This window comes from Alnus glutinosa, chromosome 2, assembly GCF_958979055.1.
Source record: "Alnus glutinosa chromosome 2, dhAlnGlut1.1, whole genome shotgun sequence".
Taxonomy (NCBI): domain Eukaryota; kingdom Viridiplantae; phylum Streptophyta; class Magnoliopsida; order Fagales; family Betulaceae; genus Alnus; species Alnus glutinosa.
The window spans coordinates 2,544,685-2,613,638 of record NC_084887.1 but is presented as its reverse complement, the minus strand read 5'-3'; the positions used below and the strand labels follow the sequence as shown (position 1 = coordinate 2,613,638).

At 35.3% G+C, this 68,954-nt stretch overlaps 7 protein-coding genes across 9 annotated transcripts in view; 3 read left to right on the top strand and 4 right to left on the bottom strand.

The window, feature by feature from the left end:
- Positions 1-18,499: 18,499 nt before the first annotated feature.
- Positions 18,500-22,562, top strand: LOC133859158 (triacylglycerol lipase SDP1-like). The gene is made up of 3 exons (XM_062294483.1): positions 18,500-20,595; positions 21,254-21,397; positions 21,567-22,562. Exons 1-3 carry the CDS (start codon positions 19,177-19,179, stop codon positions 22,458-22,460), a joined length of 2,457 nt encoding a protein of 818 aa, XP_062150467.1. The 5' UTR covers positions 18,500-19,176; the 3' UTR covers positions 22,461-22,562.
- A 676-nt stretch (positions 22,563-23,238) lies between these two features.
- Positions 23,239-27,062, top strand: LOC133860809 (uncharacterized). Its single transcript, XM_062296435.1, has 5 exons — positions 23,239-23,662; positions 24,011-24,132; positions 25,537-25,628; positions 26,420-26,506; positions 26,602-27,062. Exons 1-5 carry the CDS (start codon positions 23,301-23,303, stop codon positions 26,707-26,709), a joined length of 771 nt encoding a protein of 256 aa, XP_062152419.1. The 5' UTR covers positions 23,239-23,300; the 3' UTR covers positions 26,710-27,062.
- On the bottom strand, positions 26,862-35,052 carry LOC133860808 (uncharacterized). Of its 2 annotated transcripts, none has more exons than XM_062296434.1 (18): positions 34,794-35,052; positions 34,185-34,302; positions 33,885-34,072; positions 33,667-33,774; positions 32,753-32,817; positions 32,417-32,522; positions 31,836-31,919; positions 31,278-31,424; positions 31,065-31,193; positions 30,403-30,470; positions 29,733-29,766; positions 29,560-29,644; positions 29,024-29,091; positions 28,823-28,936; positions 28,685-28,720; positions 28,472-28,558; positions 27,451-27,542; positions 26,862-27,305 (listed from the first exon to the last, which is right to left on the bottom strand). In XM_062296434.1, exons 1-18 carry the CDS (start codon positions 34,929-34,931, stop codon positions 27,278-27,280), a joined length of 1,695 nt encoding a protein of 564 aa, XP_062152418.1. In that variant the 5' UTR covers positions 34,932-35,052; the 3' UTR covers positions 26,862-27,277. The 2 variants fall into 2 exon arrangements, with proteins under 2 accessions (XP_062152418.1, XP_062152417.1); XM_062296433.1 differs by having other exon boundaries at positions 26,862-27,289; positions 34,794-35,051.
- Positions 35,053-35,172: 120 nt separating this feature from the next.
- On the top strand, positions 35,173-37,606 carry LOC133860810 (uncharacterized). The gene is made up of 2 exons (XM_062296436.1): positions 35,173-35,291; positions 37,021-37,606. Exon 2 carries the CDS (start codon positions 37,038-37,040, stop codon positions 37,467-37,469), a length of 432 nt encoding a protein of 143 aa, XP_062152420.1. The 5' UTR covers positions 35,173-35,291; positions 37,021-37,037; the 3' UTR covers positions 37,470-37,606.
- A 1,318-nt stretch (positions 37,607-38,924) lies between these two features.
- LOC133860673 (serine/threonine protein phosphatase 2A 59 kDa regulatory subunit B' gamma isoform) lies at positions 38,925-46,633 on the bottom strand. The gene is made up of 2 exons (XM_062296249.1): positions 44,656-46,633; positions 38,925-39,724 (listed from the first exon to the last, which is right to left on the bottom strand). Exons 1-2 carry the CDS (start codon positions 45,883-45,885, stop codon positions 39,335-39,337), a joined length of 1,620 nt encoding a protein of 539 aa, XP_062152233.1. The 5' UTR covers positions 45,886-46,633; the 3' UTR covers positions 38,925-39,334.
- Positions 46,634-48,946: 2,313 nt separating this feature from the next.
- Positions 48,947-54,640, bottom strand: LOC133860794 (chromatin remodeling protein EBS-like). Its single transcript, XM_062296416.1, has 5 exons — positions 54,246-54,640; positions 53,426-53,768; positions 53,206-53,274; positions 50,896-51,034; positions 48,947-49,985 (listed from the first exon to the last, which is right to left on the bottom strand). Exons 1-5 carry the CDS (start codon positions 54,316-54,318, stop codon positions 49,959-49,961), a joined length of 651 nt encoding a protein of 216 aa, XP_062152400.1. The 5' UTR covers positions 54,319-54,640; the 3' UTR covers positions 48,947-49,958.
- Positions 54,641-66,733: 12,093 nt separating this feature from the next.
- The window catches only part of LOC133860908 (homeobox protein knotted-1-like LET6), a 4,394-nt gene continuing 2,173 nt past the window's right edge, over positions 66,734-68,954 (bottom strand). For both annotated transcript variants that reach the window (XM_062296570.1, XM_062296571.1), the window contains exons 3-4: positions 67,481-67,707; positions 66,734-67,057 (exon numbers count right to left, since the gene is read on the bottom strand). In XM_062296570.1, the coding sequence (XP_062152554.1) occupies positions 66,854-67,057; positions 67,481-67,707 (431 nt within the window). In that variant the 3' untranslated portion in view covers positions 66,734-66,853. The remainder of the gene's footprint in view (positions 67,058-67,480; positions 67,708-68,954) is intronic.

The window sequence follows — 68,954 nt, the reverse complement described above, 5'->3', positions numbered from 1 at the left end:
TTAATCTTTTTGTTCTTAAGCATTTTGTGTTTCTGGAGACTGTTCTCAGCAATTGTCTAATGCTCCTACTCCACGTGTTGTAACAAAATCTCAATCTACATAGCCTCTATCATTTCCATGTGAACTACACTCTTACTTGATGTTTTATTTGATTATTAATAAGATAACCATGCGCCTTTAATTGGGACTAATTTCTACCATACTAATTGAGTGTGTCGGTATGGAACCTTTGACCTTTTCCTACGACCAAAATACCCCTTTGTTATGTTGGGCACCATTGTTGTTTACACGTACACCATTGGGTTGGCAAATTCAATAAGCATCCCTACAAATTACGTATAATTAAAGCACCCTCACATAAAAAGGGCTATTCGGTGACGGGTGACCTATTTATCTCGAACAACTTCTCACGGTCGGACACTCCAATTGTAGAGGATCATTTTATAGATAAAGATTCTTAATAATTTTATTGGACAGCAAATGCGAAACAACCTTATGGGCCAAACTGTTCGAACACTCTCCTGTTCAGACATGTAGGTTCTATATGAATTCTCTTATATTTGCTACCTGAATTGCTTGGGTTTACTTGTCTGAACAATTCCCACTCGGATAGGTAGTAAATTATTGAGGATCTAGATGGGAGATTAGTTCATTTGAGGATGAAAAAACTGGCCATTTTGGTCTTTCGAGACGATTAAAAGTCAGAGCAAGGCCGTAACTTGGCCTCAAAGTTCACATATGAGTTAGTGTCTAATTCATAATGTCAATGTCCCAATTGAATGGCCACCTCCACCACCACCACCACCCCCAACCGTCATTTTAGGCTAATGATCCCATGTTTGAGCCCTACCAATAGAAAATTCACAACAATGACCCATCCCCACTAGATCATGATCAGACGGTGTCAAAGCTATGGTCCACTACCAACATTCATAAGAAAGACAAACTATGGGGGACTTAGGGTGTTTGAATAGACACATAATGTCCATAAATATAACTACTCCTTGGACCTTGCCTTTCCATGTCCATCTCTCTTTCTCAAATATTCTTCAAAAAATGAACCGCTTTCACCTCTGCAGCCTCCTTGTTGCTCTTCTCCTTCTGTTTACTCCGAGGCGGCTTTCCGCCATTCGGGTGAGCGTTTCCATCCCTCCCACAGCAACCCGACAAGTTTTCCAGCCTCGGGCTGTCCAGGCTCCCTTTGCCAGCCAAACCAGAGACGACTTCGTGTCAGAGAAGCGAAGGGTGCCTACAGGTTCCAACCCCTTGCACAACAAGCGATAGCTGTGGAGTTTTGGAGGAAGAACCCCATGTTCAGATAATATATCTTCCTTTTACATCATATTTTTTTCTTATGCTTTAGTTTGGAGAGTTTTTTTTTTTTTTTTTTTTTTTTTTTTTTTTTTTTTTTTTTTTAAATTATATTATTGGCTTCGCCTGCGAGCGTGGCCCTTAGAAATTATTTGCACTCAAATTGAACGAACCTTAGACCTGATGTTCGTTCACATATATATGTTGTAGAATACTTAGCTTGATCAGTAGAGATGTTGTACAGAAGGTAAAGAAGAATGTCTGCAAAACCCATGTATGATTTAGAAATATATAGCTTTTGTTTTTATTAATTGCTTGTTGCTTGTAGGCTTTGTATATATCTTTGTTGCCGAGTGGTTCATATTTATAACCTAATAGAGCTATATATTCATTGTATTATTCAATAAGCTAGCCTATCAATATATGTATATATATAGGAATTGATCCAAGAATTAATGCAAAACCAACAGCATATGATTGCTGTAGTCATACGAACCTTTCATGTTTTCCTCTATATATGTTTTCTTGGTAATTACAAACGAACAAAAGTTTGGTTTCTGAGTATCATTAATCATTTCTTTGACAACTGGGAAATGATCATCAAACATATATAGGCCCCCCAGTTTGAATGCATAGTGTAAATACCCATTATTTCATACAACCACCATGCAATTAAGGAACCCTTTTGTACAGAAGAGAATATATATTTATGTTGGTTCTAGGGATCAACAAGATCGAACTTATCTGTAGAAGTAACTGCGTCTGCAAATGCAGTAATTACAGCCTCCCCATTTTTTGTGTACTATTTGTTGAAGTTATCTGATATGGGTTTTGTCCAAAATAGTAGGGTAATTATAGGGCAAAAGTACAAAGATGAAAGCAAGGCAACTCGATCTCCCTGCATATACTGCATTGAATTGTGGGGGAAATTAGCTGTAATTGGTTGTGAGGGGGAGCGTGGTCCATAGTGCATTAGTGCACACACTGGTTACAGTACCCCACCTGGCACCTGCCTTTATTTGTGCGCATGTTATATGTGAACCTAGTTGAACAAATTATTACCTAGTTGAACAAAAAAAACCGTAGTATATATGAAAGCCCTTTCATGCCCAAAAGAAAAGTGGTAATCCTATTGGGGTAGCTAGATACGTGGGAACTCGGCCGCCTTCTGCATAATAGCTAGGCTCAAGTCGGCAAAGCTGTGAACAAAGTTTTCTTTCATAAGAAAACTTTGTCTAAGAATAGTTGGCCAACTGAGTTAACCCAATTTTTTTTTCTAATCTAACCAAACCAATTAACCCATCAAATAAAATTAGCAGATAATAATAATTTTCCATCTTAAATATTTATGAGATTTTTATGATTTTTTTTTTTTTTTTTCCATTCAAACAAGGAAATGGTTAGAAAAGAGTACGTTTTTCTCATTTTGGATTTGAATGGAAAAAAGAATTGGAGGCCAATTGAGAATGCTTCTAAATACAAGATAGAAAGTAACCCATCTAGCTAGCTAAAAAATGTGCATGAACATTGACACACATACTTAAAAACTTTTAAAGCTTTTCAATCATGAAAAGCAACTAAATTAAGTCTAATATCAGCAATAACATTAGCAAAGTACGTTGCATCGAACCAAAAAACAAACTGGGATTTTGAATAGAGAAATATATGCTTTTCTGCATTCTAAATTTTGAATAGAACATGCCAATTCAGCAAAAATGTACGTGAAAGGGACGCTAAAATGCAAAGAAGCGTTTCTATTATGAATAGCTAAGACAATATTAATTGCATCCCCTTCAAGTATGAGTTTATGAACCCATACGAACCAGCTGCTTGAGTAGCCAAAAGGGCGGCTTAGGCCTCACCAGTCACCACCAACAGCATCATTGATCACCACAGCTGCTGCAACAAAATCTACTGTCACTGTCACATCAAAATTAGCTTTAAAACTACCAAAGAGAGGAGGGGTCCAAAGAGAGTGAGTCGTTGTTGAGTCTTTCCAAGCTAAAATGTGAGCCCTTATGGACGTGCTTGAAATTTTCTGGATAGACTGTGGGATCAGGGAATGAACATCATTATGAACTAAATGGTTTCTAACAAACCAAATGTGGTCCAAAGTGATAGCCGTATGAAGAAGCTGGAATTTCCGAGAATCAATACTTAAATCATGAGAATTTTTGCAATATTGTCTATCATAATTCATAAAGCATAAGCTTTTGAGATCAATTTACAATGTGCACCTCACCATTAAAACCTACTCTTTTTAGCAGAAACTCATTTAATGCCTAGAGATATCTTTATCGTTCATATTCAATAATTTAATAGGAGATGTCCTATTGAATAACATGAGACAAGCCAAACTAATAAAGAAATTAGTTGGGATAAGATGGAGTGGACATATACATATTGTACGTGTATTAATTTTGACTGATTGGTGTAGCCTATAAATTAATTTATTGATTTTGAGACTTGTGTGAACAGTAAGACAAACATTGCAAATTAATTAATTTCAAATTAGGGTATTGCCTACAATTTTTATTTATTTTTTTTAATATATGATAATCATTGCAAAAGTCACAGTTTAAAATGAACAGCTGCAATTGATCCTAAGATTATAGGACTATAGTTTTTATTTATTTATTTATTTATTTCTTTTTGGTAATGAGGATATACTCATGCTTAGGGTAAGATTATTCCTCAAGCCAGGATTTTTTTTTTCAAAGAGCACCATTCGTGCTAGAAGGAAAAAAATATATATAGAGGCATGCATCTACCCACATATCTCGAGTGAACTTAGAAAGAATAATGCTACAAAGTACACTATCATCTCATCCCTATTTTATTGGACTGGTGTGGCAGTGTCTATCCGCCATATATTGATTTTTTTTTATTTATTTATTTTTTTTTTTAAAAAAAAGGGCCGAGAAAAAGACTTATGGGCACAATTACATTAGCCGCCCAGTAGGATGTATGTAGGATATGGGTGTAATATTTAGAATTACTCATTCACAAAATTAAAGGAGTTGACCAATATTAATGCAAACTTATAAAAACTAACGAGTAATATTATATCCCACATTTTTATTCCACAATAATTTTTTTTTCTTTAGCAATGACTATTCTAAAGGTTGTTGAGACTGTCGCATCAATATTTAGGGATAAAAATATGGTATTTAACATTACTAAAAACTAAAATCTTTTCCATTTGGAGAACATTAAGGTGTCATGTAAGACAATCACGATATTAAACACCATGAAATACATACACACACAACTAAAAGACGATGTTTTGGAATCCTTGCACTCCTTTTATTTGAAATAATATTCTTAATTAGCAATGACAAATATAATGTCGGAGATTGAATTATATATGCATCGAGTTTAAGAGAAGTATTATGATTTGTTATGTTTATCGGTTTATAGACTGCCCAACTTGACATAAATTAAACATGATTTATCCAAAAAAAAAAAAACCACTTTGGACATGATTATATTCCTTTACTTACTGTATGCAACTTTCTGATATTCTGACCATCGACCTACCGTCAACCCGGTTTTGACCTGTACGGGTTGACTTCCGACAGTAGACAGAGGTAGGGTTGGATATGGATTCAATTTTCTGACGAAAGTTAGAGTTAAAATTGTCATATGGTCTTTTAGACTATCTACTTTTTTCAACTTGACCCAACTTTTTATTTTTTTATTTTTTAAAATAATTATAAAAATGGTGTCATTTTGATTAATTTAATGAGATTTTTCCCAAGTTGAGAACATGTTGTTTTGAAGCTATATACATAAAATAATATTATACATCACTCCATTATCATCTTCATCCCTCCAAAGCTTATGTGGCGTAGTTCTCCACTTAAAAAAGTAATTTTCATGCACTAAATGGTTGGAAGACCATACTAAATAGGCATTGGAAATGGAGAAGACAGTAGAGTGATGTATGACATTACTCATATACGTAACCTTCATTAATTCCTAAACATATTTGATTGTTTTTGGTCATCTTCTCTCTCAATCTCTCAAATCTACCTCTTCCTTATTACACCTTTTTTCTCCCAATTTCAATATTCTTCCTTGTATCGTTGTTGTTGTTGTTCTTTGTTTTTATTGTCACCAGACCAGAGACGATGAAGAAATCTTCATTGATGACTAACAAGTCTGTCGAAGACAGAGATCTGTTCTTCGTCTTCAAAAACCATTCTTGACAAATTCTAAATTACTTTTGCCTGAATTTTTGAAGGTGGAGGTGGTTTGAAAATCACTTTCATCGAAGGTGATCGATACCGAAAGTTATTTTATTATTCCAACTCCAACAAAGACCAAAGAGGTAATTCCGACTTTGGCAGAGTCAATAAACCATCCTTACCTTTAAAAATAATAGTAAATAAATAAAAAGAGAGGTTTTTGCCAAGGCCTAGCTCATAGCTCATAAATAAACTTCTACTTCTAGTCATACTCACAAGAGAACTTTGGGGACGGCTATTTGGTCCAGTCATTAGAAGCTACTCTACCGTCCATATACCCAACAACTCTTCTCTTTCCTTGTCAATGTTATCATCATAACACGTGGCCCTAGGGGGTTAATAAAGTCAAATGCCTAAAACAATATGGTTTGATTACACTTTTGCTTACCAATTCCATACATATAAAAACAAATAAAAAAGATATAGACAACGAACCACATTATCCACCTATGATTATCTTTTGGTTCCCGATTTGACAATATTATTATTATTTGTAAAATAAGGATTAAATATTATTTACTCTCTTTAACTAAAAGTTTTTTTGTAATGTGACTTGCAACCCACTCCAGAGATAGCGCTGGCCTTTTCTGGAGTGACTTGCCGGCCACCCCATAGGCGGGAGGTTGCGCGCGAGCCACCCCAAAGGTGGCCAGCTCTAGCCCCACCTTTATGGTGGCCCGCGAACCACCCCAGATGGAGCCTAGGGCGGCACGTGGCCACATCTGGGGTGGCTCGCAGGCCACCCCTTGCTTTTTCAATAAAAAATCTTTTTTTTTTTAGAAAAATAATTTTTAGGTTTTATATATTATACTTTTCATATCTTAATATGTTTTTTTATTAAGAGTGACACATGTCATCATTTTATTGATAATGACGTGGCATACTAAAAGAACCGTCAAGTGTTTTGACATAATTTGACTATAAGAACTAAATTGTTATTTTGGCCTACCCGAGGACATCTGAATTAGTTTTTATATATCAAGAAGTTATTTGTAATTTAGGCCAATCACAAATATTTATTTTGCATTTATCCCAAAAATTAATTTGTCAAGTTTTTAATTTTTATATATTTATATTTTTAATTTATTCATTTTTTTTTTTTAAAAAAAAGTGACATTTGTCATCATTTTATTTGTAATGACACGTGGTACACTATAATTTAGAGGACCATATCACTTTTTAAAGTTTAGACAAGCTTCATATGCTTAAAATAATGCTTCGTGCACAAAGGGAAAGGTAAATCAAATGTTTGTGTGACATGTGTGTTGGCCTTAGTTACGCATGGCTTAATTTTTGACCATCCGATTAAAAAAAGCCACATCAGGACCGTTAACGTGACGTGTGTTTTTCTTTGTAGTTTTTTAATCTTGCACAAAAAAAAAATCCAACAAATTCATTCCAATCATTTGTTGACCTTGGTTTCCACAAAATCCAATCATTAGATTTCATAGATTTTTGGCAAAAAAAAACCCACCAAAAACCACTATACCTAAACATAATTTCTTAGCTTTATTCAATTTAATTCATCTTCCCAAACATCTATCTCAATTTTCTTTTCTATTCTCTAAACCCATCCAAATATAATTTCAAATCTTTTTCTTTCTTCAAAATTCACAATTTAAAAACAATAAAAAATTGCTGCTATTTTTTTAGTAGTGTTGAGGGACTCTCTTTTTTTTTTTCAAGCTTTTTTGCTCTTTTTTATATTGTTGACGTGGTTTGTTTTCGGTCTTTTATTATAAACGGATGGTTGAGATTGAGAGAATTGCATATCTCATTGCTTGTTTACCTGAGCCAAGTCTCAAGAGACTCAAGCAGCATGTAGATTAACTACTTAATTAGTCCTAACAATTATAGAAGTCTCTTTCCCACCAGTAGTCAATAACAACATACAACCTTAAATTTCTCTCCAATTCCTTGGCCATTTTCACAAACCCCAAAATGGGCGATGCTCCAAGCCCATTCACACAGCTACCAAGATCAAACCTTTGATGGCTGTCCAAAATACATGCCGACTTGTGTACGGATAAAGTTTTCCTCCGAAATTTTGTCTTTGATAATTCTTCCACGCATTTTCTAAAAAAGTTTACGTGAGAATCACATGTTAAATTTATAGAGTCCTTAATACTTCTAACTCAACTCGGAAGAAAATTTTGTCGCGTCCATTATGTACGAAAGAATGATACTTTTTTTTCTTTTCTTTTTTTTTTTTTCCTTTTTTTATTTTATTTTTCTTCTTCTTCTTCTTCTTTTATATATTATTATTATTATGTATAAGCCTAGCCATTCAAGTTTCTTAATCACTAATATGAGCAGAGATAGACATCTAGTGGAGGTTATTTTTAAAGCAAGAGTTGATACAAAGGCTCATGGCCACAGTTACATTAGCCACCCAGTAGGATGTAGGTAGGATAAGGGTGTAGTATTTAGAATTACTCACTCAGAAAATTAAAGGAGTTGACCATTATAAGTGCAAACTTATGAAAACTAACGAGTAATATTATATCTCACATTTTTATTTTACTACTATTTTTTTTCTTTAACAATGATTAGTCCAAAGGTTATCGGGACTGTCACATCAATATTATGACTCACTGCTTGGCAAAATTAGCCATTTCCCAGAGGCTTGATAATATGTGGAAGGAGGAATGTCCCTCTTTTATTCGAGATGTAATTCTTGCTTAGCAAGTCTTTTGCTTGTCTTAATGAAATCACTTTTATCAAATATATGTATATATATATTATGGGATAAAAATGTGGTGCGTGGCGTTACTCAAAAACTAAAATCTTTTCCATTTGGAGAAGATTAAAGATGTCATTTAAGACAACCACGATATCAAACCCCGTGAAATATATATATATATATATATATATATATATAATGAAAGAGAGAACTCAACTAAACGGTGTTTGGAATCCTTGCACTCTTTTATTTGAAATAATATTCTTAATTAGCAATGACAAATATAATGTCGGAGATTGAATTATATATGCGTCGAGTTTAAGAGAAGTATTATGATTTGTTAGGTTTATTGGTTTATAGACTACCTTGACGTAAATTAAACATGATTTATCAAAAAAAAAAAAAAAAACCCACTTTGGATATGGTTATTCCTTTACTTACGGTATGCAACTTTCTGATATTCTAACAGGCCATCAACCTGCCGTCAACCCGGTTTTGACCTGTACGAGTCGACTTCCGACAATAGACGGAGGTGGGGTTGGATATGGATTCAATTTTTTTAAAAATAATTATAAAAATGGTGTCATTTTGATTAATTTCATGAGATTTTTCCTAAGTTGAAAACACGTTGTTTAGAAGCTATATACATAAACTAATATTATACATCACCCCATTATCGCCTTTCATCCCTCCAAAGCTTATGTGGTGTAGTCCTCTAACTAATAAAGTAATTTTCATGCACTAAATGGTTGGAAGACCATACTAAATAAGCATTGGAAATAGAGAGGACAATAGGGTGATATATGATATTACTCATATACATAACCTTCATTCCTAAACCTATTTGGCTGTCCTTGGTCATCTTCTCTCTCAATCTCTTGAATCTACCTCTTCCTTATTACAGTTTTTTTCTCCCAATTTCAATATTCTTCCTTATATTGTTGATGTTCTTTGTTTTTATTGTCACCAGACTAGAGATGACGAAGAAATCTTCATCGACGGCTAACAAGTTTGTCGAAGACAGAGATCTATTCTTCATCTTCAAAAACCATTTCCGATGAATTCTAAATTACTTTTGCCTGACTTTTTGAAGGTAGAGTGGTTTGAAAATCACTTTCATCGAAGGTGGTTGATGTCAAAGGTTATTTTACTATTCAAACTCCAACAAAGCCCAAAGAAGTAATTTGAGTCAATACACCATCCTTACATTTAAAAATAATAATAAATAAATAAAAAGAGAGGTTTTTGCCATGGGCCCTAGCTCATAAATAAACTTCTATTTCTAGTCATACTCAGAAGAGAACTTTGGGGATGGCTATTTAATTTGGTCCAGCCATTAGAAGCTACTCTACCGTCCATACCCAACAACTCTTCTCTTTCCTTGTCAATGTTATCATCATAACACGTGGCACTAAGGGGTTAATAAAGTCAAATGCCTAAAACAATATGGTTTGATTACATTTTTGCTTACCAATTCCATACAAATAAAAACAAATAAAAAAGATATTATCCGCCTGTGATTATCTTTTGGTTTCTGATTAGACAATATTATTATTATTATTATTATTTATAAAATAAAGATTAAATATTATTTAGTTTCTTGAACTAACCGTTGTTTGAACATTCGTTTCTGTTGTGGCCTGCTGCTCAACCCTAGAGATAGCGCTGACCTTTTCTGGAGTGGCTCGCCGGCCACCCCATGGTTCAGGGGTGGTGCATGAGGCACCCCGAAGGTGGCTAGCGTCAGCACCACCTCTTGGGTGGCCCGCGAACCACCCCAGATGGAGCTTGGAGTGGCGCGCGGCCACATTTGGAGATGGCTCGTAAGCCACCCCTTGCTTTTTCAAAAAAAAAAATCTTTTTTTTTTTTAGAAAAATAATTTTTAGGTTTTATATATTATATTTTTCATATGTTAATATGTTTTTTTTATTAAGAGTGACACGTGTCATCATTATATTAGTAATGACGAGGCATACTAACAGACTCCATCAAGTGTTTTGACAGAATTTGACTACAAGGACTAAATTGTTATTTTGGCATATCCTGAGAACATCTGAATTAATTTTTATATATCAAGAAGTTATTTGTAATTTAGGCCAACCACAAATATTTATTTTGCATTTATCCCAAAAATTAATTTGTCAAGTTTTTAATTTTTATTTATTTATATTTTTAATTCATTCATTTTTTTTTTTTTAAAAAAAAAAAGTGACATTTGTCATCATTTTATTTGTAATGACACGTGATACACTATAGTTTAGAGGACCATATCACTTTCTAAAGTTTAGACAAGCTTCATATGCTTAAAATAATGTTTCGTGCACAAAGGAAAAGGTAGATTAAACGTTTGTGTGACATGCAGTGGCTGATCTATATGGGGGCCAGGGGGGGCCCTGGCCCTCCACAACTGCCAAAATTTTTTCTAAAAAAAAAAAAAAAAATTCTAAAAATTCTAAAAAATAAAATAAAATTTTGTCCTTAATTTTGTTTATTCTTTTAGTTTTGTCCCCCCAAATTTTTTTTCTTTCAATTTGGCCCTTCCATATTCACTTGGTCCGCCACCGATGACATGTGTTGGTCTCAGTTACACATGGCTTATTTTTTTTGACCATCTGATTAAAAAAAGCCAGATCAGGACCGTTAATATGACATGTGGGTTTGTTTTTTTTTTTTTTTTTTTTTTTTTTTTTTTTGAATTCTTGCACAAAAAAAAAATGCAACGAAGTCATTTCCAATCATTTGTTGACCTTGATTTCCGCAAATCCAATCATTAGATTTCATAGATTTTTGGCAAAGAAAACCCACCAAAAACCATTATCACCTTAACATTATTTCTTTAACTTTATTCAATTTAATTCATCTTCCCAAACATTTATACCAATTTTCTTTTCTATACCAATTTTCTTTTCTATTCTCTAAATTCATCCGAACATAATTTCAAATCTTTTTCTTTCTTCGGTGTTCACAATTTTAAAAAACAATAAAAATCGCTGCAATTTTTTATTAGTGTTGAGGGACTATTTTTTTCAAGCTTTTTTACTCTTTTTTATATTGTTGACGTGGTTCGTTTTCAGTCATTCGTTCATTATAAACGGGCGGTTGAGATCGAGAGAATTGCAAATCTCATTGCTTGTTTACCTTATCCAAGTCTAAAGAGACTCAAGTAGCATGTAGATTAACTACTTAATTAGTCCTAACAATTATAGAATTCACTTCCCCACCAGTAGTCAATAACTACACACAACCTTAAACTTTTCTCCAAATCCTTGGCCATTTTCACAAGCCCCAAAATGGGCGATGCTCCAAGCCCATTCACACGGCCACCAAGATCAAACCTTTGATGGCTGTCCAAAATACTTGCCCACTTGTGTACGGATAAAGTTTTCCTCCGAAATTTTGTCTCTGATAATTCTTCCATACATTTTCTAAAAAAGTTTACGTGAGAATCACTTGTTAAATTTATAGAGTACTTAATACTTTTAATGTAACGACCCAAGGAAAAGCGCTAACCACATCTGCGCTATCACTCCAAAAGGACTAGTCAATTTGAAGCTTTTCCAAGAATTCATTATAAAGCCCAGTTTTACCTGGTAACTATGCAATGTGGGACTTAGCACCCATGAGTATTTTTATAAACTACTCACTCTGTGAACTATTCATCTCTTCCCAATATGGGACCGGAGTGTTACAAACTCCCCCCCTTAAACCCCTGACGTCCTCGTCAGGGCCATGTCATGCAGTGCTCCAGTACCATATGACCTGGCGTTACAACCTGGCTCTGATACCATTTGTAACGACCCAAGGAAAAGCGCTAGCCACATCTGCGCTATCACTCCAAAAGGACTAGTCAATTTGAAGCTTTTCTAAGAATTCATTATAAAGCCAAGTTTCACCTAGTAACTAGGCAATGTGGGACTTAGCACCCATGAGTATTTTTATAAACTACTCACTCTGTGAACTATTCATCTCTTCCCAATATGGGACTGGAAACTGGCTCTGATACCATTTGTAACAACCCACCCCCAATGACACAATATTGTCCGCTTTTGGCTCCCCGTATCAGACTTCCCAGGAGGTCACCCATCCTGGGATTGCTCTCGCAACGGCTCGCTTAACTGCGGAGTTCTGATAGGTTCATTGTCATCACGGCTTTAAAACGCGTTGTATCATAAAGGGTGCATTTATACATATAAGCACATCCTCATTCCCAGGCGATGTGGGACGTCACATCTAACTCAACTCGGAGGAAAATTTTGTCATGTCCATTATGTACAAAAGAATGATACTTTTTTTTTCCTCTTCTTTTTTTTAAAAATAAAAATAAAAAAAAAATTCTTCTTCTTCTTCTTCTTCGTTTATTATTATTATTATTATTATTATGTATAAGCCTAGCCATTCAAGTTTCTTAATCACCAATATAAGCAGATATGGATATCTAGTGGAGGTTATTTTTAAAGCAAGGGCTGATACAAAGGCTCATGGGCACAGTTACATTAGCCACCCAGTAGGATGTAGGTAGGATATGGGTGTAGTATTTAGAATTACTCATTCTGAAAATTAAAGGAGTTGACCAATATAAGTGCAAACTTATGAAAACTAACGAGTAATATTATATCTCACATTTTTATTTTACTACTATTTTTTTTTTCTTTAACAATGACTAGTCTAAAGTTATTGGGACTGTCACATCAATATTATAGCTCACTGCTTGGCAAACTTAGCCATTTCCCATAGCTTGATAATGTGTGGAAGGAGGATTGTCCCTCTTTTATTCGAGATGTAATTCTTGCTTAGCAAGTCTTTTGCTTGTCTTAATGAAATCACTTTTATCAAATATATATATATATATATATATATATATATATATATATATTATGGGATAAAAATGTGGTATGTAGCGTTACTCAAAAACTAAAATCTTTTCCATTTGGAGAAGATTAAAGATGTCCTTTAAGACAACCACGATATCAAACCCCATGAAATATATATATATATATATATATATATATATATAACTAAATGATGTTTGGAATCCTTGCACTCTTTTATTTGAAATAATATTCTTAATTAGCAATGACAAATATAATGTCGGAGATTGAATTATATATGCGTCGAGTTTAAGAGAAGTATTATGATTTGTTAGGTTTATTGGTTTATAGACTACCTTGACGTAAATTAAACATGATTTATCAAAAAAAAAAAAAAAACCCACTTTGGATATGGTTATTCCTTTACTAACGGTATGCAACTTTCTGATATTCTAAAAGGCCATCGACCTACCGTCAACCCGGTTCTAACCTGTACGAGTCGACTTCCGACAATAGACGGAGGTGGGGTTGGATATGGATTCAATTTTTAAAAAAATTATTATAAAAATGGCATCATTTTGATTAATTTCATGACATTTTTCCTAAGTTGAAAACACGTTGTTTTGAAGCTATATACATAAACTAATGTTATACATCACCCCATTATCGCCTTTCATCCCTCCAAAGCTTATGTGGTGTAGTCCTCCAACTAATAAAGTAATTTTTATGCACTAAATGGTTGGAAGACCATACTAAATAAGCATTGGAAATAGAGAGGACGATAGGGTGATATATGACATTACTCATATACATAACCTTCATTCCTAAACCTATTTGGCTGTCCTTGGTCATCTTCACTCTCAATCTCTTGAATCTACCTCTTCCTTATTACAACTTTTTTCTCCCAATTTCAATATTCTTCCTTATATTGTTGATGTTCTTTGTTTTTATTGTCACCAGACTATAGATGACGAAGAAATCTTCATCGACGGCTAACAAGTTTGTCGAAGACAGAGATTTGTTCTTCATCTTCAAAAACCATTCCCAAGGAATTCTAAATTACTTTCGCCTGACTTTTTGAAGGTGGAGTGGTTTGAAAATCACTTTCATCGAAGGTGATTGATGCCGAAGGTTATTTTACTATTCCAACTCCAACAAAGCCCAAAGAAGTAATTTGAGTCAATACACCATCCTTACATTTAAAAATAATAATAAATAAATAAAAAGAGAGGTTTTTGCCATGGGCCCTAGCTCATAAATAAACTTCTATTTCTAGTCATACTCAGAAGAGAACTTTAGGGATGGCTATTTAATTTGGTCCGGCCATTAGAAGCTACTCTACCGTCCATACTAGGGATGTAATCGAACCGAGCCGAGTCGAGTTTCAAGATTTCAAGACTGGCTCATTTATGAGTCGAGCCTAAATAGTCGAGCTTGAATTCGAGCCGAGCTATAAATTGCATGTTCAAGCTCGGCTCGTTTAAAACTCGGGCGAGCTCGAGCTCAAGCTCGAGTTCGTTGAAAATGACATTCGAGCCGAGCCGGGTTACTGGACAAGCTCGGCTCAATTAGAGCTCGATGTAGACTATTAAATTTTTCAATGAGTAATCAAAGCAGAATTCAAACCCAAGTTTATGAACAACCTCTATGCATTTATTAATAACAAAAATATATAATATGTAACTATATAAGGCATATTATAAAATATAGTACATAACTATAGTTTATAAGTAACAAATTAACAATATGTTATTATATATAAGTAGAGAGTATAAACTATGGTATATGTATAACATGAACAAATAGTAAGTCTAATATATTCTATATAACTAAGTAACTAAAATATAAGTATAATATATAACTATCGTTAACCATGTATGATGTGATATATGTGTTTATATATATATATATGCTAACTATTTAATATTGTTATATTGTTATATACTAACTATTAATAACTTAATATGTTAATTTAACATACTAAATATTGTTATCAGAGTATTATAATTAATATGTAATACTATATATATTATACTATATTTACAATTTACTAATATATATGTAAGATATGAACGAGCTAACGAGTTGAACTAACGAGCCGGGCGAGCGATCCGGTCGAGCTTTAAACGAGCTGAGCTCGCGAGCCCCTATCGAGTTTTGTCGAGCGAGTCGGGTATGTATCACTTATTAATCGAGCGAGTTTCTACAGTAACGATCGAGTTTCTACAGTATCGAGCTCGAGTTCGAATCGGGCTAAACCGAGCGGGTATCGAGCGGGCTGTCGAACGGACTGGTTTATTTACATCCCTAGTCCATACCCAACAACTCTTCTCTTTCCTTGTCAATGTTATCATCATAACACGTGGCACTAAGGGGTTAATAAAGTCAAATGCCTAAAACAATATGGTTTGATTACATTTTTGCTTACCAATTCCATACAAATAAAAACAAATAAAAAAGATATTATCCGCCTGTGATTATCTTTTGGTTTCCGATTAGACAATATTATTATTATTATTTATAAAATAAAGATTAAATATTATTTAGTTTTTTGAACTAACGGTTATTTGAACATTCGTTTCTGTTGTGGCCTGCGGCTCAACCCCAGAGATAGCGCTGGCCTTTTCTGGAGTGGCTCGCCGGCCACCCCATGGTTCAGGGGTGGTGCATGAGGCACCCCGAAGGTGGCTAGCGTCAGCACCACCTCTTGGGTGGCCCGCGAACCACCCCAAATGGAGCTTGGAGTGGCGCGCGGCCACATTTGGGGATGGCTCGTAAGCCACTCCTTGCTTTTTCAAAAAAAAAAATCTTTTTTTTTTTAGAAAAATAATTTTTAGGTTTTATATATTATATTTTTCATATCTTAATATGTTTTTTTATTAAGAGTGACACGTGTCATCATTCTATTGGTAATGACGAGGCATACGACTAACAGAATCCATCAAGGGTTTTGACAGAATTTGACTACAATGACTAAATTGTTATTTTGGCCTATCCTGAGAACATCTGAATTAGTTTTTATATATCAAGAAGTTATTTCTAATTTAGGTCAACCACAAATATTTATTTTGCATTTATCCCAAAAATTAATTTGTCAAGTTTTTAATTTTTATATATTTATATTTTTAATTTATTCATTTTTTTTTTTAAAAAGTGACATTTGTCATCATTTTATTTGTAATGACACGTGATACACTATAGTTTAGAGGACCATATCACTTTTTAAAGTTTAGACAAGCTTCGTATGCTTAAAATAATGTTTCGTGCACAAAGGAAAAGGTAGATTAAACGTTTGTGTGACATGTAGTGGCTGATCTATATGGGGGCCAGGGGGGCCCTAGTCCTCCCCAACCCCCAAAATTTTTTCCTAAAAAAAAAAGAATTCTAAAAATTCTAAAAATAAAATAAAATTTTGTCCTTAATTTTGTTTATTCTTTTAGTTTTGTACCCCCAAATTTTTTTTCTTTCAATTTGGCCCTTCCATATTCACAAGGCTAGGTCCGCCACTGATGACATGTGTTGGTCTCAGTTACACATGGCTTATTTTTTTGACCTTCTGATTAAAAAAAGCCGCATCAGGATCGTTAACGTGATGTGTGTTTTTCCTTTTAGGTTTTATTTTTTATTTTTTTATTTTTTAATTCTTGCACAAAAAAAAATGCAACAAATTCATTTCCAATCATTTGTTGACCTTGATTTCCACAAATCCAATCATTAGATTTCATAGATTTTTGGCAAAGAAAACCCACCAAAAACCATTATCACTTAACATTATTTCTTAACTTTATTCAATTTAATTCATCTTCCCAAACATCTATTCCAATTTGCTTTTCTATTCTCTAAATTCATCCGAACATAATTTCAAATCTTTTTCTTTCTTCGGTGTTCACAATTTTAAAAAACAATAAAAATCGCTGCAATTTTTTATTAGTGTTGAGGGACTCTATTGTTTTCAAGCTTTTATGCTCTTTTTTATATTGTTGACGTGGTTCGTTTCCAGTTGTTCGTTCATTATAAACGGACGGTTGAGATTGAGAGAATTGCAAATCTCATTGCTTGTTTACCTTATCCAAGTCTCAAGAGACTCAAGCAGCATGTAGATTAACTACTTAATTAGTCCTAACAATTATAGAATTCTCTTCCCATCCAGTAGTCAATAACTACATACAACCTTAAACTTCTCTCCAAATCCTTGGCCATTTTCACAAGCCTCAAAATGGGCGATGCTCCAAGCCCATTCACACAGCCACCAAGACCAAACCTTTGCTGGCTGTCCAAAATACATGCCCACTTGTGTCCGGATAAAGTTTTCCTCTAAAATTTTGTCTCCGATAATTCTTCCATGCATTTTCTAAAAAAGTTTACGTGAGAATCACATGTTAGATTTATAGGCTTAATACTTCTAACTCAACTCGGAAGAAAATTTTGTCATGACCATTATGTACAAAAGAATGATACTTTTTGTTTCCTTTTATTATTATTATTATTATTATTATTATGTATAAGCCTAGCCATTCAAGTTTCTTAATCACCAATATGAGCAGACTAGTGGAGGGTATAAAATCTAGCTTGACGTATTTCCAAAAAGTAAGTTTAGTTCACATCAAACGAGAGGCTAATACGACAGCTCACGGTTTAGCACGAGAGGTTGTCACCCATATTGCAGACAAAATCTGGATGAAGGAAATTCTTTCTGGATCTATAATATTGTAATCAGGAAACTTGTTGCCCCTATGTTTGGACCCTAGCTGCTGCTATGGTTTTATTAATATGAATGGAATTTATTCAAAAAAAAAAAAAAAAAAAGTTCCTTAATCACCATTCTAACTTATTTCATTTTTGACGGTTCAGGATCATTTTACTATTCACTTGAAATGGAAATGAGTCATGTCATGGTCAAGATTTAATGTTTTTGCATCTAACGGTATAAATAATGTCCTATAATTTAAATCTTTTTAATGGAGTGCCAATATATTTATCATATAGCATTATCTATATAGTTAGATATAGTACTAAATCTTAATCATGAAATAGAGAGTATCATTTTCTAAAACAAGCACTTCTTAATTGGCTTAGTCTAATATTTTCCCTAATTTAAGAGGGGAAAAAATAGAGAGATCTAAAGAAAAGATTGAATTTTCTTTTAAATTGATTTGAAAGAAATTTTTCTAACTCAATTTATTAAGTTGATATGTGTTTTAAGAGCATGTGATTTTTGCGTGTACTTTAAAAAAAAAAAAAAAAAAAAAAAAAAGATCCATGTGATTTTTTTTTCTTTTTTTGGGCAACCTTCCATGTGTTTGAAATTAGAGACTTTTGCGCCAAACAGAGTAATTGAACGTTGGAACTTCTGTTTCATGGAAAGTATATCTCTTTTGACTTTCAATAATTAGAAACCTCCGACTTTGACCTCTTTGCTTATCCTTCACTTTTGTAGATATTTTATCTAAAATCTTTATTGTTCACAATCTTTCTGATTAAAAGTCGGAGTCAGCACCACGTCGGTATCTTTATCTGTTCTCAGAACCCAATACTTCCCAGAAATCCATTTATGGGGTAATAATATATATAAGTTTCATGTATATTAGGAGCCATTTGTTTTCTGGGATTTGTTGGGTTTCTCTTGTAGACATCTTGGAATTTGATTTATGGGATTCTTGGGTTTCTTTGGGAGGTGTTGAGAGTTTTGGGTTGTGGCTTTACATTGCATTTGGCAGTTGATTGGTGGTTGGGAATCAGAGGTGGGATTTGGTGTTTTACTTCGTGGGTTTTATTGGAATTCGAAACAAAGGTTGGAATTTGGAAGGCTGTGCTTAGTTTTCTTTGATCAAGTTTTCTGGGTGAAGCGACTGGAATAGAGGTATTTGATCTGTGGGGTCTTGAGTTTCATTAGTCATGGTAATTTTGGGGGTCTGATTTGGAACCCATTTAGCTGTTGAGTTGGAGGTGTTTGGGAAATTGAGTTTGAGATCAAAATATGTTCTTTGGCATTTCATTTCAGATATATTTGCTGTAGCTTTTTATTCTTGCTTCTATTATCCTTCAACTTTGTACATTGAGCAAAACTCAGGTGTAACAAAACCAATCATTTGGACAGAGAATATTTTGTAGTTTAACCAGGATATGGATATTAGTAGTGAAGCCAATGTTGATTTTTTTCCAATTGGACCTTCAACCGTTATTGGGAGGACAATTGCTTTCAGAGTTTTATTCTGCAAGTCAATGTCACATTTAAGGCATCAAATATTTCATGCGGTGTGGCATCTCATCTTCAGATTTAAGGACATTTTCATACCCATGATATCATGGTTGCATCCGAGAAACCCAAAAGGGATATTGGCAATGGTGACTGTAATTGCCTTTTTGTTGAAACGGTACACAAATGTAAAGCTGAGGGCTGAAATGGCTTATAGGAGGAGTTTTTGGGGAAATATGATGAGAAGTGCATTAACCTATGAGGAGTGGGCTCATGCTGCTAAGATGCTTGATAAAGAGACCCCAAAGATGGACGAATGTGACCTATATGATGAAGAACTGGTTAGGGACAAGCTTAAAGAGCTCCGCCACAGACGCCGGGAGGGATCACTGAGGGATATTATCTTTTGCATGCGAGCTGATCTTATCAGAAATCTTGGTAATATGTGCAATCCTGAGCTTCACAAGGGTAGGCTTCAAATGCCCAAACTCATAAAGGAATATATCATAGAGGTCTCAACTCAGTTAAGAATGGTTTGTGATTGGGATTCAAAGGAGCTATCGTTAGAAGAGAAGCTTGCTTTTGTAAATGAAACAAGATATGCCTTTGGGAGGACAGCATTGCTTTTAAGTGGGGGTGCCTCTCTTGGAGCTTTTCATGTTGGTGTGGTTAGAACACTGGTAGAGAATAAGCTTTTGCCCAGGATAGTTGCTGGTTCTAGTGTAGGATCCATTATGTGCGCTGTGGTTGCCACTAGGTCTTGGCCTGAGCTGCAAATTTTTTTTGAAGATTCTTTGCACTCGTTGCAGTTTTTTGATCAGATGGGTGGGATTTTCACAGTCGTGAAGAGAGTAATGACACGAGGGGCTGTGCATGAGATCAGGCAGTTGCAGATGATGTTAAGGAATCTAACTAGTAACCTTACATTCCAAGAAGCTTATGATATGACAGGCAGAGTTCTTGGGATAACAGTTTGCTCCCCAAGGAAACATGAGCCGCCTAGATGCCTCAATTACTTGACTTCACCTCATGTTGTAATATGGAGTGCAGTGACTGCTTCTTGTGCCTTTCCTGGCCTCTTTGAGGCTCAGGAACTGATGGCTAAGGACAGAAGTGGAGAGATTGTTCCTTACCATCCACCATTTAATTTTGATCCTGAGGAGGACCCTGGCACACATGTGCGTCGGTGGAGGGATGGTAGCTTGGAGATTGATTTACCTATGATACAATTAAAAGAGCTGTTTAATGTGAATCATTTTATTGTCAGTCAGGCAAATCCTCACATTGCACCACTATTGAGGCTGAAGAAATTGGTGAGAGCTTATGGAGGCAACTTTGCTGCCAAGGTATGTGTCTATTGACTTGGAACTTCAATTTGTTTGATCTGTTTTACTCTTAGTTGATGTTTCTACTTCTATCTTCAAGTTTCTGTATTATGTTGTTTATTGCCAACAAAAAAGCTTTATGGAAATGAACTGACCATGCCTTTCATTCCTTCCTTGTCCTTTCCCCTACCCCTATCATGTTTCTAATAAATTCTCACCACTGGAACTAAACAAACAAAAATAAGCTACTAACACCATGATTTTGGATTTGAAGCACTTCTGTCATGTACACTTTTTGGGCGCTGAACTACTGCTTTCAACCATATTTTAGATGGGCTATAGCTCAAATTTGAATTAGTATTCTATCTTGTTTGATTATATGGCACCTGATTGGAACCTCATGAACATAGAATAATTGGCTGATGAGTCCTCGCCTAGTGGTTTTGTGTTTCAGTCGTTAAAGTATTGATTAAATGATTAAATTTATTCTTTCCTATTAGCTTAAGCTTTTGAGATAAGTAGTGATTTAACTTGGTATTAAAGTTAAAGATCCTGAGTTCGAACCCTTACTCCATAGTTTACCTCTCATTTATACAGTTATGCAATCTGTTATCTCTCTTTCTTTTCTTGACATTCTGGTGAGATGAAAATAACCCATCTTATTGTTTTAATTGTGTAGCTTGCCCATCTTACCGAGATGGAGGTGAAACATAGATTCAACCAGATGTTGGAACTTGGTTTTCCTCTGAGGGGAGTTACCAAGCTGTTTGCTCAAGATTGGGAGGGTGATGTCACCATTGTTATGCCTGCTACGCTTTCTCAGGTACATGCAAAAGTAGGCCTTGTAGACAGTCTAATGATATAATGGTAAAATTAATTGAAATTGTCTAATATATCAGAAACCTAGCTTTAGAATTCTGTGATCAATTGTAGAATTCTTATGATGATTACTAACTAAGGATTTGTTTCCCACTTCTTATATCATCTGCCAGTACTTGAAACTTATACAAAACCCAACTTATGTCGATCTTCAAAAGGCAGCAAACCAAGGGAGGAGGTGCACTTGGGAGAAGCTTTCGGCCATAAAAGCGAACTGCGGCATTGAGCTTGCTCTTGATGAGTGCGTTGCTGTTCTCAACCACATGCACAGACTGAAAAGGAGTGCTGAGAGAGCTGCTTCTTCTTCTCATGGCCTAGCCAACACAGCCAAATTCAGTGCCTCAAAAAGAATTCCTTCTTGGAACTGCATTGCACGAGAGGTTTCAGTAGGCTCCATTGAAGAAGACTTCCTCACTGATGTTGCTTCCTCGTTCCATCAAGAAGTTAGTGCATCCACAAGAGGACAACATTCTGGCAAAAATTTGCGAAGCCATGGAAGTGATAGTGAAACCGAAAACGTTGATTTCGATTCGTGGACAAGATCAGGCGGGCCCTTGATGAGGACTATTTCAGCTGACAAGTATATTGAATCTATCCAAAATGTGGGCACTGATGCTAACAATCAATTTTGCCATAGTCCAAAGGTGACATCACCAGATAAAAGTTCAGAAAGCACTGAGATTGGATATGGATTTTCTGCAGATGGTTCCAGCATAATAGTAACTGAAGGTGATCTCCTCCAAACTGAAAGAATCCATAATGGGATTGTGTTCAATGTTGTGAAGAAAGAATCCTTAACGAGGTCAACTAGGAGTCTTGATATGGAAAGTTTCAACAATGATGTTCCTGAATGTCTGCAACTTGACTGTCCAGAAAATGAGATCGATGCTAGCTCTACATCTGACCATGGTGATGATAACGTCACTGTGACAAGTTGCCTTAACGGACCAGATCCAGATCCCACCTTCATGGATCATTCTGGCATAGATGATGGCATCAATCACTGATTTGTGGATGGTTAATTTTGAGAACCATTTTGCTTTATTGAATGTGTATAAAAATTGGATTCAGTGATCACTAAATTAGAGTTAATCTGAAAATTAGCTTAACTTCTGCCATGGTACTCACGTGAATAGACAATGTTCATTCACTGCTTGGTCCCCAAGAAACTAGATTGCTATAATCTGATCTACAGAGATGATCAACATGTTCTAATAAAAATAGCCGCGATGATTGACTCTTAATATTACATTCACGTTCCATTGATTACTATCTTAGGACATGCTTAGTCAGTATCTTTTCCTCCAAGCAAAAGAGACAATGTTCTCACTGCTTGGTTCCCAAGAAAACAGATTGCTCTAATCTGGTCTTCCTATGACTGACATGTTCCAATAAAAAATAGCTGCGATGATCGACTCTTAGGAAAAAATAAAGTAAAATAGAATAAATTACAAGGACTTAAGCGTCGGTTAGGATTTAATAAAATTTATAAAAATATTCACGTCTGGATCTTTAAATATATATATATATATATATATATATAAATGTGAAAATTTTGAAAATTTTAATAAGATTTAACAAAATATTCTAACGAATAAGTGAAATTTAAAAATAAATATAATATATTTATATTTGAAAATTTTAATAAGATTTAACAAAATATTCTAACGAATAAGTGAAATTTAAAAATAAATATAATATATTTATATTATATTTAAGAAAAAGAAGAAAAAAAAGCCACGTCTACTTCTGCCTGAAAGTCTGAAACTACAAATAGTAATCAAGTCTCATTTGAAATCTGCCCTGTTATAGGCAGTTGACAGTTGCCCAAACGCAGGCACAGGGAGATGAGTTTTCTTGCGGGAAGATTAGCAGGAAAAGAGGGTGCATATTTTTTCCAGGAATCCAAACACGCCGTAAGCCGACATGCCCTGAAAATCGCAACCCAGAAACCTTCTTCTCTGCCTGGTCCTGGTCCTTCTTCCAACGCGGTTCAGCAAGAAGCCCAAGCGGACGTGCTTCCCGAGGTGCTGAGGCACTCTCTGCCCCCCAAGATTTATTACCAGCCGTCCGATTCTTCGTCCCTATCCACCACCTCCAAGTGGGTTCTTCATTCGGATCCGAGCAAAGGGTCTTCTTTGTCTTCCGAGGCTTTCAACCCGCTAAGGGCTTATCTGTCTCTGCCTCAGGTCACCTTTGGCCCCAAAAGGTCCTCTTTTTGTTTCTTTTTAGTTATTTGTTTCTCTTTTGATTTTGTTTGGTGGCTGAGAAAATGTGGGGAAGAGAGAGAGAAATTGAAATGTTGAGGCTAACAAAGCTGAAGGGCTTTGTGTAGCTCAGTTTTGTTTTATATGCTATGGCATTTTGAATTTTGAAGCTTAATTTCTGCTACCCAGAAGAGGGAGGTTACTATTGGCCCAAAAGGTTCTATTTTCTTCTTAATTGTTCGCTTTTGGTTTTTCTGGATGCTGAGAAAATGTAGGAAGTATGATTATAATTGAGATTTTTATTTTTGGGTTCATGCTTATTTTTGCAACTGCTATCTTAATTTATGCAGGTGGCAACTGCCCCAAACAGAACACTCTGTTTCGGCCTCAACAGCAAATGAATTGCGTCAAGACAGGCATGCTCCCATTAATCCTGAAAAGTTGAAGGCTGCAGCTGAAGGGCTTAAACAAAGTAGGTTCTCACTCTCTCTCTGTGGCCAAATTCTTATCAGTCGGTGCATATATTTGCTGTTAGCTGTTAGCCCTGTATTTGATATAAAACAGAAAAAAGAATTAATAGAACTTTTATCTTTTCTATGAAAAACAAATTTGACCTATGAGGCATTTGATCATTGGAATCTTAATACAACTAAGCAAAAACAATGCTTCCGCACAAAAAACTTGCTTAGAGATGTTAGGAATGTCTCTTAACAAATTTACAAGCCAATCTGTTAGATATGTTTTATACGATTCAACAACATATTGCTGTTTGACAGTGTGCAAAATTAGTTCTAATTAGAAGACACCATAGTGTTAATCCTATTGTATACTTCATGTTTGAACTAGAGATCCATGGCACCTGGCCATTAACAGAGACAGAGTAGGGATCTCTGGTTCTTTTAAATCATGCCATAAAGAATGAAAGTTTATCACGATGGAGGGGGAAAGATGGCGTTTAAATATTATGTAGCAGCAAAATTCAGAATGAAACTTAGCAGTGTTCAGATTCTAGGTTGACAGAAGACCAATTTTTTCACAAGGGCTTGTCCATTGATTTGGAGCAGCCACTTTCTTGTACAGTCAATTATTGTTTGGAAAGCTATCTGTAAAGTTTGGTTTTGATGTTGGGATATTTCTTTTATGCATTAGAAATCTTAGGGTCAATTGACTGCCCCAATATTTCAAATCTTGAAATTTATTGATTCTTGTGAGTTTAAATACATAGGAAGTAGAATTCTTGAGAGTTGACAATATTATTGTTTGGATATACTTAGAATTTGAATTTTCACCTTATTTTAGACAATATAATATTTAAAGATGCAAACATTGATTGCTGAAAATAAGCTTATACAAAACTCATTTAGTAGCTACGGACTGTGATTTGACAATAATGGATAATTTTTTTTTAAATGAAAATAACACCCTTCAATATTAATTATCAAATCTTTACATGAAACATAAGGATTTTTATTTTATTTTATTTTTTTTGTAAATTAACTCTATGTAGTTATCTTTTCAATAAAAAATTAAATTTGATTGTCACATTAATAATCCTCATGGAAACAAGATATGTGAGATTGACATTTCCTACTTAAAAAATGGGAGCTAGATTTCTTGTATTTTATGGAAATTGCAATGTTTGGGAATTGTATTTCTCAGGAAATTTATCGAATAAATAATCAAATTTCCATGAACTCCTGGGAATGAATGGTTTCCATCTTGATTTGCTATGTAACAAACACATTCTTATGATAATTGTAAGATTTTTTAATTTATGAAAACAAAAGGCGCTTACGATCTTTGGTTGTTTTCTGTGTCTAATTGATATCTGACTCAACTTCAATATGCCTGGTCTTTTTGTTTTGTTTCTTCACAGTTGGGAAGGCATTTGCTGTTGGTACTGTAATTGTATTTGGCGGTGCCACCTTGTTATTTGGACTGGCAGTCTCAAAGCTAGAGCTGCGCACTGTAAGTTTACATTTGTCATGCCTTAACTCCTAAGCTCTCTATTTACTATGCAGGTTCCTCATTATGAATTAGTGACAACTTTCATCTGTATACCCTTTACTAGTGCATGTTACATGTACAAGCGTATTGGCAAAGCATTAGTTCTAGTGTGTTTATGACCTGTGAATTGGTTTTGCACAAAATAGGATCCATGTATTCAGTTAGCAAGAAGGCAAAGTTGGAAGTTTTAGTCTTTTAGAGGTATCAATGAAGGGCAGTTTTCATACCAGATAGTCTTAAATCTGTCTACATAAGATCTGAATTAGGTTTTAACAATTAAATGCTGCTGAAATGAACTCGACAAGTTATCACCCTTGTTTTTTACACATTCAGCGGGAAACACTGTTGTGCCTACCTCTACTTGGTTGTGATTATGTTTGACATGTTTAGCAAGTATACACAGATAAACACAATGATATATGTTCTGACCAACTACTGTGATTCTACGGTTACTGTTTAGATCATTTCCACTTGACATGATCAATTATTTATCTTTGAATATTTGTGTATTCTTTCCTTTATTTATGTCTTTTATTATGGGTTCCCACTGCTATCATCCTGCCTTGGCAATCAGGGGTCAATATTTAGTTACTTGCAGAATGCGGTATTTTTGTCTTTATTAATGGCTATGTTTCATCCCTTCTAGGAGATGGTACCTTCCATTTTCCGGGCATTATCTTGCATTGAAATTAGTTACTGTCCTTAAAACTAGTTGATAAAGTTTACATGGAGTTGTTATTTATTTTTAACAGAGTGATGACATTCGAACCAAAGGAAGAGACCTGGCAGAGCCGAAACTCGAGATGATTAAGGAGCAACTGGTTCCCTTGAAAACCTGGGTATGTCAAATCGGAAGTTCTGAATGGGTTTTTTCCTAACTTTGTTCACCAAGTTTACCTTAATTGCAAACTAACTCTAAAGCTTTTGATTGCAGGCTGATAATATGACAAAGAAATGGCACTTGGAAAGGGAGGAAAATATTAAAGAGAAGCCTATCATAAAAGAGCTTTCCAAAATTTGGGGTGCAAAGACATCCAATTGATATTTTTTTTTTTCTTTTATAGTGGTTTTTTTTTTTTTTTTTTTTTTTTTGCGCCGGGGGTGGTGTTGATGAAAATAGTGTCCGAGTGATTGTACCTCTTGCTATGGCTGCAAGGCTTGTAGACGGAAGAAAAGGGAAAAACAATACAAATATTTTTGTTGTATGAATAGATGACCACTCTGGGGCATGATGTTGTATAAGGGATATGAATAAACTACTTGTTTGCATTTCAGAGGAGTAGCTACTGAATTTGCAGATTACAGGCATGATGTTGTAAATAAAAGAATTTACAAACATGTGTGGATGAAGTACTGTGATGTATTTAATAAAATTCTCAAGATCAATTGAGTACAGGCTTGGTAGTAAACAATTAATTTTCCCATTCTGGTTCACAAACTCTTCAAAAACTGATACTCTATCCAAGTGGACCTGTCTGCTGTCTTCTTTTCCCTATTCCTGTCTCAGTGATCTTCAAGTGACTCCTTAAAGCTTGAAATCTAAACCAGCTCCATATTTCCAAGCCTCAAGATGCCGCTTCCACTCATAGTTCATCTTGGATGGAAGTGAGCTAAGCAATGGTCTTGCAAAATATGCAACTGCTAAGAGTCTAGGAGATATATATACTGAAGAATGTGAACATATGAAAGTTTCCTAAATAACAATATGGTTGGGGAATAACACCAGAATCCTTAGTACTTGTGCTTTGAGAGAGAGGAAACATGAGCATGGAAAAACGATTACCTTATGACCGGGTCAGCAAAGGTTGAGAGAAACGTATAGTGACCCAGCATAAAGAAATGTCCAAACCAGTCAAGAAGCACAGGAACACCAACCTGAAACATGACCCACTTCATTTGACAAAAACTGGATTTTGGGACATAGCTATTATACGCATATTCATCGAGAAGATGTATAGCGATTGTATATAGAGCTGTCAAATTTTTACACGGCCTACGAACTCGACATAAACACAACACGAAATTAAAAACTTAAGATTAAGGGGTCTGAACCATTTAATTAAATGAGTCGGGTTAAGGTTGACCTATATAGTCTAATATCCATGTCTCGACACAACCCGAACCTGACACATAACATAAGGGCTGACAATTTTTAACATAACTCACGAACCCAATATGAAATTAGCGGGTTAGGATTGAAGGGTCTAACTTGTTTAATTAAAAATGTTGGGCTAGGGTTAACTTCTTATACCATGTCTCGACACGACTCAAACTAGACATGCAAATACAAATTGCCACCCCTAATTGTATACAATACCAAGAGGTATCTACTAAATTTCTGTCCATTTATGCACCACTATCAAAGATTCAATACCTTTCCACTGCCATACATTATTCATTTCGGGACTGTTTCACAACTTGTTTACACTGCCAGTCCTAAGCCTGGATGGTGGTGGGTCATATAACAGGCCAGCTATGGAAGAACTTCTCTAAATTCTATTTTTATATCCCTCTCTCTTTCACCATTGACAATTCAAATTTTGAGGGGGAACACGTTTTCTTAAGATGATAGGGTGTCTGAGAGCAGATCCCAATCAACAAAAGCTCTTATTATTTTCATCAATTCAAAAAAATATATATATATATTTGCTATCAGAAGATCAAAGTAAATGGGAGACCTGGCTAAGTAAATGATATGCAAAGATCCAAAAACATATATAGAACACTACATTGTGGTGTTTAGGTAGGTCACGGACTCACTCAAGTTGGAGAGAAAAAGAAAAATAAATGTACTTATCAATTACCTGCTTGAATATTGATGGAAGAAGTTGAGGTTTAGTTAACATGACTAGGCCTAAGGTCTGGGCAAGAGGCACAAACTGTACAACATCCTGTCACAATATAATGTTTCAGAAATATAAAATTATTTTTATAATTTATGATTACATGAAGCAATTAATAGTATTGAATCAGATGGAAATCAGAAATTTACCAAACAGATAAAACAAGAAAATAACCTGAAGAAATGGTCTTAGAACTGGATCACCTAGCCTCTGAAGAAGAGAGACATCAATTTATTAGAAAATGGAGGGGGGAGAAAGAGAGAGAGAAACAAAATAACTCTATGACATTGTTATATTAAAATACAAGCCTACCTTCATACTCTGAAAATTGACATGAAGGAGCTCATTAATAAAATCTGGTGAGACATTAGACTGTTGCTTCGCCGACATTGCTCTTTGAAACAACCATGAAGAACGTAAGTTGGGCTGCAGTACATAAGTTTTGATTCGGATTTCAGATAACTATGATGAAAGCAATCTAACCATGAAGCCAAAAAGCAGCAAGTCACCAACCATGTATGGATTCAGCAGGGACAAGCTGTAAGAGTCAAGAAAGTTGCCACTGATTGCTTCGTATATTCCTTTGTTCACAGGAAAAGCGATGAATATAAGTCATCTTTACAATGTTAAATCACCACTTATCTCAAAAGTTTCAACGGGACTCAACATGGAATATTAACTGAAATGAGAGTTAAATTGTGGATTCAAGGTTCGAATTTATGACCTCTGTTCTGATATCATGTTAAATCACCAATTATCCTAAAAGCTTAAGTTGATAGGAAATAGTAGACTTAATCATTTAAATTAATATTCTAATATATAATAAGATTTTTACACACGTTTTATTAGTGTATGGAGACATTAAAAATGATTCTATTTTGTCCCCCCCGGAACCCCAGTGTCAGAACAAACAGTTCTAGTTCAATCCATTAGGTGCAAACCATCACAATTACCAATATCATATGAAAAGAACCAATGTGCAATATAATAAAACTTACTTATGTGCTATGTAAAACACACTGAAATAGTTTTGACTTAATAGTATATACCAGTTGACAGCCTCTGAAGGTGCCTAGTCAAGCTCCCAAAACCACCAAATGAAACAGGTGATTGTATGCCACTAGCATCACCAAACTGCAAAGAATGATTTTATGACACTTGCACTCCATATGTTACAAGACCAAAATCTACTGGAGCTTTACAAGTTTATAACGTACACCACCTGTAAAATACGATTAAAAGCTGCTGGCAATGGGCTGTCAAGCCAAGTTGCCACCATAAAAAATCAAAAGGTGTCAGGTTTGAAGAAACCATGGCCATAGTTAAGAGAAATACGAGAATATTTGCATTGAAAGCAAAATAACAAGCATAAACAAATATATGAAATTGTGTATTTAATCTAAGACAAGTATAGAGAAAGTTTTCCACTCATTCCACAAGAGATGTGAAAAGCAAAAGCCTCAAGTTACATCATTTATCACTGGATGTGGGGCAACACATGTCATGAATAGTTCAGAAAGAGATCGGCCTTGCATCTATTTCCAACCATTCATTTTTCAGCATTCACAATACATAAGCTCAATTTTGCTCCCATAACGTCTACAATTAACTATCCTCCAAAATTACTAAGCTATATAACTAATAAGTTACAAAATATACACATGATGAGTCCAAAACTTGGATTTTACTAAAAGTCTGGCAGCTCAGATCTAGGATTCTGAAATACAACCAAAACAAAGATGACACGTTTCAACTGATAATAATCTATAAGAAATATGAAACATATTCTAAAGAATTTTGACATGAGTATATGTCTTCATTGATACCCTATAATATTTCCAACAGCATTAAAGGAAACCATATTGCAACTCATACAATACTTGAATCATTACCTATCACGATATGTAGGAAAAATGCCATATATAACTCTCTGTATCTCCAGGTCCTCAAGAGAGACTCCCTACAAAATGGACATTCAAATTGTATTTGTAAACCAATGTGAGGGCATCAAAGAAAGGAAAGCAGGGGATATAACATCGTACAAGCAGCTGACTCTACAAGTATGATCTTTTGGAAAGTAGGACCATGTTAAAGGAATCAATATGCAAATTTAAAGAAGGGAGTACCAGTGGACAAGTATAATGTTCAGAGAAGAAAGAATTTCTGAGAATTGGTAAATAAAGAACGACAAAATAAAATCTGATGTCTATCTCTTACATGGCACTTTTCGGAGTACATGCATTTAGAAAATTCAAAAAAGAAATGGATCTTAAATTCTCAATTATTGATTGACTAGCTAGCAGTCCATTCACCACTCAAGTAGGGACTGAATCAGGATTTTTTTTATCGGAGGGGCCAAAGCAGGAATAAGGGGCCAAATCTAATTATCATAAGGGTCAAACCTAATTTTTAGGCCGGAAAACATATATTTTTAACTTTATTTAAACATTTAGAGAAAAATATATATATATATGTATCCAACACCTATTGGAGTACAGAACTAACCATAGGGAAGCATGATATGCGAGATGTTGTCCGCAAATCAAAAATCTACCTGATAATGTGGCATTAGATCCCAATATTCTTCTAATAATTCTTCCAATTTTGGGGATCCTGGTTGAGGCTCAACATAAGTGAACATATAAGTAGTACGATCCATGGGACCTGAGCCAGCTGGAAATGCCTGACAAACATTCAGAGAAACCTTGAGATTAAATCCAAAAAACAAAAATGTTGACATTACTGATATACTAGAAAGTTGAGTTACCTCCCAAAAATATTGAGCTTCTGAGGTTCCAACCTTCTTCACTGATGAACTGCTATATATGACATCACTAGTAGAGTTATCCTTAAAACCACGAGCACAAGATCCAACAACAAGGCAGACACCATCTGGCTTCCTCCCACATCTTATCTGTAAAATCAAATACACAACACCAAGTGGCAGTTCCAGCCAGATTGTGGGCATGTGTCAACTACCTAAGTTGGTAATAATCTGAATCACCAGATTGAAAAATGAATCGGAAATCCTATTCCTATAAGCAAGGATTGGAAAAGGCAAGGGACTTTTTTTTTTTGTTAAAAGGTTTGCATTATCTTTCGGTTGACTCAGACAAATCAGATCCAGTAATTTAGTCGACCTCTCACAGTTTTTTAAGCTGTAAGGAATAGCTACTTATTCGACATATGCTCAACCACACTGACAGAAATGTATGCATGCTTGCGTGTATGCATATATAGGTGAACATATGAATTAATCTAGCCAATAATGCTTGAGGTGGTTATATAAGTGCACATCAATCGTGAAGGAGAAGGGAAACCAGACCTGTTTTACCACAGGAGAAAAGTTCCCCATTGAGTCAATGATGAGACGAGAAGATAAAATGTTTCCTTCAGCAAGTTGCAAGACCTATGCAGAAAAGTGGTAGAAGCATTTATGTCATCTAATACTTCATCGACAGAGAATATTAATTATACCCAAATTGAATTTCCATTTCGTTTTGTGGGTATGCTTTAGTTTAAGAAGTAGTCTTGTGACCCTTTTTTTTTTGGCATATTGAAAGCCATGTCTCAGTTCATGGATGAGATTAAAACTCATACAAAATTCGATTCATGGAACTTTAACACATTAAACAGGCAAAACTCAAACATCATCATAATTGGCCTTCTTTACGCATGTTTGAACCAGGACCCACTATACTACCTCATGGTTTCCAAACTATCCCCAAATCAGATATATTAGTTCTAGTCTTCCCAATCTTCCATATAGGCATCCTCATCTCACAACACTAAAGTGTCATATGGTGTCTAATAGCAGCTTATTATCTATGATGAAATGTTAATGGGTCTCATCAGATTTAAGGTATGCACCTAAATAAATTACTTAGCAACTGTAGGAAAACTTACTGCTGCATCGTCATATATACAAATGCTGGAGACACCGTAACCTTCCAAGATGACTCCACCAAGGGAAATAAAACGTTTCTTCACAATCTCTATAAGCTTTGCAGGTCTATAATGATAGAAAACTGAAAATCAGTATTACAAACGAGTTGCTGGGACAAGGCTCATCCTCTTCTCATAACACTATCAATTTCCGGAGATATGACATAAACCAAACTGAGAATCAGATTGAAGCATTTAGAACATTAGGAAGTAAAATTAAAATCCTACAATTTCAGTTAGATTTTCAAAATAACAAATAGTTAAAAGCAATGTAGAAAAGAAAATAAGACAACTCACGAGACACCAAGATTAAGAATGTCTTCAACCCAGATCTCACCTTTCCCCTCAAATCCACATCTGTTCTGCACACTCATGGAATGCCAAAAGAAATTGTATAAATAAATAGGATAGCATCAGGACCAAAGAGAATACAAGACAGAGTTGACAGTTGGGTAGTATCTGGCCTTATTCAAATTGCTATAAGAACTTTTGGACATGTGAAATCCCTTAAGAAAAATGTCTGCTTGGTAACACAAGTCAAGCACCCTTTTTGCTAAAAAAGTGAGGGTCCTCCTCTGATCATGGTTCAAGGAAAGTCCAACATTTAATATATCCTTGTATTGAAAGTTACATTTTCAGAAATTGTTTTTTCAACTGCTAATGTTCTTAAATGATAAGTTACCACACTCACACCTCCAGTTATGCACTATAACCAGTGAATATGGACAAAATGTTTATGAAGTGTATTTGTGTGTTAATGCTAGATTTAGCATAGTTGAAAGCTATAGATGCCTAAACTGACCATCCAAAATCCTTAGCATCCGTTTTTAACTATATCCAAGTTTGAGTTTTAGTGTTATTTTTAATAGGCTGCAACAAAAATGGCAAACAATGCATTGTTTAACATCTAGATTAATGGACTCTTTTGTAAGCATATGAATATGTGCCATGCTGCCTAGTGTTTGACATGCCAACTGTAGGAAGGGAAGAGCCCCCTATGCATAAAGTCGCTACATAGGTGAACTTCACCAATATATAGAGTGCTTCCATAAAAGCTCTTTGCTTGTGAGATATCATTTAAGGCAAGTATGGCCTAAGGATCATCTTGTTAACAAAATTCATTCCTAGGTGAAGGCGTCAAAGAAAAAAACTGAATTGTCCACATCAATTGCAGAAATAAATTTCATTAATTTGTCAGGTTCAAAACTTACAGGATTAAATTTCACAGCAGTCGCTTCTTCAATATCATCCTCTACAAGAATTCCAACTTCTACGAGCTCAAGGAGCTCTTTCCTCGATATATTCCATTCTTGTTCCCTCTGAATGAATATCAAAACATTGTTTACCACTCTCACAACAACTGGTCATCTAAAAGCAATCATTTATGTCAAAAATTATCAGTCCAATGAATCCACAGTACAGTATATACCCCCTTTAGGATATTTCTTTCCACGACTCCTACTCGAAGACCTTTAAAACTCAATGCTGTGGCAATGAAGATTCCCAAAGTACCTCCACAAACTAACACATCAAATGTATCTACTGCTTTGCCATCCCCACCAGAATGGCTAAACATACCACCAATACTCGTAACTACTTGCTGGGGTTCTACCACAACTGCAAAATACATGTGTGAAAGTTACCTAGGATCAAAGAATTGACTGCGCATTTACAGGAATTCACAGCATAAAAAAGGAGAGAAAATCTGTGATGTATGAAACAACTCCACCTGTCTGAGCAGAGCAAATACTAGACCAAAGCTGGTCCAACCTCTTTAAGGCATTATATGAGTTTGCCCCACCAGCACCACCAACTTCACCACTAACTGCAATGCTCTCCATTATTTTCTACAAAAATAAGACACAAACACTCGCATATTACATTGGCATCGAATTAAAGAAAAAATGCTAAATTAGTTCTTTTGTTTATGCCAATTTTCAATAAACTCCCTAGAATTTAAAAGTAACTTAAAACAAAACTCCATATGGTAAGCATAAATGACAAACAACTCTTCATCCTTAATTTAGGCCCGATACATGGAATATTTAATTGAAATAGGAGGTAAATGACGGAGACAGGTTCGAATTAAGGACTTTTAGTTCTAATACCATATTAAATCACTACTTATCTCAAAAGATTAAACTATTAAAAAATGGTTTATTTAATTATTTAATTTATATTCTAACAAAATCGCCGTCAAACCACTCAAAAGCTTAACTGATTTTGCATTGAATATTTTATAGAATTAAATTGGACCATTCCCACAATGAAAAGAACAACAATAACAGTAATAATTCTGTAGCAACAAGTATATCTGAGATTTACGAGAAAAGGGTACCTGGGTTCTGGAGGGAATAGATTGTGCCATAATGCTCAGGTTTCTTGAAGCTCTATTAATGCCTCGTCTTTGGACTAATGGACTGACCAGTGGGTACTGGGAGAACCCATTAGTGGGTCGAAGCTGAAGCAACACCATGAGTTCTACAATTATGAAACCAAAGCAAATTCCTCTCTTTCTCTCATTTTTCCATAACTCTCTCTCAGTTTTATCGTTTGAAGCTCAGGATGCATGCGTACCACAACGCAACACGTTAACGGCCAAAACTTTCTCTTCCCATTTCTTCAGTAAAAGTGAAAATAGCAAAGGTAACCGAGAGGATCGGTTCCCGGTCCAAGGTTACATGCGGGTGAGAAACAGAAAGGTCACCGGCAGGTGACATAACGAAAGTTCACGTGGACAATTGGATAAACCTTGGATTCGGGGTTTTAGAGTCATTGCTCCTCAGTTCTCAGTGTCTCGCTCTTGGTCTTGGAATCTGCAGACTATAATCAACAGGTAAAAACACACCCACGATGTTCTTCTTCTTTGTTTTGTTTTGTTTTATGATCGTCTTTGTTACCAATATTGTGTTGTTTTGTTTGTGTTTTCTTCAACTTTCTGCTTGGTTACTGGGAAAATGGGGGAGAACCGGAGAAGAGAAAGGACATGAAATCAAAGTCTGAATCTTGATTTTTTCATAACATTTTGTGTTGGGTTCTGAAAATTGGAAAATCTGAACCCCCCAAAATGGTTCTTTTAGGCTCTCTTGTGTTGGGTGGTGGTTTTTGTTTTCTTGTTTCTCACATAGTGAGAAAGCCTAGATATTAGAGTTTTGATTCCACCCATTTTCTACATTTTCTTAGCAACCAGAGGGAGTTTGTAGATTCTTAAATTCAAGTCCATATCTTTTATTTTTTTCCATTTTTTTGGTTATGCCTCCCTTGCTCATTTTTCTCTTTCTAATGGTTGAAATTTGAAATCGGAAGTAAATAGTAATGGACTGTGAGAGTCTTCTTGAAATATGAATCCTCTAGTAATCATGTAGAATGCTTGATAATTTTAGATTGATACTGCTTAAGAAATTTTGTGAGGACAACTGCGCTTGGATATACTGTTTTTTCATCTGAAGTTACATCAATGGCAATACTAATTTTTGGATTCAAATATAGGCATAAGCAGGAGGTAGGTTTAGTCTTATATGCCTCTTTGTGGCTGTTACGTATTCTACTCTTTGTAGAAGTGAATGAATTGAGGTTGAGGATGTTCCTCGAGACTTTTTTCCATCATCAGTCACCATCTGTGCTTATATTTTATGCATTTTAAGATACAATGAACAGCATAGAATCCATAGTTGGAATGCATAGGGCAGATGCTAATAAATGACTTGAAAGAAACATAACATGTGCCTATAATTTAGGTTCAGTGGAGCAAGATATGAAATGTACAGATAAAGAGAAGTGTGTTATCAATGATGTTATTAGCAGAGTGAAGTTATGCCTTATTGTATCATCATGCTCAAGTGATAGCGTATGATTCATTCTTACTGTCTTGGTAGTTGGCACCAAAAGGGATTCGCACATGCTAATTGTGTCGGTTTTGGAGAAGTTTTAGGGAGAAATCATATTTAGCCCCTACGTTTTCATCTTATTTTGGATTTAGTCCTTAAGTTTTCAATTTAAAAACTAAGGTCCTTAAGTTTTGCCTAAGTTTCAAATTGGCCTCTCTATTACTTTACAATCAAAGTTAACGATTTTTCATTTGTCACATGTGTCTCATTTGACATGATAGGATCCATGTCAACACCCAATATCAATGTTGATGTCCATATCAGCATCAAAGTTAATGGTCTTCTCTCTAATGTTACAAATTTAGAAGATTAGGATAACAAAGAAGATTTTTGTTTGTGGAGTTGGGTCTCTTTTTTTTTTATGTGGATGACTTGGCACTTAATGATATGGCATTGATATTAGGTACTGATATGGACGTTGACGTGTCAATTGAGACACACATGACATATGACAACCCATTAATTTTGACGAAAAAGTGAGAGAGGAACCTATTTAAAATTTGGGCAAAACTTCATGACCATGTTCTTGAAATTAAAAACTTAAGGACTAAATTCAAATAAGATAAAAACATAAGGACTAAATACAATATTTTAGAAGGTATATAAAGCACAATGTTATTAACTGCTGTGAAACACCTCTAATATTTTGCTCTCTCGCAACTTGGCCATCTTGAGTAGGTTGAGCACCAGTAGGCATGGCAAGCCTAAACATGCCCTCAACCTTCAGTTGCTTCTCTGTCAACAGCATCAGCAGAGATTGTAGAAAGTTGAGCAGTGATATTGGGCGATGTCAGGTTATCAAGGCAATGCGGATAGAGAAACCTTTGGAGGAACTGTACAATGTGAGGGTGGAACGGAAAGCGTCACCGCAGCGGCTGGCAGAGCTTGGGGTTTCAAGATGGTCAGTGTGGAAGACCGGCAAGTGCAAGTTGCCCTGGGACTGGCAGGTGGACCAATTGGTTTACATTGAGGAAGGGGAGGTGAGAGTAGTTCCTGAAGGGAGCAAGAAGTTCATGCAATTTGTTGCCGGAGACCTTGTTCGTTACCCAAAGTGGTTTGAGGCAGACCTCTGGTTCAATGGTCCATACCAAGAGCGCTACACTTTCAGAGCATATGGCGATGATTGAGAGCCCATTGTGTCAAGTTACATGTGGAGTAATAGAGCTTCCCTTAATAGGTATCTTGTTTATTTTAACTGCTTAGTTGAAGCATTGTATATTGGATCAAAAAATTGGTTTGAGACCAGTTTATTTTTTTTGTGGAATTGTGAGTCTTTTTAGCCCTGCAATTTCGTAAGATGAAGTGTGATTTTAAACTAAATCGCAAAAAACGTATCATTTGAAAGTGCGTTCTCTAAAAATTACGGTTTGAAAACGTTAAAAAATCTAAATTTTCAAATCAATGACAGTGAGGTATGTTTCTAAAAAACGCGTGATTTTAAAGGTTAAATTGCGATTTTAAAAACCAAATCGCAATTTTTCTAAATATTTAACTACGTTTTTAAAAATTACATTTTGAAATTGCACGTTTTCAATCCGCAAATTTAGTTGATCCATAAAAAACTAGATCAGAATCTCCTACAATTTCTTTAAAATTGTAGATTCTCAAATTATATTAATTTAAGTCGTTTCATGTATTGAACGACATGAAAAATGCTAACTATTAAAAATGTAACATATTAACAAGGAGAATTGAATATATTTTTATCAGATTCTTATATTTTATGTCGTAGAAAAGCTTTGAACAAAAAACTGTATTTTGGTTTAGTAAAGAATAAGCATATCTTCAAAAGTAAATGAAAAGACTTTTGGAATGATTTTTTTTTTTTCTTTTTTTTTTTGGTCTTAGTAACATGTCATGTATTTAATATGTATCATTTTTCACATTGTACGATATAAAAACCAGCCTAGATTTATATAATTTGAGAATATAAATTTTTTTTGAAATTGTAGAAGATCCTAATCCATTGGCTTCAGCTAAAATACAAGAGTTTTTTTCTTTTTTTTTTTTGAAAAAAAAAATAAAATAAAATAAAAGGTTCTAGAGTTTAGTGAACTTTCGCTAAAAATGGTATCTAAAATACTATTATACTAAGAAAGGCGTGAAATTCTGCTAGTAGGAATAAAGGCAGCGCAGGAGGTAGTGATGGAAGGGATGGTAATTACTCAGTCAGGCCCAACCATTAAGAGCTTCAACCTAGTAACAAGATAAAAATGGCAGCACTTCTGAAAGTAGTCTTGCAGAAGGTATATACAAACATCCCCCAAAACAGAGCTCCCCATTCAGGAAAAATTCCTTCTATATAAAAAATGAGTAATGCTATCCCTCACACCTATTTTACATCGACACTGACGTGTTTTAAGTAGCTTTCTTTCTGCCTTTTCTAAATAACTAACATTAAAAGTCATTTAAAACACGTAACCTCAGCCAGTATAAATATGATAAATGAATGTGAAGAATAATATTTCTCATCGAAAATTCCTGGTCACTGGATACATTACCGCAGTCAGAGAGATCCATGAAAGGCACAGACATAACAAGAAGGTCATGCCCTTGGTATTAAAATCAATCAGCCATGACAATTTTTCCACCAACCATAGGACACACTGCATTAAAATTTTCGAAATAAAGATGATATATACGTTTGACATAAACAGAACTCAGAAAGGCTACAAAATACACAAAGGCTATATATAGCACAAAAGGAACCATGTTTTGCATCAGAGAAAAATAAAATATTAATCAGGTAGGAATCCGAACAGCTACCTCAATTGACTAAATCCCTTATGATACACAAACGCCTCCATGCTGAAGAGGATAAAAGGAACGAGCCAAGAACCCAAAAACAAGGACCAACCACAATATCATCAAGACCCCCAAGGGAAGCGATGCCAAAAAAAATCCTAGATTGCGCCAACTGAGTTCCGCCCCACTCCCTTTGTTCAACCATAGCTGAGAAAGGTGAAATCTAGCAACATGCATGTCCTGTGGCTCAACTACCCACGGTAGCCCGGGGCTTGGGGCTGGTAGCAATGGCAGCAGAAGAGTTATATCTTGAGACAAGCACGGCCTCGTTGCTTACAGCCTTAGAGGCGGCCACATCTTCCAAGCGCTTCCAGGTTGATTCCCGCTTCTCCTGTGACTCCCTCTCCTTGACTTCATTTTCTTCGAATTTGACCAAGTACTCATCAAAGAGTGCTTGATCTGCATCCGAGAATATTTTCCTCACATTCAATGTCAAACTCTGAACAGCCGGGTTCCAGTGACTCCGTGTATTTCTCTCCAAAGCTGGCAAAATTATAGGTAGAATCACATTACGGTTCTGTGTGATTAAATTTCTTATGTGATCGTTGTTCCACAAAAACAATGCACGCTCAGCTACCTGCCAGAGAAAAACCAGTTAAAACATCTATCCAGTAATATCTTAATGATGTTTGACACTCGCACTGTTTGAGGGGGTCTTTTCTCTTTTGTAAAATTAATTAAACCACAAAAAAAATAAAAAAAAAATAAAAAGAGGAAAAGGCATAGCAATTACAGGAAGTATAAAAAGTGAAGCTCCAAAAGTAATGATAGTCAATTTAGGATCGAGAGTACAAATTTCTAATTGGGATTAATCTATGTAGAGTATAGCAGGCAAATGCATGTGATTGCTGCAAATTAAATAGCTTTTCTTGCTACTTATTTTCTCTTTAAATTCACATTGCAGAAAATGAAGAAACACATTTAACTGGCATAATATATTGGCCAATCTTTCTAACATCAATCAGCCACCAATTTCCAATTGTTATTTGTTAAACTTCTGCACACAACTCAAAAGCATGGAGATTTGACACAAGCCTGCTCACCTTCAACTTAGATTAGCCGACATGCTCAATGTATGATTCCTTACATATATATTATTCTTATAGGCTATAGCTTGACTCAAAGACGAAAAAGAATATCAACTCAAAACCTTCTATGATCAATGGTGGTTGAATATATATATAAATAATAAAACTTTATTAATGAAAACGCAAGACACCTCTAAGTACACAGAAAGTATACACATAAACAACCAAAACTAACCCGCAAAAACCCACAAAACCTAGGCCCCAAAAGACGAAAAAAAAACACCCATAAACAAACTACAAAAGGACCCAACTAAGAACATGACAAAGCACCACCCGCTAAGGCACAACTAGCCTACATCAAGTGTGCCTTGCATTTCCTACGCCTAGAGGGATCTTTCGCGTCACCATAATTGATGGAGCTATGCAAATTCAGTAGCTCCCTTTTTCCTTTAAACTTCTAGCGCGCAATCATCAAATCCCGCTGAAATTCCTCTTCCATGGCATCCTGAATTGCCATGGCCTCCTCCCCAAAATCCCCATCCATCGCCCAATCCAAGGGTAATCCATCCCAATAATCATCTTCCTCCTCCCAAACTACAATCTTACCGTTATGATCAAAACCGATTGGCCAATTCTGGGATTGGGAGAAACCATTTATGCAACCACTCGGAGGGGAGAAAGGACCTACTACCCCAACATTGTTGACCTCCTAAAGCGACGCGGGCGGGACTAAAACTATCGGGGGGAAAGTTGAGAAACCCCTTCCTAAAGAGGCTTAGTTTCACTAGAGTCTCTGTCTTCTTCTTTGCAGGAGGCTCTGCCACCTCTTCCCTGGCGGCTCTGCAATCGTAACCCTTTTAACAGCATAACCAACAGTCATCTTCACATCTTCCGGGGAATCAAAAAATAGCACATCATTCCACTTCACAGATTGCCCTTCCCTCAGTTCCTTCGCCCTCCTATAGTAACACTGAAAAGGTTTAGAAACCACCACGAGGAGGGGAGAACGCAGCTTCTCTCCCAAAACAGCCATTCCAACAAGCTGCCACGTGAGGGGGGATTTTGTGTTGGATAGGGACTTTGGGGAGGAGGCTATGGCAATTCGAGATGCCATAGAAGAAGAATTTCAGCGGCATAAGATGATTGCGCGCCAGAAGTCCAAAGGAAAGAGAGAGCTCCTGAATCTGCATAGCTCCATCAATTATGGCGATGATTTGGTTCCTTTTAGGCGTAGGAAAGGCAAGGCTCACGTGAAGTAGGTCTTGGCGGGTTGTGGGTTGTTTTTCCGTTGTTTTTTGGGTTTGCTCTGTAGTCTGGCCTCGGTAGGCTTGGATTTTGGGTCTCTCGTGGTTTCAGTCGGCTTCAGTAGGCTTGGTCTTTGGGTGCCTCTGGATTTTGGTTGTAGTGGGTGTTTTTTTGGCGTTTCGGGTTTTGTGGGTGTTGTTGGGGCTTTCTGCTGTTTTGGGCGTGTTATTGGGTTTTGGGTTTGTAAGTGCTCGTCGTATACTGCCTGTGTACTGGGGCGCCTTACGCTTTCTATATAAAATTGTTGTTTACTTATCAAAAAAAAAAACAGCCACTCCAACAAGAGACGGAAGGGCAAAACATGGTTGAGGAATCTGAAGCGCCCTCAATGGAGTGAAGAAAAAGACAAGAGCCGGAGAAAGAGCTGAAGATGCCAAAAGGATAAGATCCGGAGCTGGTGAAGGGGGAAACCCAAATTCTTTAGAGGCTAAAAGTCTACTTGGCAGCACCTGAAACACCAACAAGCTGCTATACCCACCCCCAGAAGAGGACAGAAAAGAAGCCATCCCAGTACCTAACGACCACGAAGGTTTCGGCCGAAGGGAACACCCAACAGGAACAATCGCCGCCGGACCCACGCCCTCTGTGGCTACCAATGTATCAACCTCCAAACCCCCAAGAGGATTCCGAACTAAAACATCCCATAAGACAACTTTGGTGTCGAATCCGACAGTGATCTCGACAGACGGGAAGCTTTATGTTTCAGTATGAGACGGGCCACGCGGAAACCATAAAGTTTTTGACCCAACCTCGACCCGACAAATCGGTCCAGAAAGTTCCTTACAGCCCAGCCCAATGCCAAATTAAACCCGGTACCCAGCTTACTCCACATTCGCATTTTCAAAAATTCAAATTTCAAATTTGACCGAGAGATAATCTTCTTACCCTGCGGACGAAGCTACCGGTCAAAGTCCAACAAAGCAATCGGAAGGTACTCCAACGAGAAACAATCCACCGCTGATCTCGGTTCAACCTCTACATGCCTTACCAACGAAAGAATATCAAGAGCACACAGCTCCGACCGCGAAGCCCTCCACCCGGACTAACGACCCCCCACAATGGGCACCTTCTTCATTGCAGAGACCGAACCTGACCTCAGTGCCTCCACAAAGGAGCCAAACCCGGCCTTACCTCTTCTTCCTTCCCATCTTCCTTAACTGACGCAAGCGAGGACCCAAACCCGCATCCCACTTTGGCAGAGAGATAATCTACGGCCTCTCTCAGCTCGCCGGAGAATTTGTGCCATCCCCACCCTCCACACCCCTCAGGGATCAAAATAAAACCTTTCCGGCCACCCATCCCGAAAGCTGTTGCCTCCTAAGAAATGGCCAGCTTGATTCCCACCTCTCCGAGCAATCAAGACTTTCGATCCTTCCCTAAAGGATTTGATGAAATCTAGATCTTCCGGATAACCCAAAAGAATCTCCAACGTCGATGCAAGCCACTCAGCGCACTGAGAACTGATGATGGTTTCGCCGGAAAAATATTTCTCTTCTCCCCCACCCTCAGCATTGAAGCCCCATCATGACAAAAATCTTCGACTCCACGAGAAAGCTTTTCTCCATCTCAAAACCCACCCAACTCTCAAGCGGCCGACCCAAAAAAATCACATTGTCGCCGGAATAGAGAAACCCAACAAGAGGAAACACCGGTTGAAACCCCTACGCGTGAAACAAGCGAGATCCAAGAACCGGAAAGACAAAACTCAAACCCCGACAGCAAAAAACGAGAAGCAAGGAAGTGAAGAGAATGGATCTCCTAGCTTGACGCGCTCTCACGCCCCGACGCTAGGGCTGAGAGAGAGAGAGAGAGAGAGAGAGAGAGAGAGAGAGAGAGAGAGAGAGAGAGAGAGATTGTACTATCAGCATTTTGTTCTTGATATCTTGACTTATGCGGACACCATATCTAGACATGTACCCATTGGTCTTGAACCCATGACCTCACCTTCAATTATTTTTATGAGAGGAATCATCATTTGAGCTAGAGCTCACTGGCACAATATAGACTGAATATTGCAGATATAAGAAAGAGTTTAAATGGAAAGTACCATTCATGGCATGGCATAAAACACGATTAGCACTTGCTATATACACACAATTCCTCATCACAGAAGGCCAGCCTTTCCATTTTTGTTCCAAATAATATATAAAACTGAAATTCCCCATAAAATCTTTGGGTTATATGGGTTATTATATCATAATAAGAAAATACTAGCATCCGGAGCGGGGAGATTGGGTTCAAGCAAAGCATCACCGATACATCTATAGTAGCAAGAGGCCTTCTCAGAACAAAAACCTTCTATCTGGAGATGAACTGTTTCTAGGACATACCAGCAATGTCATTTCCCCAACAAAATCAGTGCCACGGTTTTAAAAAGTAAAATGACTATGGATGCCCTTGCAAAAAGATGTAAATGTTACAGAAACTATTTCTCAAAAGAAAATGACATTTTCAAGAATTTAGAACACAACCCTAGTATTTCATTAAGCACACTCAAACTTAAAGGGAAATGGCTAAAGTGTATATATGAAAATAATTATCCTCGCATCACCAAAGGCATGGAGGAAAAGGTGTTCTCCTTTACAGAATAAATTTTGATGCAAATGTAGATATGTACTGGGAATCTGTGATGGAATTCTTACATTCAGAAATCATGTTATACTAGATTAAAAGGACTTTAATTCTTACCGCATTTAATTGAAGTCGCATTTTAATTCTTCACATACATTAGAATTATCTGAAGACTTTTCACCATCTTAAAACATACATTCCACGCCAAAAGAATCACCTCATTATCCATCAAATCATGACAGTGCAAGTGAGCATCTAAAAAAAAAAACGTACACAAAAAACTTTATCCCACATCAAAGATATTGAATATCCACAGATTCATAAAAGGAAAAATCCAAACAAAAACCATCAAAGAATCGAGCTTTAACACATACTAGTGACAAAACCAACTGGTAACAAAGTGAAAGAGCCAAAAGCCAAAACCACAATTCAGAATCCCAATCTTATTGGGACAGCAATTAAATTTCCATGAAGAATAAGGACCCAATATAGGAGAAGTTTAATTTGTAAAAGAAAATAAAGGACAGAAAGGATGAATGAAAAGGGATGCCAACGCTGATGATGTGTATGCTAGAGAAATCTAGAAAGATCCTAAAACCAGCACCTGAAAATGTGAGCTGTTGAGGCAGCGACCAATTTGACGGAATAGTGGGAGCATGCAGCGCTGGAACTCTGCTCCCTGTGTGGCTTCAAGAACTTCCTCCAATTCACCAAGGAACATAACCTCCTTTGAACTATTAGTTATGGGCCAATACTTTAAAAGCCCTCGAATCACAGTATCAGCCAGCTTGGCATCTTTCTCCACAAACTGAGTAATGCAATATGAAAGTTGCTGATGGTACAAAGATACACACTTTGGCTTATGAAGGGGAATCAAAGCACGGACAAGGAACAGCTTGTGCTCTTCCTTCAAAGGCAAAGCAAATCCATTAATTATACTGCCCAATATTTCAAGCAATTCGGCGATCCCATTGTGCTTCTCTGTCTCAAAAATGAAACGATAGAAGATATTGTTGATAGCTTTCCTAATGAATGGTCGATGCACCATGAACTTCCCATAAATGCGATGGAGAATCGTTTTTAAGTAATCCCTCTCTCTCTGGTCCTCAGAATCAAACAACTCCAGCAATCTCAACACAAACGAATGGTCGATATATCTTTTTGCAAGCTTGGCATCTGTCTCCGCTGATGCTACAAATCTTAATAAAAATTCATACACCATCTGAAGATGAGGCCAAGCAGGATCCAGGGTCGGTTCCTCCTCTTCTGGGTCATACATTTCTGGAACCTTACCATCATGATTTGGAGATGGAAGTGCTCGAAACAAATTGGCTGCCACCATCTTCGTCATCGCCTGCATTGCCACCTCATTGAACTTCGAAGTTACCGCTGAAAAATAATCAACGAGCTCTTGCAAAGTTTGCCGCTTGACATCCTTCTCTTTAATATTCTTTGCAGAATCATTGAAATCAAACACAACAGTGCACATATTAAGTTTCCTAATAAAGAGACTCTGCTTTTCCGAGTTCGAAACATCTCGAAAACTCGGCAAAACCTCGTATACCACTGAAGCCGGCACAGGACCCACTTGGGCCGCAACGGTTGCTGATTTTTTCCCTTGATTCGATTTGTTTACAGGTGTAGAGTGAGGGGCAGGAGTCCCATTATTCGAAGATTTCGAAGAAGCTGAAGTGGGTTTGGAGCTATTAACAGAATTGGGTCCAGTAAACGAGTTCAACGAAGAATGGGCATTGACCCCTCCGTCATTGTTCGAGTCATTATGCGATGATTTTGAGGGTTTTCGAGGTAGTTTACCCAATATCTGTTTGATCATATCTACAAAACCCTAACCCCAGCCCTAATTTTCCTAAACAATAACCAAACTTTATACCTAGAAATAGATCAAATCATAGGCATTCTCATAATTACTGAATATAAAACACAGGAATTTGAAAATGGGCACCCAGAAGAAAAAGAAAGAAGCAAAACCCTAATCAGAAACAATTAACTAAATGGGTCTGTGCATGTGAAGCTTCAGAATTCAAAATTTGCGAAAGCAGAATCAAAGTTAGAACATTTGGGATTGATGAACAGAGAGTGGGCCGTGAAATAATTGAAAAGATATCGAAGAGGGAATCACTTACATTGACGACATGGTTGAAGAGATCCAAGAAAGTGCGAGAAAACGAGAGAAAAGGCGAGAAATCCCAAGAAAATCTTAGCTGAAAAAAGTGATCTTTATTCTTTTCCAACTCATGAACCCTAATTCAAGCTAGTCACAGAGAGAGAGAGACAGAGACAGAGGTACAAAAACAAAACTAAGAAGAGAAAAATTGAAAATGCCTGTAAAAATTATACGAAAGCTCTTCTGATAGGCCTTGGCTTAGCTTATTTTTGCACTTTGATGATGAAAATGAGAGAGGAAAGCAAAAACCCAAACAAAAAGAACATGGGAAATTGGAAACAGAGGTTCAAATGCGTTTGGTTTGGTAAATGTCAACAAGGGCAAGAGCTAAGGTTTTGTAAATTCCTTCTATGTCCCCTTTTGAAAATGTTCGTGTGTGATGGGAGACCAGTGATTATTTTGAGATGCAAAATGGACCCAATGGCAATGGCAATGGCAATGGCATCACGTATTGCAGATGGGGGTGGGTTCCACTGTGTCTGCTGCCTGTGGATTGGGTCATTTGGGTTGACTTGGCAACTGAAGTGAGATTGGGGGAGTTGAGAAAGTCTTTTTTAGTGCCCTAATCCCAACAGACAGATTTGGTATATTTTGATGTCTCTCAAATCTTTTGCTTTATATTTTGTTTGTTAAAATTTTTGTCTTTAATTTTTAAATAGTAATAAACAATCCGAAACACAAAATGTTCTTAAAATTACGAAAATACATGATATCGGAATACTTTTTCAAACTAAAAATACTCCTTAAAACACGTTAACAAAAGCCGTTTATTTTCTTAATTTTACTAAGTATAGGGTTGAACCCCACAAGCATATTGTCTTTATCCCGGTTATTAGTACCATGATATGCATTTTATTTTTGGACAACCAAATGGTTACGTTTGTTAACGTATTTTGGTAAAGCGTTAGTCACATCTGTATTATTACTCTAAAATGACTAGTCAAATTATAATTAGAGTTCTCTAAAACCATTTATAACACTCAATCTCATCTAATAAAGAATCAATATAGAACTTAACACATATAAACTCCTTTATAATCAACGCATTATATATAAATTATACATTTTTTTTTTGACAAATACATAGGAGATTTTGTATAAGATTGAAGCTTTAAGACCCCTTCAAGGTGACAATAGGGACTTGGTCATGGCGGGCTTGCACAATATAATTGCACTGATTAAGTTGAATCCAGATGAGTGCAGTAGAAAGTCTTGTGGGAACCGACCATGTCAAAACCTAAAAGGTGTCGGCATTGCTTAGTCAACCATGCTTTAGATTCAATTCATGAAATAATCCCCTGCTTCACTGTGTTGTTATCCTAACCCTATTGATTGAAAGTAGCCCCAATCATATCCTGCCTCCTCTTCATGGAAAGTTAGAAAAGTTTGTCCACTTTTTGGCAAAATGGATTCTCCATCTGCTCGGCCGTCACTACTTTGGGCTATTTGAGTTTGCGATTTTAAAAGAAATACAATTTTAAAATATGGGATTTAAAAAAAAAAATGATTTTTAAAAACGCAATCAAACATTTAGTAAAATCGCAATTTGATCTTTAAAATTGTAAGTTACCTTTTAAAATTATGCGTTTTTAAAAAAGCACTTCCTTGCTGATTTGGAAAAGCAGTTTTTTACGTTTTCAAATTACAATTTTTTAAAAACGCAATTCATAAATTGTTTATTTTCTATCATTTGATTTAAAAATGTACTTTTTATCTACGAAATCGTAATTCCAAACACACCCTTCGTTTATCAATTTGAATAGACAGTGAAAAAGATTCCTTCGTTGATTTACTTTTGTTTCCTATTCCATTGAAGAGCGTGATAAGAATAGAAATCATTTGTAATAAATGGTGACTTATTTACTCCAAATTAAGAAATTTGTTTACCTTAATCTAATAACTTTGTTTACATTTGAAATTGCTTGTGAAGCTCAAAGCTTTACACACAATCAAATCAATTAGGAAAAGATATAGCCTCTATGCTTTTACATGTAAACATAAGCATATGATGAACCACGTAATTCCATGTCTCTTTCTCTATTTCAATCTCTTTACTTTATTATGAATTTCTACAAAGCTTTCTCAGGAAAATGGGAAACGAGGAAATGCCAAGAGATGGGCAACTTGTTCCATTTGATTTTATCTTTTTATGGTTGAGTGGCTTTAAAGCCAAACTTTATATGAGCCAGAAAAGAAAATCACATGGAAAAAGTGAATTGTTTCTGAGTGACTCAATGTTGGCACATTTTTTTAAAAATAAATAAATAAATAATGTAAAAATATATACACAGTTAGATGTTAAATGTACCAACTTTAAATCCCGACTATAAAATGATACTTTCAATTTTGAAGAACCTATTCCTCACTGAAGTTGCACAATTAGCCAGATAAGGCAGAAGGATGCTGAAGTTTCTTGTGATTCAGAAATTTAAACCTTTTGTGGGTAATGTCCCAAATCCCACGTTGTCGCCGTGGCCTCGGAAGGGATTCTGCCAGCAGAGGATATGTTTGAGCCATCACAATCAGCAACTCCATATCGAACCTTTGGGTTGGAACCATAAGAACAACTCTTTTACACCTTGCAAGCTTTGTTTACTTATTTTTGGTTGGGGTGGAGAGTGTTAAAAAAAAAAAAAAACAAAATTTAGTGGCAGAAGTGACTCCAATCACATTACCATAAAAGGACAGCATTATCCACATCGTTTGCCTGTACCCAAAAGAAACATTTTCTTTATTGCATATGCCATGATATCCCTAACCTCCTTGATAACTCTATAATGTACAACTACAAATAACATCATATAAAATGCCAATTGTACGATACAAGTTTTGCTTGTAAGGAAGTGCAGAACATTCCTGATGGTCTCAAGTTTTCTGGGAACGATCTTCCAGCTGAAAAGGTAGTAGGTGCAATTATGTGAATCTTCAATTCTTCAGAACAATTCAACCGTTGGGAGTAGGACTTCAGAGTTTTGAAAATCAACCAGAGGAAGGACAGATTGATTCAACAGAACCCAGCTCCACCAGAAAGTCAGGTCAACCCAGTGGCAGCAGTAGATGTGGGAGCAAACCCACTTCATTGTGCCAGATGGGTTTTTCCCGTCACTTTGCAACTACACTCACCAAGCTTTTAGTCCTATTCATGACAATCCTCAGTTCTACTGGCAGCCTGCCTAAGGATCGAGGCAGTGCCTGAAAACTTCAAGAATCGAGAAAACGGAGAAAAAAAGGGCCCAACTCTGCAGAGATCTTTTCAACAGATTCGACATTTGATTGATCTTAGAGGAAACACATCCCACCCCATTCCTCTTCTATCTTCTTTTCCCATCAACAAAGATCATAAAGGGGTAATAGAAAGCTACTGCAGTTATGGTGGCAAACATACAGATACGGTAATAATGCCAGCAATAAGGACATCACAACAGAGCCAATGTTTCCCCTAAATTTATGTTTTGTGTTCTTGTGTGCTCTGCGCTTAAATAAGATTCAGGCGCTTTTTGCACATTTAGCACTCTGAGGACATTAAAGATCACAAAGTCATCTCCTAAGTCAAGCACACATACAAACATTTGAACATGGTAAAATAAGTAAAGCCTTTTGGTTTGTGCAAAGCACAGTATCTTCTCTGCACTGTACAATTCCACATCACACAACAACAACAACAACAACAATACTGGAGGCGAGCAAGAAATGAGTACCTCCCCGTTATGCATCACAATCAGTCATCTCTTCCTGCGCTTCGGCTCCACCTAGCATAAACATTTGCAAGAGGTTCATTAAAAGTTAAAAAAGGATGGTCCTTGATTGAATCATTAGAACCACCAAGGCCATGAGCTGAACTATATTAATCTCTTGTATGAACATTCTCAATGAGACCTCAAGGAAAAGAATGATTTCATTGTTATCTTAACTTTCAACTCAAAATTTACATTGATTATAATTCTCACATCAAGCTACTTCTGACAGTCAAAACACAGAACTTAAGAAAAATTAGAACCTAATGGACATTATAACTTCACGATTACGTCCTTTTCCATGTCAACTCTAAATCTAAAATGCACAACGGCACGGAAGGAACAAAAATGCTAAATATTAAATTACTTCCGCATACATCAACTCTTTGAATCTGCATATCGTATTCAATTTTAAGATTGAAACTTGTTCCAACTTTCCATCATTAATATGCATCCTCTCCAAGGCCTCACAACTTCAACAATGCAACGTAGCTTAGCTTGATTTCAATACTTTCATTAATGCAGCCTGGCCTTACATTATTTAATGATAGTGAGCATTTAGAGTAATAAAATCTCATGGATAGAAAATGTGATGTACCCAACATCCTCAAAGGTAAAAATTTCTGATATGTAATTCAATTTCATAATGAGCTCCAGTGAGAATTAAGAACAATGGAACACAACTTTCATGGCATTTCTGTGATCACTTCCCAGGAGAAGTGGACGGGCCAAATCTTTTAACTGGAAGATCAATCGGCCAAAATAACTATGAACGGCTTTGACCAGCATTCACTTGGGGCATATTCATTTACTAACAAGCAAGCCCAACATAATCAATCTAGAACAACACAATTGGCATTTAACTGGATGACAACAGATGAACAACATACACGCACAGTGACTGAGAGGATGCAAGTGTTCTCACCTTAGCCTCAACAGATGGTGACACCGGGAATGCATTCAAGGATCTCTTGGCATCATCATCAGATGAACACTCAGAACACAAAAAGTTTTCCAATTTTTTTGCTTCTTCAATGGTCATACCCATACAAGAAGGATGAAACCTGCAATATATAGTAATACATGAGATATGGAAAACATGATTATTTCTATTATTTTCATGTGGATATGAAAAATAAATAAATAAAATAAAAAGCATACCGTCTAACACCCACAGTGTTAATTGAAAGATAACACGTAATTTCACTAAGTACACATCTCATTGGGTTTTTAAAGAATTTCATACCCAAAAATAACAGACCTTCAGATGGACTTCCTAAACTTCTCACTGTTGTTTTTGTTAATATGAAAACCTACCATATGAATTAATAACTGATTCAAGTTTCCTTTACTTTGGCTTTATTTCTATTTTTTTTTTCCACTTATGACATATAAGTGACAGTAAAGTCCGAAAATTTAGGGTAAATGGGACAATTTTACAACTGCAAGTTTAAAAGTATAGTTAAAACTGCAAGACTTTCATCCAAGCTTTCTCAATTATGGAATCCCATGTCTTTATTCCACTTATTTCAAGCAAATCCTTTTAAAGTCACTAATTTTTGTTGCGAAAATATATCCACAGCCAATGCCTCACATACTTACATTCCAATTCAAACTTTTTGAAGTATGCAATAGATATGATTTTCTTTCACTTCTTTTCTTTTCTTTTTTTTTTCTTTTTTGAAGTAATCAAAATTTTATAAATATTTTCTTTCACTTCTTTCTAGTTGATCTAAAATTTGCTTATGTACATGTCAAAAGTAGAACCAAACTATTGATACTTACTCATGATTCGCTACTGATATCAAATTCCAAAAATTTAAAGTCAAACCAAAAACAAACTGAATACACAATAAATCTAGCATCATTCTCACATACTGTTACTCACATCATACCGAGGAAGAAAGCATAAAGTGCCTATGGATACAACACAGATTTCATAGTCAACAAAGTTACAAAGATATGCTCCCCATGTGAAGTGCAAGGTAAAAGGTGTGCTTATATATCTCCAATTTCTCAGGGCAACATCTTCTGAACAGCAAAAGGAGTATTATCCTTTGAGATATCTCGAACTTTAATAAACTAGTAAATGACCTTATGCAAAAAAATGCAGATTATATACCCACCAGAAGTCATTTCAAGCCTTAATTGGAGGTAAAATGGGAAACAGGGAAGGGCAATAGGAATTGATTTTATGAAGTCCCAACAAACTAAACTGTGTGTAAAGCAGTGCAATGGGAGAAAACTAAATCAGGAAAATCAAATGAATCCCAGTCATATAACAGCTTAGCATGTATAAAGACACCAACCGCTGAAAAAAAAAACTCCTAGTGTACAGAGCTCTTTAGTTGAGCCAGGACAGATACTCTGCCTCAACAAAGCTAATAGATCCTGCCAATTTACTTTAAATCATTTATCTTTAATTCCTATAGAAGGAAAATTCTATGCAATTGCAACCCAACTAGACTTTCACTGAACAACTTGCTCTGATAACATTAGTAGATTGTTAAGACCATTAGCAAGAAGAGTGCACCAAATTGCAAATGATCAATCAAAACAAACAAACTGTATCATGAAACATCCAACATGCTTCATTTATCCTACCAGATGCACTCTTCGCAAATGATCAATCAAAACAAACAAACTGTATCATGAAACATTCAACATGCTTAATTGATCCTACCAGATATATGTGGAGCTCAAAGCGTTCGCTATCAAAACAAATGCAGATTTTGGGCAGATTTCCAATATGTTGTCTGCAATAGATGAACAGCAAAAGAAAATTTTCAACAAAAATTTCCTCTCCACATACTGGTTCACATGGTACTAGAAATTATGTCCTCCTTAGCAATGTCCAAACACCCGCCTAAAAAAGAATGCCTTCAAAAATAGAAGTGATAAACATTTCAAGCATAATAACAAGGATGACTCAGTCGATCAGCAAATAAGTGGAAATAGTATAGTTTCCAAAATGATCACCAAGTCCAAGAACAAAACAAGATGAAGCATTTCAAGCATAAGTGAACACACTCATTTACAATTTTATGCGATAAAGCCATAAAAATGTAACCAACCATACGCAACCACTTCAATTTTTGTGCCAAAGGACCTTCATTAGAGATTAATTCAGCAACAAAAGCACACATAATTTATTTAGACAAGCGACAAAAAAGCACACATATACTACAAGCCACCATTCACTACAAAACAAAGGAATAACATGCAACTAACTTACCAGTCCTTGCATCCCTCACACTGCACCATTAGATCGTCTGGGTTATATGGCATCTCACACTTGCAATACCTTCAAAACCAAAGGCCGAAAAACAAAACTTTACTTCCGGCAAAATAACCAAAGATGCTCAAAACACACAAAACCGAGAAACAATAATTCGTAATCCAATCAAAAGCAGTCCGAAGCACTCAAAAAACCACACAAAACCCAGAAAACTCACACGGCCACACGGTCTGGCGTGAACCCGCCAGTGGCAGCCTTGTACTCAAACCTACAAAAGTAATCCTCGGCTCCAACATTCTCAAGCTTAGTGTAGTTCTTGAAAGAGTGCACTATACACTTGCCCTCAATAGTGTGCGCACTCTGCATATCATAGTGGTCAGATAGAAACAGCTCCTTGGCCCCGTGGAACTGTCTCCGCCCTCCAATCGACTCCTCGGGCCGATAATACCATCGGACCCGAACCTTCACGTTGTTTCGGTGATCAGCTTCGATCCTCTCTACCCGCGCCACGTACGGAGGTTTATCGGAGTCCGATGGTCGCATCAACACGCAATCACCATCTGCAAAATAGCATCAAAATTAACCCAGCATTAATGCAATCCAATGCAACAACAATTGGGTTTCCAAAACCATTAGAAAAAACAACGATTTCGGTCTTCAGAAACAAATTTAAGAATTGAGAAATTCTGGGTTTTAAGAGCGTAAAATTAAAAAAAACAAATTCTGGGTTTTCATAGACAGAAGCGCCAAAACCAGAGAAGCTTGAAATTTTGTATTGGGGTTTCATAAACAAATATAAGAACTGAGATATTCTGAGTTTCTAGAGTCCAAAAATAAAATTAAAAAAAATAAGAACAAAACAAATTCTAGGTTTTCATGGACAGGAACAACCAAAACCAGAGAAGCTAGAGTTGAGCTTGAAATTGAGTTTTGGGGTTGGAGAAACAAAAACAAAGAAAATAGCAAATTTGGTTCTTTTTTTAGCTTAAAATAGGAAAATAAATTATGGGTTTTCTCCCCAGAGAGAGAGAGCGTACTTCTAACGACTTTGTTGGTGCCTTTGATGGTGTAAGAGTCGAGGTCCTTCTTGCCAGGTTTGGTCTTGGCCATGAATGGTGGGATTGGGGGAGGCTTAGCTCAGCCTAGCTTAGCTCAGCTTAGCCAAAAATGGAAAATTTCGGGGTTTGGTGTGGAAGCGAAGCTTAATTGGGAGAGAATGTGAGAGAAATTGATAGGACTATGGTGGAAATCGCAGGGGTTTTGTGGGGTTTTAGGGAAGTGAGATGCAGAGTTTGGATTTGGGAGACTGCAGGCTGAGAAACCCTAGAAGCAGAGAGATAGAGAGAGAGAGAGAGATTTGTTGGGATGTTAGGGTGAAGAAGGTGGATGACACATCATCATCCATCATCATCCACTCATGCATGCATGCATGCGCGATGGTACCTACAGGATGATTGTATAGGCCTTTTCTTTTTCTTTTTCTTTTCTTTTTCTTTTTTTTTTTTTTTTTTTCTCTGATGAGCGATTGTTTAGTCAATTTATTATAGCGACGGACCTGTCGTCATTTCCCTTCCGAGAGTCGGTCGGACAAGGACTCTCTCTCTCGATGTTGTTGTTGTTACATTTAAATGCGTAAATCATGTCAAATTATTTAAATTTTTTGAATAATATACTAATAAATTTATAATTATTGTTAAATATAATAACATTATATCATTATCATCAAATAGTTACTCTTCATCACATTTGAAATTGAGAGAATCCTAATTCAAGTCATTTACCATTTTTTTAAAATTAGTTATTGCATCAATCATTAAACTTGTAGAGGCGATCTTTGTTGCCATGATAAACTATTTTCGACCAAGATCAAGATTATTTTCATTTTAAGTGAAATGAAGAGTAACCATGCATTTTATAGTTCAAATTATATTTTACATATCTAAAGGTATATGTGTTGGCAAATTGTGAATATGGTTTTAGGGTGTTCAACTGGGCAGTTAAGTATTTTATAGTTTGAATTAGATTTCATATATGTAAATGTCTATATGTTGGTAAATGGTGAATATGATTAGGGGTGTTCAGGTGGGCGGTTAAAAATCTCCCTACATCCACTATCCGCCTGTCTGTATGGGTTATAGACGGATTTTGTAACACCACGAGAAATAATTAACTGGTAAATATCCCACAGCAAGCCTCCCCGTCCAATCTTGCAAGAGAAAAGGCTAAGTGATCATTGAGCCCTCATCAGAGAGCCTAAAGTAGAATATTTTTCTAATGCATCAAGATAACTACTATCATAACCACAATAAAATAATAATATCAGAACAAACTAAGAAGCATCATAACATAAAGATAATCAATAAATGTCTCGGTCTAAAACTAGTCATAAAATCAAAATACTAAAATATTACATGCCAAGTTTGAAACTACCAACCATAAATTAAAGATAACCAAGTTTACTGTTCCATCAAATGATTATAATAAAATTGATTATTCTCCCAAAAGCGTATCATGCAAATAATTCTTGAAATTAAGCCACAATTCACCACTTAATAGTGGTATAATTCCTCAAAAGTCAATTTAGAGAGGTGATCCAAAGTTGATCTCCTGTCCGGATCCCTAACATCCATTATTTAATAAGCATGCGTTAACAATGAAAGATGATGGAAAGATATGGTAATGCTTAAATGTATGTAAATGAGATTTACAGTACCCAATGAAGGTGCCGGAATGAGTTACAATTACCCTAAAGGAGTTGTCTATATACATTATTGATTACTCAGTGACGAGTTTTTCGATATGAGTATAACTACCTTATAATGGGGTGTTGGTATACGCTACAGTTACATGATGACGAGTTACCCGTATGACATGAATGGGGTGTCAATATGATGGCATAGCCTGTTTGTTTACAGTGTCTTGTGGCGAGGGTACCAATATTACCTATAAATGAATTCGGTATGTTATGTTAACATCCATTGTACGAGAGTTAATGCATATATATGTTACGGTGCTTCATGTACCAATATGTTATAGATCATCTGCAATAGGGTTCTGATATGATAAGGAAACCTCTACCATATGAGGATTAATATACCGGTATAATGTGATAAAATCAAGTTATGGCTATGATGTAAATAAGATGTAAAAAAATGTTATATTTTAAGTCCAAATGTTTTTATGCCTCAAAGTGAAATTATCATAAATTATGCTCCATTAGACATTTTTAAAACATTTTGTGAAAACCTTATTAAGGGGCATGGTATCATGATAAGTCGTTTTGAATCTATCTTAAGGGCTTATTTCATGGTTTATTTATGTGTGATATTTACTTACTAAGTCGTGAACGTACGCAGTTGCTACCTTTCTACATGTAAAACATTTATTTTGCTTAACAGTTTAACATGTACTGTATCGAGTTACAAGTTAGAGTCTTTTGTTGGGCTTGGGAATGTGGAGTGAGAACCGTGGGTAGTTTGGGCAGTTTTATTATACTTATGATTTATGAACTTCAATGATGTATTTTGTGATAGTTAGTTGTTATTATATTTTATGGATTTTGGGTTGTAAATGTTTAAGAGATGTTTTTTAGATATTAATTGTAGCTCATATCATATTTTTCCACTTTTCGCTATTTTATTCACTCTAGTAGAGGTTTAGCATAGTTTTATTAGTTAATTAATTTGGGAAGTATTATCCGTAACTCTTCAGGTTAATTATAATTATTAATTAAATATTAGGGCTTAAAGTCACATTCTGGGAGCATAGATTCTTTAGTGGTATGAAGTCCTTTACTCATGTTTCCTTTAGTTCCTCACCTATCTTCACTCGTGTCTTTTTTTATTTGCTCCCCGAACCTACTAATCTTGGTGTAGGGACGACGAGCTCTCCTAACGCCTTCAGGACAGCTAGCTTCAATGCACCTAACCTGCTACTGATTCATCTACTATCCATCTTAAGCCTGACATCTCTGCTCCTCGTCATTCAACTTAGGTAAAAGCTCTTCTTACTCATCTTCGTAATTATAATTGTTATTCTGTTGTTGTTACTCTACACGAACCCCACTCTTTATGTGAGGCTCGTATTGAGCCTCTTTTGTATAAAGCTATGTTTGAACAAGTTATTGGTCTTACCAAAACTCACACTTGGGATTAGTTGATTTACCTCCAGGAAAAAAAAAAAAATTTGTGGTGGGGTGCAAGTGGCTCTATAAGATTAAAACCAAATCTAATGGGTTTGTTGAGCGATACAAGGCATGTCTTATGGCTAATGGGTACAATCAAGAGTATGTCATTGATTATGAGGAGACGGTTGCGCCGGTGGCTCGACTTACCATTGTCCGATCTCTCCTTCTAGTTACCTCTGTGCGCCGTTGGGATATTTTCAAATGGATGTGAAAAATACACTTATAAATGGTGATCTTAGTGAAGAAGTTTATATGCAGACTCTTCCTGGATACACTCATTCTCCACACAAAATTGCCGGCTTCGCTGTGCCTTGTATGGATTGAAATAAGCTCTACGTGCTTGGTTTTCCAAATTTAGTTCCACTATCGCACATATTGGGTTTGTTTCTAGCTCATATGATTATGAACTTTTTATTCAGAGACATTATGTTGGTCTTATTCTTATTTTAATATATGTTGATGATATTATCATTACTAGTAATGATACTATCGACATTTGAAACCCTTAAAATTTTTTGACCCAGCAATTTGAGATGAAGGATTTGAGCTCCCTAAGCTACTTTCTTGGATTAGAAGTGTCTTTTGATTCAAATGGATACTATCTCTCTGAAGCTAAATATGCTACTAATCTCCTCTTACGGGCTAACTTATTCGTTGTAAAATTGTTGATAGTCATATAAAGACAAAGCCACTAATGATGAGTAACTTCCAGATGCTAGTCTCTATAGACAGTTAGTTGGGGGTCTCATCTATCTTATTGTCACACAACCAGATATTACCTATGCGGTTCATCTTGTCATTCAGTTCAGTCAGATATTACCTATGGGATATTTTAATTTTTTTTTTGAATAATATACTAATAAATTTATGATTATTGTTAAATACAATAGCATTAAATCAATATCATAAAAATAGTTAGTCTTTATCACATTTGAAATGGAGAGAATCTCATTGTCACTTACCATTTTATTAAAATTAGTAATTGTATCAACCATTGAGGTTGTAGAGGTGACCTTTTGTTGCAATGAGAAACTATATTAGACCTGGATCAAGATTTTTTTTCATTTTAAGTGAAATAGAGAGTAACCATTTACAATTCAAATTAGATTTTACATATTTAGAGGTATATATGTTGGCAAATATGGTTAAAGGTGTTCAAGTGGGAGGTTAAGCATTTTATAGTTCGAATTAGATTTCACATATCTAAAGGTTTATATGTTGGCAAGTGGTGAATATGATTATGATTGTTTAGGTGGGCGGTTAAAAATTGCCCTACATCTACTATCCGCATGTCCGCATTGATTACAGGCAGATTTTGTAATACCACGATAAATAATTAATTGGTAAATATCCCACAGAAAGCCTCCCCGTCCAATCTTGCAAGAGATAATACCAAGGGATCATTGAGCCCCCATTAGAAAGCCTACAACGGAATATTTTTCTAATGCATCAAGATAACTACTATCATAACCACAGTAAAATAATACCAGAGCAAACTAATAAGCATTATAACATAAAGATAATCAATAAATGTCTCAGTTTAAAACTAGTCATCAAATCAAAATGCTAAAATATTACATGCCAAGTTTGAAACTGCCAACCATAAATTAAAGATAACCAAGTCTATTGTTCCATCAAATGATTGTAATAAAACTGATTATTTTCTCCCAAAAGCGTATCATGCAAATAATTCTCAAAATTATGCTACAATTGACCACTTAATAGTGGTATAATTCCTCAAAAATCAGCTTAAAGAGGTGATCCAAAGCTGATCTCCTGTCTAGACCTCCAACATCCATTAATTAACAAGCATGTGTTAACAATGAAAGATGATGGAACTATATGGTAATGCTTAAATGTATGTAAATGAGATTTACAATTACCCAGTGAAGGTACTGGAATGAGTTACAATTACCCTGAAGGAATTGTCAATATACGTTACTGATTACTCAGTGACAGGTTTTTCGATATGAGTATAACTACATGATAATGGGATGTAGGTATGACTACTTTGTAATGGGGTGTTGGTATACGCTACAGTTACTCGATGACAAGTTACTAGTATGACCTGAATGGGGTGTTAGTATGATGACATAGCCCATTAGTTTACAGTGTCTTGTGGCGGGGGTACCAATATTACCGTACCTATAAATGAATTTGGTATGTTATGTTAATATCCATTGTACGATGGTTAATGCATATGTATGTCACGGTGTTTCGTGTACCAATATGTTACATATCACCTGCAATAGGGTTCTGGTATGATAAGGAAACCTCTACTATATGAGGATTAATATACGGGTATAATGTGATGAAATAAAGTTATGGTTGTAATGTAAATAAGAAGTAAAAAAAAAAAATGTTATGTTTTAAATTCAAATGTTTTTATGCCTCAAAATGAAATTATCATAAATTATGATCCATTAGACATTTTTTAAAACATTTTGTGAAAACCTTATAAATGGGCATGGTATCATGATAAGTCATTTTGAGTCTATCTTAAGGGCTTATTTCATGGTTTATTTATGTGTGGTGTTTACTTACTAAGTCGTGGACTTACGCAACTGCTACCTTTCTACATTTAAAACATTTATTTATGTAACAGTTTAACATGTACTATATCAAGTTACAAGTTAGAGTCTTTTGTCAGGCTTGGAATGTGGAGCGAGAATCATGGGCAGTTTTATTATACTTATGATTTATGAAATTCAATGATGTATTTTTTGATAGTTAGTTTTCATTATCTTTTATGGATTTTGGGGAGCAGTGATACATGGGGAATGGTTTTCCGTCCCTCATCACCCCATTTTTCATTTTTAAATAATAAAAAAAATCAAAGTTTGTCCTTTGATGTGACATCAAAAGACAAATTTATTTTTTTATTTTTTTATTTAAAAAACCAAAAGAGGGTGATGGGGGACGGTTGTTTGTCCCCCACCTATCATTTTCCGAATTTTGGGTTGTAAATGTTTAAAAGATGTTTATGAGGTATTAATTGTAGCTCATATAATATTTTTCCATTTTCCGCTATTTTATTCACTCTGGTAGGGTTTAGGGTAGTTTTATTAGTTAATTAAATTGGGAAGTACTATTAGTAACTCTTCAAGTTAATTATTCTTATTAATTAAATATCGGGGCTTAGAGTCAGATTTTGGGAGCATAGGTTCTTTAGTGGTATGGAGCATTTTCCTCATGTTCCCTATAGTTCCTCACCTATCTTCATTGATGTCTGTTTTTATTTGCTCCCCAAACCTACTAATCTTGGTGTAGGGATGACAAGCTCTCTTGATGCCTTTAGGACGGCTAGCTTCAATGCACCTGACCCTTTATTGATTCATCTATTACCCATCTTGAGCTTGACATCTCTGCTCCTCGTCATTCAACTTGGGTAAAAGCTCTTCTTAATTATAATTGTTATTCTACCGTTCCTACTTTACACGAACCCCACTCCTTCTGTGAGGCTCGTATTGAGCCTCTTTGTAGAAAGCTATGTTTGAAGAAGTTATCGGTCTTACCAAAACTCACATTTGAGACTTAGTTGATTTCCCTCCGAAAAAAAACTATGGTTGGGTGCAAGTGGCTCTATAAGATGAAGACCAAATCCGATAGGTTTGTTGAGTGATACAAGTCATGTTTTATGGCAAAGGGGTTCGATCAAGAGTATGTCATTAATTATGAGGAGATGGTTGCGCCGGTGGCTCGACTGACCTCTATCCGATCTCTCATTCTAGTTACCTCTATGCGTCGTTGGCATCTACATTAGCACCTTGAGTTTGAGGGAATATGTTATAATATTTTTGAATATATTCTGATATCTGCCTTATTTTTTTGACTGATTTTTTTTTTTTGGTTGATTATATTTCTTGTATATGTTGCTTTTATTCTGTAATATTGTCTTTTTATTCTCCGATTGCATTTTCTATTTTTAACTGACCTTATTCAATTATAAATAGACCATTTTTGTACACAATTACAACACACAAAAATACAGAGGTATATTCTAAGTTTTATTTTCTTTAGTTTATTTTAACAAAAAGGATTCTATTCCTTTGGACTTTTTGTAACGATCTGGATCAAAGGCATTACATAATGCGGCGATTTGTTCTATTAAGCCAATAAGTATCCTCTCACATGCAAAAGACATTTAACTCAAATAAAAATATTAACAAATAATACAAACATAAAACACTCTTAAAAATAATAAAAAAAAAATTACATTTATGCCACGTCATGGCATATTTCATATCAAACACAAAAAATAAGACACCCACTAAAATGCATTAACAAACAAAGCCAATAAATACTCCTAATCTCATCCCGTCAAAAGCCCATAACATATATTATATTGTTTTTATAGATTAATTTTAAAAAAATTATTTATAATTTTTCATTATAGAATTATAATCTCACAATGGTGATATATATATATATATATACATTAATCTAATGATCAATTTTTAAACGTAATGGGTGAAATTTTTATTTTCCTTAACATTTATATAACGTGACTATTGTCCTCATCCAAAAAAAAAAAAATCTCTCATACTTACTGTTTTATTTATTTATTTTTTATAAATGTTAAAAATACTAAAAATTATAGGAAAATTGAAGAATATTTGGTATTATAAGTTAATGTTTAGAGGATGGACCAAACTAGTCGTTGGACCACTGAAATCAAGTCGATCGTTTTGGATTCTTCAAAGATCGGATAAGCAAGAACACGAATCAAGAATCTCATCAAAGTGATTGAACAAAACAAAGTGTATGTCTTTTTTTTTCCTTTTTTTAATGTTTTTTTTAGAGCTAGCATGTTTTTGTTTTCTATTTAAAAATAAATTCTGATTTGACATAAATTTTTCTGTTTATTCTTATTCCTTGTCACCTGTAGAACCATGACTGCTTTGCCAAGAACGATAGATGACAATTGATGAGGCAAACCAAAACCAAAAATATAAAATGTTAAATTGAACTATTTAATTAATATTAAAATAAAATTAATTAGTTAATTTTTGGGTTCTTTTGATTTTGCAGTTTTAAAACGTGCGAATTAAAAATATAATTAAATATTAGATAAAAATGCACATACGTACTTAAATACTTACGATTTGAAGCATAATTTTTTTTTTTTAGAGAACTTCACAAGGGTATTGAACTTTTACCATTTTTGAAAGAAGATACATAAACTTCAAATCGTCTCAATTTATAGTATTTATTTTTTGGAAAGTCTCAATTAGGGGTCTTTTGTTAGGATTTTCCATTAAATTCTATCAAAATTGATTTAGGTATTAGTTAGAATTTAAAAATACTCATCTGAATCTTCGAATTTTTTTTAAAAAAAATTAACACATGAGTATTTTGAAAATTTTGATAGGATTTAACGGAAAATCATAACGAAAAACCACTAATTGAAACTTTCCGAAAAACGGATACTCTAAATTGAGACGGTTTTAAATTTTTTTTTTTTGATAAGTAATAAGTTGATCTTATTAAAAGCGTAAGGCGCCACTCAATACACCGACAGTATACAAGAGAACGCACCTAGCTAGAAAGTGAAAAACGAACAAGAAATTCATCAAAGGTAAACGATAACGGTAACACAAAAACCACCGTCCAAAAATACAACGTATGAAAAAAAGAAGCTAAAATATCATCCGAGGATCTCTTCAAATCCTCAAAACACCTATCTCCTTTAAAAAATAGTAAAAATTTGGTATCCTTAAATAAAATTATCCCTTTTTTTTCTTTTTTTACTTTTTCAAACAGTCATTTTATATGAACAAACACTCAAACACTACACTTTTTATTTCTTCCATGCAGAGTGCAAGATCATTCTCTTTGTTTCTGTTGTCCGTACAAGCAAGAAAGAGAGGATTTTCTTTTGTGAAATATGTTCATCTCCCCGCCATGATGAGGGCACGCACAGCACGTTAACCAATTGGCCGGTTGCACGCAGTTTCTTTTAGGGTTTAGGAAATTCGAAGCAAAAAGTCAAGCATGACAGCGTGACAGACATTCAGACAAGATCGAGATACAATTTAAGGACGACAATATGAAGCTCCACGTCGATACGTCGTTTTCACTGGACGACGTTTCCTTTTTTTGTGTGTTCTGGTCATGTAAACGCCAGTACCATTACATATTTTTCATAAACATACTCTTTTTTCTTTTTCTTTTTTTCTTTTTTTAAGAGTCTATTAATAAAGAAAAATACAATAGGAGGAGGGAGATCCAACAAAGACCCATTACTCTCAGAACAAATATCTTAACCAAAAAAAAAAAAAAAAATTAGGCCACCGAATAGTCAAATCACTTTCTTGGCTATGGAGCGGTTCGAGCACCTAATTCAGTTTGGTAGTGGCCACCACAAAAACACTCATCCAAAAACCGCTCTTCTTGTTTATTGTATTGTAGTCACGATCTGAAACGTTTATTTAAAATGAATACAAGTATACAATACGGTCAAGAATTAGCTTTGTCTTTATGTTTTGTGCCTCAAATGACACATTTTTCTGTAAGACGGTATCCATAAACAAGAGAGGAGGTGGCAACAAAAATTTGCTCTTGCGGAGTGCGCGCATTCGTGTATCGGCCGCCACACATATTATCTATCATATCTTGCACAGTGTGGCCAGTAGGGAAGATGCCATAGCGGGTGAAAATAATAAATATACTTTAAAACAACTACAACAAAATAATTGACATAATTATTTGGTTACGAAGTGAAAACTCTTTGAATTCAAAGAGAAAAAACCACTTTGAAGCAGTAAAACGCATAAAATTGAGAGGAAAAAAGGGCAAAAAGTAAAAGAAAATGTTAACATGGATAAAAGCATAGACAAAGTATTATCTACGTGACAAAGTCAAAGAAAATGCTAACATGCTTTACATACATACTCACTTTCTAATGTATTTTAGGACATTTTTTTTTTTGTTTTTAGTTTGAAAAAAGTTTTGATGTGATATAAAAGTATAAATTAAATTTGTATTTTGAAAATTATTTATTTTAAGTTGATTGTTAATGTTGTTGTCTTGATAAGAAAAAACAAAAAGACAAAATATAAAAACTTTAACAAACATGACTGTAGATTAAATGAATGTTTAAGATCTTCTTGAGTACGTAACTAAAATGGTCTTTTAATGAACATCAAATATGTGGATACGTGGAATAGGATCTTTCCATTTCACTTGAAATTAAAAGAAATTATTTAATAGTCTAAATTTGTTTTACATTTAATGATTTACACTGTACCACGTTATTTAAAATTTTTAAATGACGTGACAACATATTTACCATGTACAAACATATATATACATCATCATATATATATATATATATAAAACAAATTTGAAATTTGAAATGGAGAGGGTCCTAATCTATATTGTAGCCCGATTTCATTTGATCTTATTTTCTTAAAGAATAATTAGTTTGTTAAGCATTTCTACTATAGTCCCAAGTGTTATACGTGATTTAAGTACAATCCTTACTATGTGTTTATAAATTCTTGGACATCCTCCCCTTACAAGCCGGTTTTTAAGAGTAAGTTTTACACAGGGTTTGTATTATTTGATATCAGAGCCAACCACCAAGCCGAGTATGAGATCAGACGAGACTCGTCGAGTATGATATCAAATAGATTGCTACTTTGTGGTTGAGTCACAAAGAAGGTGACCTATAGCTTAAGTTAAAATGTCTTGGTACTATGTATGGACATAGTATTAAGTAATTGAATACTGATAAATGAGTAAAGTCGTCAAAAGAAAAAATGCTACTATCAGATTAATGTTGATAGAGTAAACTGTCATGAACGTCCCTTACGGAGCGTAGTGGTCTATTATCTAGGATGAATTCTACTTGAGAGTTGTATCTTATTCTTACCAATGTAGCAGCACGTACAACTAAAAAGCTAAAATTTTTATCTTTTTTTTTTTTTTTTTTCAGTGGAAATCTTGATCGATATAACTCAAGCCAATGAGTTTAGACTCGTGGATATGATATCAAGAACTCCCTCCGATGATTAATTTATAAAAAAAAAGTACTCCCTCCAATGACTTCACCATTATTCAGTATAGAACTTAATCACACCTTGACATAATTATAAATGATAACAAATCATAATATAATGCCATTAACCGCCCCCCCGGGGGCGGGAAAAAAAAGAAAAAAGAAAAAAAAACTTAGAGGATTACAATTATCTTAATTTATTTGTTCGAATTTGAGAGAATTCGAGTAGATGATTATAAGAAACTGACTAAATAAAAATTGAGTTGCCTACCCACTTATCGGGTCAAATAGGTCCTATTAATAGTCTCTTACAATTACTTACTCGAATTTTTTCAAATTAAAACAAATAATTTGAGAAGATATTGATATATGAGAATGTCATCTAAATTACACATAAAAGCTAATTCTAGACAAGGTTACTCAACGACATGGCTGCATAATCAAATTATTTGAAAATTACGTGCAATGTGCCATCTGCTGCATCAACTAAAAATAGATTTTTTCATGATTTAAATTAGATTTTACAAATTTAATAATATATGTATAATAAAATGAACCATTTCTCCGTCCTGTCCTCACCTCCCGTCTTTAATAAATGTTAAATCACTATTTATCTCAAAAACTTAAATTAATAAGAAAAAATAAAATTAATTATTTAATCAATACCCACTCATCCCTTTCTTCCTTATAAGTAAAGACCAACACATAAAATATTTAATTAAAATAAAAAAGTAAAGTGTAGAGTTTAGATTTAAACTCAAAATTTCAGCTCTAATACCATATTAAAACTTACCTTAAAAACTTAAACCGACCTAAATTTAATCGATACTCTAACAATAAGCAATAAAATACAAACCACACCCCACACGGCTATTGAAGCTTTCGGCATCAACACCTTCCACTTGGTGGAGGCCAGGGCCTACTGCCGAGGAAGAAAGGGGGTTCAAAGTATCAAGCCACATGCTTTGTTTTTTTTGGTTTTTTTTTTTTAGGTAAACCACATGCTTTGTTGACTATAGAGCAAAGCTAGCTGTGGACACCAAAGCCTACAAGATTTCACAACATTCCCATAAACCTATGATCAAAAGAAGATGTCAAACCGCATGAATGCATGGCATGTAGTTATAGCTACTCTGTCCTGTAAAACAACTAAGAGAGCATCATGCATCCTAAACATCAATTTGCTTCGACTGTGTTAAATCTAGCAAAGTGACCTCTCTTAGCCAGATCCGAATCTCGGCAATTTTCTGTCCAAATTGATAGCAATTTGGGCAGCAAATATGAGAAACCCCTTATGGGATCTTTATCCCTCTTAGCCAACCCTGCAAGGTGCTAAATACAAATGAAGATAATTTTGATACATACATTCGACTAGTAGTTCTGGATTGTCAAGCGCTTAAATATAAGCATCAGTCTCAAGACAGAGTTAAGATGTTACAGTGATTAGGAACATGTCATCAGAGGAGCATAGGGGTGCAATCCATCGGAAAGGGATTGCACATCATATTATCCATATAGTAGTGGGGATGAGATGCATCCATCACAACAAATTGCATATCTTCTGAAGGCTTCCAATGGCGCTTCCTCTGATTGATGAACCAGTTATTTATCTGTTTCAGATCAAGACCTGTGGATTCTGCAAGTGCCACCTTCTGGGACTCCTGCATAACCGCAGGGAATCGCATTATAACAACAAGAACAAATCAATCTCGTGTGATATGGTTGAAGTAAATATATCCCCCAAGAGATGCCAAACACAGCACAGAAGTTGCCACATAAAATCAGATTGAAATATGAACACTAGATAACTAATGGCCTAACACAACCATCTTCATTATCAAAACATCACGAAATTTTTTTTAACATTCATTTCAAAAAGTTATTAGTGCTAAATTGCTGCTTATCCCAAAAGTATAAGCTAATTGGAAAGAGTAAATTTAATAATTTAATTAATACTTTAATAAATAGGGCTACGATGTAAGCGATTTAAAGGAAACATGCTTGTAGGAAGGAAGCAACATAAAGTTCGTGCTGCTAAAGGCACATAACTAATATAAATCAACAAGGATGTGGATTATAGATACCGATGGGTATGGCCACTTGTAGTGCCTGCTCCACCAGTCCAGCAACCGCTGTCGGGCTTCCTTTGGCAATTTCCCATTCTTTTTCTTCTTCAGAAACTCCTGCTTGAGACTGCCCAAATATCCACTGTACTTGTGCAGAAGCTGAACTTTCAGTTCCCGGTCTTCAACTTGAGGATCTATGACATTGTCAGTCGCATTAACCTCTTCCTCACCATATCCATTTCGACCTATAAGATCACCAAAGTGGAAGCCAAGAAGATAAGCAAATAACTACGCTAATCATCGAAAAAACTTTCATGGTTGATTATACAAATACCATTATCCAACAATAGAGGAATCTGAAGGCCTTAAGTTACATCTGATTCTAATAAGTACTCCTATCAAATGCTAATAGCGTGAATGAAGTTATGTAACAGTTGCCACTTCAAAGTGTATATATGAAGCAAATCATAGCACCTCGTAAGATAAATTAGTGAAGCCAATCTGATTACTTTGTTGGATATAGAAATCCTTGTCAATTGAAAATACCAGAAAATTCAAAAAACAATAAAAGACACATTATTTTACATCGCCTTTAAAGCCAAACATTTGAGTAGAATATCAACTATAATTACTTAGAAACTACTTCCAAATTTTCGAGGATATGATATGTATGGACACTACTCTAGCTATGTCCTCACAAGTATATGCTTTATAAATGACAGCAACAGGAATAATAAAGGCAGGCAAAATAGTTAGTATTAAGAAGGTGGAATTATTTTTTCTTTTTAACATAGGACCGCATAAACACTATTACTTAAAACAAGAGAGAGCGTGCGCATGTTGGTTCATTTGCATTTAACAGAAACATGTGGAGTCATTTATTGTTCTCAAGGAACATAATGAGTGATGAAAACTGAATAATTTGCTTGATTCTCGAGTCTCTTAGGTCTTCAATCGGGTTTCCTGCACATTTCTAATCCCATTAATTATGTTAAACGAATAGTCAAAGAAGAAAGTATGTGAAAGTATTGTTTAAAAGAAAACTGAAAGTACAAATTTCACATAAGGAGTTTTATCTGGTAACATAATATGGTATCAAAAATAATTATTACTTGTTAAAAAATCAAAACCTAAATCATCAAAAATAAAAAAATAAAAACTAATTAAAGCCTATGTTGGAGCAACAAGAAGAAAGAAGGTTGATTTGTCACCATCAGCAAAGGATTTGAGATATCAGGATCAACAATTAACATTAAAGTAAAACAGTGGGAAGGGTATTGATATAATTGTAAACACCAATGTATTTAACCATTAAAGAATCCAAGAACAACATGTCAATAGACTCTTCCAACCATTAGAGCTAATCAATGTGTTCGAAAGAAGAGTTATATTTTGTGACTATATACTGAATGAATACTCATCCAAAATTTTACTCAATCTTGGAGGCCTAAATTGAAAGAATAAGAAATGCAAGTCCATTTACTATCTATGT

Bases quoted from the DNA above. Each gene is read 5' to 3' on its own strand.
- LOC133859158 (XM_062294483.1), top strand. From the start codon at position 19,177: ATGGATATTAGTAGTGAAGCCAATGTTGATTTTTTTCCAATTGGACCT. The intron at 20,596-21,253 runs GTATGTGTCTAT...TTAATTGTGTAG, and splicing joins GAGGCAACTTTGCTGCCAAG to CTTGCCCATCTTACCGAGAT. The intron at 21,398-21,566 runs GTACATGCAAAA...ATCATCTGCCAG, and splicing joins TGCCTGCTACGCTTTCTCAG to TACTTGAAACTTATACAAAA.
- LOC133860809 (XM_062296435.1), top strand. From the start codon at position 23,301: ATGAGTTTTCTTGCGGGAAGATTAGCAGGAAAAGAGGGTGCATATTTT. The intron at 23,663-24,010 runs GTCCTCTTTTTG...TAATTTATGCAG, and splicing joins GTCACCTTTGGCCCCAAAAG to GTGGCAACTGCCCCAAACAG. The intron at 24,133-25,536 runs GTAGGTTCTCAC...GTTTCTTCACAG, and splicing joins AGCTGAAGGGCTTAAACAAA to TTGGGAAGGCATTTGCTGTT.
- LOC133860808 (XM_062296433.1), bottom strand. From the start codon at position 34,931: ATGGTGTTGCTTCAGCTTCGACCCACTAATGGGTTCTCCCAGTACCCA. The intron at 31,920-32,416 runs GTAAGTTTTCCT...TTTTCTGCATAG, and splicing joins GTATATATGACGATGCAGCA to GTCTTGCAACTTGCTGAAGG. The intron at 29,092-29,559 runs GTATATACTATT...CTGTGAACAAAG, and splicing joins CCTTCAGAGGCTGTCAACTG to GAATATACGAAGCAATCAGT.
- LOC133860810 (XM_062296436.1), top strand. From the start codon at position 37,038: ATGGCAAGCCTAAACATGCCCTCAACCTTCAGTTGCTTCTCTGTCAAC.
- LOC133860673 (XM_062296249.1), bottom strand. From the start codon at position 45,885: ATGATCAAACAGATATTGGGTAAACTACCTCGAAAACCCTCAAAATCA. The intron at 39,725-44,655 runs GTGCTGGTTTTA...TTTCTCTGGCAG, and splicing joins TCAACAGCTCACATTTTCAG to GTAGCTGAGCGTGCATTGTT.
- LOC133860794 (XM_062296416.1), bottom strand. From the start codon at position 54,318: ATGGCCAAGACCAAACCTGGCAAGAAGGACCTCGACTCTTACACCATC. The intron at 53,769-54,245 runs GTACGCTCTCTC...GCTATTTTGCAG, and splicing joins CACCAACAAAGTCGTTAGAA to ATGGTGATTGCGTGTTGATG. The intron at 53,275-53,425 runs GTGAGTTTTCTG...TTGGTTTTGAAG, and splicing joins ACGCCAGACCGTGTGGCCGT to GTATTGCAAGTGTGAGATGC.